Raw genomic sequence first — 72,089 nt, forward strand, 5'->3', positions numbered from 1 at the left:
CTTCCTCTTTAGAGTCCATTCAAGTTCAGGATCAGCTTGACGAGAGGACTTTTGCGTGGTCTAGAAATTTGCGGATAAATCCTCGTTGCAAGTATAGTTTCTAAACCTTCAAAAGTTCTTTCATACAAACATTTTGGTTGTCACAAGTAACAAACCCCTTTGAAATTGATAACCGAGTATTCAAACCTCGGGTCGTCTTCTCAAGGAATTGCAGGGAAGTATGTTCTTATTATTGGTTATGAAGATTGTAAATTGGGGGTTTTGAGAAATTTGGAGTTTGGACAATGTGCACAGGTATATTTTGAACCTAAGTCTGAAATACTTCGAATTATATTAAATAAAATGTTCAAATCATAACATGGGAATTCATAAATTAAATTGGAAAAATAAATAAAAATAAATAAAAATAAAGAACCTGGGATTGAGAGTCACTCCTAAAACTAAGAGAAATCCTAAATCCTAATCCTAAGAGAGAGGAGAGAACCTCTCTCTCTAAAAACTACATCTACTCCTAAAATTGTGAATATGAGAGCCTTCTTCATGAATGGATGTATTCTCCCACTTTATATCCTCTTATCTGTGTTTTCTGGGCCGCAAACTGGGTCAAAAACAGTCTAGAATTCGCTGGTTTCGAATTTTGCCACGCTGGATTTCTGTCACTGCGACGCGGCCGCATGGATTACGCGGTCGCGTCGCCTAGCATCAGGGGAACTATAGCATATTATATATAAAATCGAAGCCCCAGATGTTAGCTTTCCAACGCAACTAGAACCGCGTCGTTTGGACCACTGTAGCTAAAGTTATAGCTGTTTGAGTGCAGAGAGGTCAGGCTGGACAGCTTAGCAATTTCTCCAACTTCTTGCATTCCTTCCACTTTTGCATGCTTTCTTCCCATCCTCCAAGCCATTCCTGCCTTATAATATCTGAAAACACTTAACACACATATCAAGGCATCTAATGGTAATAAGAGAGGATTAATAATAAGCAAATATAAGATCAAAGAAGCATGTTTTCAATCAAAGCACATAATTAGGAAGGCAAATGTAAAACCATGCAAATAATATGAATAAGTGGGTAAAGAGTTGATGAAATCCACTCAATTGAGCACAAGATAAACCATAAAATAGTGGTTTATCAACCTCCCCACACTTAAACACTAGCATGTCCTCATGCTAAGCTCAAGAGAAACTATAAAGGTGCAGAGGAATGATAGAATGTATGAAATGCAATCCTATCTATATGAATGCAACTAAATGTGAAATGATTCTACCTACTTGGTTAAAAAGTAAATAAGCTCTTCAAGACAAACATAAATCAGATTTCACTAATTCAAATTATATAGTAAAAGACAAGTAAACTTGTAAGAAGATAGCTTATGAAAGCAGGGAACATAGAATTAAGCACTGAACCCTCACTAGTAGTGTATATCGCTCTAATCTCTCAAGTGTATAGGGTTATTCACTCTACTCTTCTCTAGTCATGCTTTCTAAACCTTGTTCTTCATCTAACCAATCAACAAATATTTAATGTACTAATGCAAACATCATGAGGTCTTTTCAAGGTTGTAATGGGGCTGAGGTAAAGGTAAGGATATATGTATGGCCAAGTGAGCTGTAATATGAATCTTCAATTAACCTAAGCTCTCACCTAATATACATATACTCTATATACTTTTAAATTCATGCCTAGCTACCCATAATTCTCACTTTGTATAATTCCCATACTCATGTACCAAATTTTTCTTTAATTTTTATCACATGTGCATTGATCTTTTATTAAACTTAATATTGGGGTAATTTTGTCCCCTTATTTACTTATTTATTGAGTATTTTTGGATTTTTCTCTTTTTTCTCTTTTTTTTTCTTTCTTCTTTTTTTTTATTTAGAGAAACAAACATAACTTATCAATGCACATGGATTTTCTATTATTTTTCTATTTTGGTTTTTCATGAGTAGGTTCCCAAATTCCTGATATTCAAATAAATTAGAAACATTATACTTTTCCTTTATTAACCCATGTTCCCACAATTTCCCCATACTTAATTAACACACTATCTTAAGCTAACCAAAGATTCAATTGGGATATTTAATTATTTTTCTGCTTTAAGGCTAGTGATGTGGTAAAATACAGAACAAGAGGGGGTTAAAAGGCTCAAAGTGGCTGACAAGGGTGATTTAAAGGGTAGGCTTATTTGGGATAAGTGAGCTAAAATCAAATAATGGCCTCAATCATATGCAAACATGTAAATACACTAAATAATGGACATATAGGTTGGAACAAAATATAGATTACAATCATAGAAAAGGGAACACACAGGAATAAAATATTTATGGTTAAATAATGTAACCATGTAAATAAGCTCAAAGTCTCACAGGTTGTGTGTTCTTTGACTCAAAAACCATGTTCCAAATACAGCTTCAAACAAATTTAACACATAAAAATTTTTAAAAATTTTTATTTAAATTAGTGAAAATTTTTTTTTTCAAAAATAGGATCTTAAAAAGAGATTTATTATTTTAATCAAGTAGTAACTAAATGCACAAAATCAAATAAATATGCAATCAAATATGCAGATGCAACAATGAACAAATAAAGAAAATAAGATTATTGGTGTTGAAAAGAAAGTACTAACCCACGGAGATCGGTATCGACCTCCCCACACTTAAAGATTGCACCGTCCTCGGTGCATGCTGGGATTTGCAGGTGGATGGGTTGTTTCAACTGTTGCTTTTCTCTAAGGATTGTGCAGATGGACTTGTCTGTCTCCCCATGTAAAATGTCTTCCGCTTCCCTTCCGGGTGGCCATCCTGAAAGAAAAAAGGGAAGAAGAGTAACCCAGAAATAGAGATAAGAAAATAAAAGAAGTATGGGTTAATGCCAAATGATAAGGGTCTCATTTACATGGAAGCTTCAACATGTAAGTGAGAAAACAATAGAAGCCATGGCATACCCATGGTGCAAAATTTGCAACCATGGGGAAAAAGGTGGGTAATGAAAGACAATGTAAATTCATGTCAATGCAAAAGGAATATCAGTAATATAAAAATTAGCATTGATTTAAATAATATTACCCAATCAGAATAAAACAAGTCATGAAGCACCAAGAAAATACCAGAAAAGATGTAACAGTTGAATAAGAACATTTGAACACCAATAATAAATTTAGAAAAAATAAAAATATGCAATGAATCGTATGCAATTAAATAAAATAAAATGAAAGTGAAAAAGAATGAGAAGTAGAAAAAGAAAGTGAGAAAGGAGAGAGAAGGGAGAATTTAGGATTAGAAAAGAAAAGATAAGAAAATTGGCACTAATCTGGAAAGGTTGTGCGACGCTGGCGACGCGGTCACGTGGGCGATGCGGTCGCGTGGTGCGCGATAAGGTTGGGTGACGCGGATGCGTGGGGCACGCGATCGCGTGACTCGATTTGTGCTAGTGGCGCGAGTGCAGCCTCGCGGTCGCACAACTCTCTGTTCAAATCTTAGTATTGCCAAAATCCAGGGTGACGCGGTCGCGTAGGGCATGCGATCGCGTGAGTGGCCATTATGAGGATATGACGCGAACGCATGGGTGATGCGTTCGCGTGGCAGGGCTTGTGCTACTAGCACGGGTCCAGCCCAATTCCAGCTCAACTTTCGGCCATGCACTCTTTTGACGTCGAAATCTTGGTCACGCGGCCGCGTGGGGCACGCGGTCGCGTGGGGCACGCGGTCGCGTGGGGTGATTTGTGCCATTGGCACGCCTCCAGCACTGCTCCTGCGTAACTCTCTGTTCATATTAATATTGTTCCTCATCTCCTTGCGACGCGGACGCGTCGCTGATGCGGTCGCATCGCGTGCTCGCTTTTTTTTTTTTGTAATCTGAAAAATACAGAATGCAGTGTTAATATGAATGTGATGCAAAACTCCAGGTTTGATATAACAAAATAGAATAAAATTCAAAAACAAATAAAACTAAATAAAAACTAAAAAGAAACGATCATACCATGGTGGGTTGTCTCCCACCTAGCACTTTTAGTTAAAGTCCTTAAGTTGGACATTTGGCGAGCTCCCTGCTATGGTGGCTTGTGCTTGTACTGATCCAGAAATTCCCACCAATGTTTATACTTTCAATAGCCTCCGGGGTCCCAAACTAAGCATGTAAAGCCCTTAAGAAGCTTCAAACAGATTCTTAGGCTCCCGGGGTGACAAATGCCAGAACAGATTCCAGGATCCCAAACTTTACTTTTACACCCGTTTTTGTCTCGATCTGCATTTTTCCAGCCGGGTGAAAGGTGATCTGAATTCTCACTGCAGCAATCAAACAGCTTCCTAGATCCATTCAGTTGAGCTTTATACCAACCCTTGCGTTTGAACTTAAAGCTTCCAACCATGATGAACATTGCAGGACAATTCTTACCACTGCCATCTTCCTCTTACTCTTAATATCACAAAGAGCTCTAAGTTGACCATCCGTCTCCAGTAGCCCATATTCAAGTGGGATTAGAAAGCTATGGGATATGAATTTTACCCACTTGAATGTTGTGAAGGATGATGGCAACTTAGGGGGAGGTATTTTTAATGAAATTGCAAGTTCCACTCCCTTGTGCTCTTCTCTGACAACTTCCACCTCTTTGCAAGTTTCTTCAATATCAACCTCTTCCTCTTGGTAGCTTTCTTCCAATTCAATCTCTTTTTTATTGCTCACCAAGGGCATGGAAGGAGGCTCTGTGACTGGACTTTCCAATGGAGGTACAACATCTCTTAAGTCTGCAACCACTTCTTCCTTTTTAATAATTGCTGCTTTGTGCAGTTGTTTAAGTATAAAATCGTACTCATCCTCGATGATTTTCTTTCCATGACAACTCCTTTCAACTACTCTTTCATCTTCAAGGGTCTCTCCTACCTTTACCCGTAGGGCCTCCTCTAGCTCTTTATGAAGTATGGATTCGCGAAGATGATTCCTTCTTTCCTGTTCCATATCAATAGCATAATTGGGATCATCTTGCTCTTGGATTGATGGATGTGGGTGCTCTTCCATGGATGGTGGTGATGGGATGGAGAGATTATTCTGTGGTTGACAAGGAAGTGCACTAGTGCTTGAGGGTTGATTGTTGAAGGTATTTGGTGGTCTAATTTGGGTGAAGAGAGCTTGTATAGTAGAGTTTAGATCGGCAAGTGCTTTCTCCATGGAGGTTTGGGGTGGATCTATGTATGGTTCATTTGGCTCATAAGGTGGTTGGTATGGTGGATGTGGGTTAGGGTCATATGGAGGTGAATGGTGGAAAGGGGCTTGTGAGTTTGGTGGTCCAAAGTCATGTTGAGGGAAGGGTTCATAGGCACATGGTGGTGGTTGTTGATAGTCCATTGGAGGTGGTTGTTGCCATGAGGGTTGATCAAATCCTTATGGCTCCTCCCATCTTTGATTCTTCCAACCTTAATGCCTGTTCTCATTATAGTTTCTTCTTCCTGTAACATAATTGTAACCAGACTCATAGCCAAAGGGGTGAGAGTTCATAGTAGCAAAATAAAAATTAAAAATGAAAATAAAACAAATTTAAATTAAAAGTTTATTTAAATTTTGAATTTGAAAATTAAATTTTAAAATTTGAAATTTAAAAATTTGAAATTTGAATTTGAAATTTGAATTTTAAATTTTTGAAATTTGAATTTTTGAAATTTGAAATTTGAAATTTGCTTTTTGAAATAAGATAAGATAAGATAAAAATTTTAAAAATGAAAATCTGAAATTTTTTTTTCGAAAAAATTAATTAAAAATATTTTTGAATTTAATGAGGAAAGAGAAAAACAATAAAATGACACCAAATTTCAAATTTTTAGATCAAAACGAAGAAAACGACTAAGAACAGCTTGAAGGTCAAGATGAACGTGAAGAACAACTTGAAGATCAAGATGAACACTAAGAACAAATTTTTGAAAAAAATTTTTTAATAACTAAATAAAAACCAATAACCTCTTAATTTATGAAAAAGCAAAAATAAAAACAAAAATAAAAACAAATAAACAAGCAAAAATAAAAAAAAAATTTACAATAACCAATAATAAGGCACACGTTTGCAATTCCCCGGCAACGGCGCCATTTTGACGAGAGGACTTTTGCGTGGTCTAGAAATTTGCAGATAAATCCTCGTTGCAAGTATAGTTTCTAAACCTTCAAAAGTTCTTTCATACAAACGTTTTGGTTGTCACAAGTAACAAACCCCTTTGAAATTGATAACCGAGTATTCAAACCTCGGGTTGTCTTCTCAAGGAATTGCAGGGAAGTATGTTCTTATTATTGGTTATGAAGATTGTAAATCGGGGGTTTTGAGAAATATGGAGTTTGGGCAATGTGCACAGGTATATTTTCAAGCAATAAAAATTAATAAATAACTGTAAAATAAACTCTTGGCAAGGTATGAAGACTGGAGGTCCTATCCCAGTTATCCTTATCAATTGTAACGAGAATTGAATTTTTCTCCCACTTTATTAACCTCTAACTATGAAGGTAAGTTAAGTGGATGAATTAATTCTTAAAGAATTCCAATTCTCAATCAACAATGAGTTTGATAACTCAAGAGTCACTAATTATTTAACCAAAGCCAAAAGGGGGGAAATTCTACTAGGATGAAAATAATTTGGATAAACACAGGGCATTAATAAATTAAAGAGAGCAATCATAAGTCTGAAATACTTCGAATTATATTAAATAAAATGTTCAAATCATAACATGGGAATTCATAAATTAAATTGGAAAAATAAATAAAAATAAAGAACCTGGGATTGAGAGTCATTCCTAAAACTAAGAGAAATCCTAAATCCTAATCCTAAGAGAGACGAGAGAACCTCTCTCTCTAAAAACTACATCTACTCCTAAAATTGTGAATATGAGAGCCTTCTTCATGAATGGATGTATTCTCCCACTTTATAGCCTCTTATCTGTGTTTTCTGGGCCGCAAACTGGGTCAAAAACAGTCCAGAATTCGCTGGTTTCGAATTTTGCCACGCTGGATTTCCGTCATTGCCATGCGGCCGCATGGATCACGCAGTCGCGTCTCCTAGCGTCAGCGGAACCATAGCATATTATATATCAAATCGAAGCCCCGGACGTTAGCTTTCCAACGCAACTAGAGCCGCGTCGTTTGGACCTATGTAGCTAAAGTTATAGCTGTTTGAGTGCAGAGAGGTCAGGCTGGACAGCTTAGCAATTTCTCCAACTTCTTGCATTCCTTCCAATTTTGCATGCTTTCTTCCCATCCTCCAAGCCATTCCTGCCTTATAATATCTGAAAACACTTAACACACATATCAAGGCATCTAATGGTAATAAGAGAGGATTAATAATAAGCAAATATAAGATCAAAGAAGCATGTTTTCAATCAAAGCACATAATTAGGAAGGCAAATGTAAAACCATGCAAATAATATGAATAAGTGGGTAAAGAGTTGATGAAATCCACTCAATTGAGCACAAGATAAACCCTAAAATAGTGTTTTATCACAGCTTCAACAAGAATGTTCTTATCCTTGTTCCTGCTCATATGAAAAAGAAGAGAACAGAGAAGAAGAGGATTCCTCTATGTCACAGTATAGAGATTCCTTTATGTGCGTAGAAGAATAGAAGAGTAGAATGAAGAAGGGAGAAATTCGAACACAGAGAGGAGGAGAGGGTTCGAATTATAAATAGAAGAGAAGTGTTAGTAAATAAATAAAATAAATAGAAAGAGATGAGAGGGAGAGGAAGTTAGAATATTAATTAAAAAGAAAAGAAAAATATTTTTGTTTTTATTTTAAAATTCAAAATTATAAAAAGGAATAAAATAAAATTAAAATTTAAAACATTTAGTTAATTAAAAAGAATTTTGAAAAGTTGTTAGTTGGTTTTTGAAAATTAGAGAGAGAAAGGTAGTTAGGTGGTTTTGAAAAAGATAAGAAATAGTAAACTTTTTAAAATCACACAAAAAGTCAAGTAGTTAATTGAAAATGATTTGAATACAATTTTGAAAAGATAGGAAGTTAGAAAAAGATTTTGAAATAAAATTTTAACAAGATATGATTTGAAATTTATTTTTGAAGAAGATTGAAAAGGAAATTAAAAAGATTTGATTTTTGAAATTAAAGTTGATTACTTGACTAACAAGAAACTAAAAGATATGATTCTACAATTTAAAGATTAAACCTTTCTTAATAGGCAAGTAACAACTTAAAATTTTTTGAATCAAAACATTAAATGTTGGCAATTAATTCGAAAATCATGAAATAAAAATAGGAAAAAGATTTTGAAAATTAATTTTTGGGATTTTCGAAAATATGAAAAAAAATGAAAAAGATTTGATTTTTGAAAAAGATAGAATTTTTAATTTGAAATTTTGACTTGACTAACAAGAAACAATTAAATTTTAAAATTTTTTGACCAAATCAAACCAAAATTTCAAAATTTATTAGTAAAATAAGGGAAAGATATTTTTTTTATTTTTGAATTTTAATGAGGAAAGAGAGAACCATCTAAATGACACATGACATAAAAATTATGAATCAAAACAACAAAAATATGCAAGAACACTTTGAATGTCAAGATGAACACTAAGAATACTTTGAAGATTATGATGAACATCAAGAACATATTTTTGAAAATTTTTAAGAAAAGAAAAACATGCAAGACACCAAACTTAAAAATTTTTAAACTTTAGATACTCATAATTCAAGAATGCATATGAAAAACAAGAAAAGACACAAAACAAGAAAAATTAAAGATCAAACAAAGAAAATCATCAAGAACAACTTGAAGATCAAGAAAGAACACATGCATGAATTTTCAAAAATTTTAAGAAAAGTTAAAACATGCAATTGACACCAAACTTAAAACTTGACATAAGACTCAAACAAGAAACATAAAATTTTTGTTTTTAAGGTTTTATAATTTTTTTTTTGTATTTTTCGAAAATTAATTTGGAAAAAGAAAAATAGGAATTTCAAAATTTTTAATAAAAATTCCAGGATTTATGCATTGTTAGTCTAAAGCTCCAGTCCAAAAGATTAGACATGGCTTAATAGTCAGCTGGTACACAGAATCGTGATCTCAACACTTCTTCACAACTCCGCGTAACTAACCAACAAGTGCACTGGGTCGTCCAAGTAATAAACCTTACGTGAGTAAGGGTCGATCCCATGGAGATTGTCGGCTTGAAGCAAGCTATGGTCATCCTTGTAAATCTCAGTCAGGCGGATTCAAATGGTTATGAGGTTTTGATAATTAAAAGACAAATAAAATAGAAAATAAGATAAAGTTACTTATGTAACTCATTGGTGGGAATTTCAGATAAACGTCTAGAGATGCTTTGTTGCTTCTGAACTTCTACTTTCCTACTGCCTTCTTCCAATCATGCGTTACCTCCTTCCATGGCAAGCTGTATGATCCTCTCGGAGGAAAACAAATCCATATGCGCTGTCACCGCATGGCTAATCATCTGTCGGTTCCCGTTAGCATCGGAATAGGACCATTGTCCTTTTGCACACTGTCACTGCGCCCAACATTCGTAAGTTTGAAGCTCGTCACAGTCATCCCTTCCCGGATCCTACTCGGAATAACACAGACAAGGTTTAGACTTTCCGGATCCCAGGAATGGCTACCAATAATTCTAGCCTATACCACGAAGGTTCTAATCTTAGATTCAGATGCTCTGTTGTCAGGAGAGACGATGTGAATCGTTGAATAAAAACCCAAGAGAATATACTCCGGCTGTCGTCCAATGACTACGTTGAACATCATGTAGACCGCTTGTGGTTGTCAGGCACGTAGATCTTGGCTAAGCGAGTAACGAAGATTAGGTGATTGTCACGGTTCACCCCTTCATTCTGACTTAACTGAATTAAGTACGAGAGTATATCTTGGAGAAGAAGTAGGCGTGAATTGAATAGAAAAACGGTAGTAATTGCATTAATTCGTGAAGAACAGCAGAGCTCCACACCTTAATCTATGGGGTGTAGAAACTCCACCGTAAAAAATACATAAGTGAAAGGTCTAGGCATGGCCGTGAGGCCAGCCTCCAAATGTGTACAATGGTCAAAAGACAGACAAAAGACCCTTATATAAATCACTAAAAGTAGTTTTTATACTAAACTAGTAACTAGGGTTTACAAAAAATGAGCAACTAAGTGCAGATAGTGCAGAAATCCACTTCCGGGGCCCACTTGGTGTGTGCTTGGGCTGAGCATTGAAGCTTTTTCGTGCTTAGGCTGCTGATGTAGTTAAACGCCAGCTTGAGTGCCAGTTTGGGCGTTTAACTCCAATTCTGGGGCCAGTTTGGGCGTTTTACGCCAAGATGTTTTAGGCTGACTTTGAACGCCAGTTTAGGCCATCAAATCTCAGGAAAAGTATAGACTATTATATATTGCTGGAAAGCCCAGGATGTCTACTTTCGAACGCAATTAAGAGCGGGCCAATTGAGCTTTTGTAGCTCGAGAAAATTCATTTCGAGTGCAGGGAGGTCAGAATCCAATAGCATCTGCAGTCCTTTTTCAACGTCTGAATCAGATTTTTGCTCAGGTCCCTCAATTTCAGCCAGAAAATACCTGAAATCACAGAAAAACACACAAACTCCTAGTAAAGTCCAGAAATGTGATTTTTGAATAAAAACTAATAAAAATATAATAAAAAGTAGTTAAATCATACTAAAAACTATGTAGAAACAATGCCAAAAAGGGTATAAATTATCCGCTCATCACAACACCAAACTTAAATTGTTGCTTGTCCCCAAGCAACTAAAAATAAGATAGGATAAAAAGAAGAGAATATACAATGAATTCCAAACTTATCAATAAAGATTAGCTTCAATTAGATGAGCGGGACTTGTAGCCTTTTTGCTTCTGAACAGTTTTGGCATCTCACTTTATCCTTTGAAGTTCAGAATGATTGGCATCTATAGGATCTCAGAATTCAGATAGTGTTATTGATTCTCTTAGTTTAGTATGTTGATTTTTGAACACAGCTACTTTATGAGTCTTGGCCGTGACCCTAAGCATTTTGTTTTCCAGTATTACCACCGGATACATAAATGCCACAGACACATAACTAGGTGAACATTTTCAGATTGTGACTCAGCTTTGCTAGAGTCCCCAGTTAGAGGTGTCTAGAGCTCTTAAGCACACTCTTTTTGCTTTGGACCACGACTTTAACCGCTCAGTCTCAAACTTTTCACTTGACACCTTTACGCCACAAGCACATGGTTAGGGACAGCTTGGTTTAGCTGCTTAGGCCAGGATTTTATTCCATTGGGCCTTCCTATCCATTAATGCTCAAAGCCTTGGATCCTTTTTACCCTTGCCTTTTTGTTTAAAGGGCTATTGGCTTTTTCTGCTTGCTTTTTTTTTCTTTTTTTTTTTTTTGCAAGCTTTTTCTATTCACTGCTTTTTCTTGCTTCAAGAATCAATTTTATGATTTTTCAGATTTTCAATAACATTTCTCCTTTTTCATTATTATTTCAATAGCCAACAATTTTAACATTCATAAACAACAAATTAAAAAATATGCACTGTTCAAGCATTCATCCAGAAAACAAAAAGTTTTGCCACCACATCAAAATAATTAAACTAATTTCAAGATAGAATTCGAAATCATGCATTTCTTGTTCTTTTGCAATTAAAAATATTTTTTATTTAAGAAAGGTGATGGATTCATAGGACATTCATAGCTTTCAGGCATAGACACTAGACACTAATGATCATGTAATAAAGACACAAACATGGATAAAACATAATGCATAATTTTTGAAAAACAGAAAAATAAGAACAAGGAAATTAAAGAACGGGTCCACCTTAGTGATGGCGGCTAGTTCTTCCTCTTGAAGATCTTATGGAGTGCTTGAGCTCCTCTATGTCTCTTCCTTGCCTTTGTTGCTCCTTCCTCATGGCTCTTTGGTCTTCTCTAATTTCATAGAGGAGGATGGAATGCTCTTGGTGCTCCATCCTTAGTTGTCCCATGTTAGAACTTAGTTCTCCAAAGGAGGTGTTGATTTGCTCCCAATAGTTTTGTGGAGGAAAGTGCATCCCTTGAGGTATCTCAGGGATTTCATGATGAGGAACTTCCTCATGCTCTTGTTGAGGTCCATGAGTGGACTCTCTTGTTTGCTCCATCATTTTCTTAGTGATGGGCTTGTCTCCTTTTGGCCACAACTTCATAGAAGTGGTCTTGATGGACCCTTGAGATGAATCTCTCCATCTCCCATTACTCGAGGGTGGAAGCAATTACCTTCTCTTTCCTCTTTCTAAAGGTTTCTCCGGCCTTAGGTGCCATTGATGGTTATGGAAAAACAAAAAGCAAGGCTTTTTCCACACCAAACTTAAAAGGTTTGCTCATCCTCGAGCAAAAGAAAAAAAAGATTAGAAGAAGAAGAAATGGAGGAGATGGAGGGATGTGAGGAGGGGTATTTATAGGGTAGGAGGGAGAGGGAATTCGTGTGAGAATGGGTGGGTTTGAGAGGGAAATGGTTTGAATTCGAATGGTGAGGAGTATTTGGGGAAGAGGTATTGATGGTGATTGGTCAAGGGTGTTTGGGGAAGAGTGTTATGGAAAGGTGTGAAGAGGAGAGAAGAGGAGGTGGGGTAGATGGGGATCCTGTGGGGTCCACAGATCCTGAGGTGTCAAGGAATTTGAGTCCCTGCACCATTCTGGCATTCAAACGCCCATTGTGTGCCAAATCCGGCGTTTAACGCCAGCTCTATTACCTTTCCTAGCGTTAAACGCCACTCTGCTGCCCATTTCTGGCGTTAAACGCCAGCCAGATGCCAATTTCTGGTGTTTAACGCCAGCCAGATGCCAGACAGCCCTTTCTGGCGTTAAACGCCTAGAGTGCTGCCCATTCTGGCGTTTAACGCCCAGAATGCTACCAGGCTGGGCATTAAATGCCCATTCTGCTATCCTTACTAGCGTTTAAACGCCAGTAAGCCTGTCCTCTAGGGTGTGCTATTTTTGATGCTATTTTTCATTCTATTTTTTGATTTTCCAGTTGTTTTTGTGACTTCACATGATCATCAACCTAAAGAAAACATAAAATAGCAATGGAAAATAAATAAATATAATTAAATAACATTGGGTTGCCTCCCAATAAGTGCTTCTTTAATATCAATAGCTTGACAGTGAGCTCTTTAGAGAGCCTCATAGAGATTCAGAGCTTAGTGGTGGCCTCCCAACACCAAAATTAGAAGTTGAGTGTGGGAGCTTTGTTTGACTCTGTATTGAGAGAAGCTTTTCATGCTTCCTCTCCATGGTTACTGATGAGCGAACTCTTCGATGGTATAGAATTTCCTCAATTGAATAAATTCTCGTTGCAAGTATAGTTCTACACCAACAAAGAATCCTCACATGCAAAAATTTTGGTTGTCACAAAGAACAAACCCTAAATTAAAATTAACCGAAGTATTTAGACTATGGGTCGTCTCACAAGGAATTGCAATGAAGTGTATGCTTATTGGCTATGAAGGGGGCAAGGGGGTTTTATTGATAAAGGGCAAGAAATTAAATGTGCAAGAAAGGTAAATCAAGCAAGTAACTAAAGAAAGCAAGTAATAAAGAGAGACATTCATGGCAAGGATTGAGAACATAGGCATTCTATCCTAGTCATACAATGATTAATTCATCTTATCTAGTTAACTCCAACAAATGGAAGAAGATATCATGTCATCTTCACATAGGGAGAATGTCAAACAAGATTAATCAATCATATCACAATAATAAACAAGAATTTATCTCATTACGTTATCCCCGAAGATGGAGGAAGATATCATATTATCCTCATACTCGGAGAAAGTCTAATAAGACTAGCTAATCTCAATCCAAATGTACTAATCAAATTACTAATGGAATTAGCAAGAGATTAGAGTTAATGGAAGCAATACTAGCTAACAACTCTAGATCACCAACATGAGTTGGGTTTTTCATGACTCAAGATTGCCTAATTACTCTTTCCAAGCCAAGAATGCTCAAAGTCTACTCTAAAGCCCAACCAAGCATTTTGTCAAACACTTGGTGGGTGTATAAGGAAAGCATGATAAATGTGCAAGAATAGTAAAATTTAACAACTACAAATAACAAGGAAAGTAAATTCACCACTCAATTCATCAATAAAATGAACATCAAACATTAAATTGCATTAAAGAGATCCAAATCCAATCATGGGTTCATGAACATAAAAGAAGGATAAAAGTAAAATTAACACTACAAATCATGAGAATGGAGGAGTAGAAGCAAGAATTCATAAAGAGAACAAGATGAAATCATGAAATTGGACCTAGATCTAGAAGAATAAACCTAACCTAATTCTAGAGAGAAGAGGGAGCTTCTCTCTCTAGAAACTAACCTACATGATGCTAATCCTACAACTAATTGCTCCCCCTTTGCTTGGACTTCAATTCTGCATGAAATACACTCAGAAACAAGTTGGATTTGGGCCTGGGCAGCTCAGAAATTGCCCCTAGCATTTTGCCTTTAAGTGAGCCATGTGCTGGTATCGGCGCGTACGCGCCATGTGCGTGTGCGCGTCAATTGGCAAATTCTTCATCCGCACGGACACGGCATGTACGCGTGTGCGTACCTATGTAAAACCACTTTTGTGTGTGCGCGCCTTGTACGCGTGCGCGTCCTTATGTGACATCATTCCTGCGCGTGCGCGCCTTGTACGCGTGCGCGCGCATTGATGCATTCCTAATCCTTGTTTCTTCATGCATTCTCCACTTTGTATGCTTTTCTCCTCATTTCTTCCATCCAATACTTGCCTTATGAACTTGAAATCACTCAACAAACACATCAAGGCATCGAATAAAATTAAGGTGAATTAAAATCACCAATTTAAGGCCTAAAAAGCATGTTTTTATATTTAAGCATAAATTAAGGGAGAATTGCAAAACCATGCTATTTCATTGAATAAATGTGGGAAAAGGTGGTAAAATCCCCTAAAATTAGCACAAGATAAATCACGAAATTGGAGTTTATCAAATCTCCCCACACTTAAACTAAGCATGTCCTCATTCTAAATTCAAAGAAAGAAGCAAAGGGTATTAACATTTATTCAATGCAATCTAACTAAATGCAATCTATCTATATGCAACCTATTTACTTGAATGCATCCACTTGGTCAAAACAAGTCAATTTCCAAGAATATATATATACAAGCACAAGGGCTAAGGCAATAGCAATCAAATCAACCCACAATTGAATTGAATCATTGAAAGATTTTACAAACTTGTAAGAAAAGATGATCATGGGTGGAGACATGTAATTGAGCGATCGAACCCTCACCGAATGTGTATCCGCTCTAGGCACTCAAGTGTATGGGGTTGATTCATTCAATTCTCCCCTAATCATGCTTTCCAAGATTTGTTTTTCATTTAACAATCAACAATTACTTTATGCATGTATACAAAAATCATAAGGACTTTCCCATAGGTTGTAATGGGGCTAGGGTTAAGGTAGGATGCATATGGTAAAGTGAGCTTGAAATTCGAATCTTTGATTAACTCAAACTTCCCACCTAACCTATGACAACCTATACAATTCTAAACAAACCTAACTACCCATTCTTCACTTTTTCACACACTCATGCATTCTCTTTTGATCACCACACATATGTATTGATTTTTATTAAACCTTCACTTTGGGGCACTTTGTACCCTTTTTATTGCTTTACTTTTTCTTTTTCTTCTTATATATATATATATATGTATATTTTTTTCTTTTTCTTTTTCTCATTTTTTTTCTTTCTTTTCAAACTAAAATGTATACAAGAACATCAATGCATATGGTTTACACATGATTAATACATGAGTATGTTCCCAATTCCCAAGATTCTCAACACAAATACAAAAACACACTCTTATCTCTACCCAATGTTCCCAACTCTCCCAAAATCAAATAATGAACACTCTCACTAGCCTAAGCTAATCAAAGATTCAAACAAGGGACATTTATTATTTTTTACTTAGGCTTGTAATATGCTACAATTAAGAACAATTGGGTTAAGCATAGGCTCAAGATTGGTTATCAATAGAAGATAAAAGGTTGGCTATTTGGGTAAGTCAGCTATTTGAATAATGGCCTCAATCATATAAATGCATGTATACACAAAATAATGGACAAGTAGTGAAGAAGCATAAAAGCATTCAAGCAATTAATCAAGCAATTGTGAAATTGGATAATGCATGGACATTGATTGATGTGTAGGTAGACTTAGTGAACAAAATGGTATATGAAACTCACACAACAATCAATGACACCTATTGAAGTTGTTGCAACACCTAAGTAACATAGAGGTGAAACACATGGATGATATGGGACTTACGAAAAAGAAGATAGAAGTGAAAATCAATCACATAGCAAGCATGGCCCACAAAGCTTTACAAAGCTCAAAAATATGTGACTAGGTAAGCTTTCGATCCAATTTCACAATTCTACAATCTCAATGCATGAAATAAGTGATGTGAATAAGGGTAAACCATAAACAAGCATCACCTAAAAAAATGCAATGATAATATACAATTGCCTAACAATAGATGATGAATGCATGGTGGCCAAAACATGCAATTCAAAGAGGTAAGATGCATGAAGGCAATGTAACATGTACTTGGTATTCAAAAGCATTAAACATGAAAAGTTCCGAACCAAGTAACCAAATATAACCTCAACAAAGAATCCAACAATGACAATTAATATCAATGATGTTAAACTAACATCCTATTAGTAATAAGCAGTAGTAAGCAGTAAACAAGTTTAGTAATCCAACACATATAATGGAAAACAAAAATTAAACTAACTAACTAACTAAAAGAAATGGTGTTACATGATGCTTGGTAGTGTTGGATGATGTTTGAATGGTGGAAAGAGAAGAAGAGAAGAGAGAAGAAGGAAAGAAATGGAAAGAGGAGAAGAAAAGAAGGTGACTGAAACAGGGCAATCTACGCGTGCACGGCATGTGCGCGTAAGCTTTGATTGATGAAATGGAAGCGACGCGTACGCGCGGCTGATGCGTACGCATGCATGGCAAAGCAGAGAGTCGACGCGTATGTGCAAGGTACGCGTGCGCGTGCCCTGGGGCACAAAGTTGGCACACTTCAGGCCCAACTCTCGGGTGAATGTATGGGAGGTGGAAAAATCAATCCACGCGTACGCGTACATGACGCGTGCGCGTGGATGGTCGAAATGGCTTGATTCACGCGTGCACGTAAAGCATGCATGCGCGTGGATGGTGCTCTGTTTTTAACAATTTTTTCTATGTTTTTGCACTAAACCAAGCATTCCAAACCTCCAAACAGCTACCAAAACACCATAAAACCTTCTTTAACACACTAAACTACCAAACAAACTTAACAAATCAATCAAAACATGAAATTAAACCTATTTTACCAATATGTACAAAAGATAAAAATGAAAGGATATTACCATGGTGGGGTGTCTCCCACCTAGCACTTTTGTTTATTGTCCTTAAGTTGGACTTATGGGGAGCTATCCATCAAGGTGGCTTGTGCTTGAATCCATCCTTGAACATCTACCAATGCTTGGACTTCCATTGTGCTTCATCATTCAAAGTTAATAACTCCAAGCTTTGAGGGAGTTCTTCACAAACCATAGGCTCCCAAAGTTGATCTTCCTTGTGCGATCTGGGATCCCACACTTTGTTTTCACACCCGTCCTTGAGTTGATCATGGTGATTTCCTCCGGGTGGCAAGAGAGATGAATTCTCATGAAAGCACCAAACTATTCTCCTAGACCCATCTAATTGAGCACTAGTCCAACCCTTGCTCCTTGAAGCTTCAACCATAATGAGCCTAGACTTACAACGCCAACCACTAAACATCCTCCTCTTACGCTTAATTCCACAAAGCGCCGTAAATTGGCTATCCGTTTCAAGCAAACCATATTCAAGTGGGATTACAAAGCTAAGAGTTAGAAGTTTTACCCACTCAAATGAGGAATTAGATGACAACCTAGGTGGAGGAGTTCCCAACGGTCTTGACAAAACACGCTCCACTCCCGTCCATCCTTTTTGGAAGGCTTCCACCACTTGGCATGATACATAGGAGGTTGAGTAAAATCTACCTCATCATCAATTCTGAGCATAGTGGGGAAGGATTCTTCAAGCTCCAAAGGATCATATGTTGGTATGGAATCATCATAAATAGGAGGGCCTATTACTTGGGACACTTCTTCCAATTCTTCAGTCACATTGTGCCTTGGAGGTTGTGCACTCTCCTCCTCAACATCAACTTCGAACTCCATGGAAGAAGGCTCTTCAATTTGTGCTTCCTCTATGTACTTAACATATCCCAAGGCTCCAACCACTACTTCCTCTTGTTCAATAATCTCTACCTCCTCCTCTTGTTGTATTTCTTGCTTTAACTTATCTTCTTCACCTTGGAGCTTTAAGTTCACTCCCTCACTAAGCTCCTTGGTTGCTTCTCCGCATTCAACAATGGGAGTGCCTTGATCGCATATGCATAGGCGAGATGAGACTATATTGCCAATGGCTTCTACCATGATAGCCATTTTCGCTCTTAACTCCTCAAACTTCTTTTTATCCTCCTCGTGTCGCCTTAAGATATGAGATTCAAGATCTCTCAATTCTAGCATGAGGGCTTCATCAGGAGGTGATGGTGGAAGAGAGGGTTCATTTTTTGAGGGAAGATTGTTGTAATTGGAAGGTGGGTCATATTGGTGAAATTCTTGAGGTGGTGTGTGTGGACTTTGTGGTTTTTGGGAGTATTGGTATTGGAAAGGTGGTGGCTCTAGGTATGGTTGATATGGTGGTTGGTATGGTGGATACGGGTTGGGATCATATGGAGGTGGATGGTGGTAGAAGGCTTGTGAGTATGATGGATGGCTATGTTGAGGAGGGGGTTCATTTGCATATGATGATTGTGGTTGACAACCACAATGAGGGTCATCACATACATTAGATCGGTGTGCATCAAGATTTGAATTGTACCCATAAGAAACCGGAGGAGGTTGTTGCCAAGAAAGTTGTCCATAAGCTTGGGGCTCCTCCCATCCTTGATCTCCAAAGCCTTGATGCAAATCCTCATTAAAGCTTTCATTTCCTAAAACATAGTTTGAACTACACTCATAGCCAAAGTGATGAGAATTCATGGTGATAAGAGAAAACAAAAACAAATTCTAGCAAGAAACAAAGAAAACCAAATCCTAAAACTAGCAAAAACTAACAAACAAACCAAAAATCAAGCTATTCACAATATATAAAATAGCCAATAACATAGCACTATTGCAACTCCCCGACAATGGTGCCATTTTGATGAGCGAACTCTTCGATGGTATAGAATTTCCTCAATTGAATGAATTCTTGTTGCAAGTATAGTTCTACACCAACAAAGAATCCTCACATGCAAAAATTTTGGTTGTCACAAAGAACAAATCCCAAATGAAAATTAACCGAAGTATTTAGACTCCGGGCCGTCTCACAAGGAATTGCAATGAAGTGTATGCATATTGGCTATAAAGGGGGCAAGGGGGTTTGATTGATAAAGGGCAAGAAATTAAATGTGCAAGAAAGGTAAATCAAGCAAGTAACTAAAGAAAGCAAGTAATAAAGAGAGACATTCATGGCATGGATTGAGAACATAAGCTTTCTATCCTAGTCATACAATGATTAATTCATCTTATTTAGTTAACTCCAACAAATGGAAGAAGATATCATGTCATCTTCACATAGGGAGAATGTCAAACAAGATTAATGAATCATATCACAATAATAAACAGGAATTTATCTCATTACGTCATCCCCGAAGATGGATGAAGATATCTGATGAGAGAACTTTTGCGCGGTCTAGAAATTCGCAGATAAAACCTCGTTGCAGGTATAGCTTCTAAACCAACAAAAGTCCTTTCATACAAACGTTTTGTTTGTCACTTAAGCAAACCCAATAAAATTGATAACCGAGTATTTAAACCTCGGGTCGTCTTCTAAAGGAATTGCAGGGTGGTGTGTTATTATTGGTTATGGGTTTTCTGGGAAATTTGGAGTTTGGGCAATGGGCACAGATATAATTATAAATTAAAGCAATAAAAATAAATAAGAAATTTTATGTAATTAAATTAAAAGCCTTGACCCGGAATTTTACAGTCTTTTACTTATTTAAATTGCAATTCAAATCACTTGTTCCTCATCTTCAAAACCCCGATTTACAATCTTCATGACCAATAATAAGAACATACTTACCTGCAGTTCCTTGAGAAGATGACCCAAGGTTTAAATACTTCGGTTATCAATTTTTAAGTGGTTTGTTACTTGTGACAACCAAAACATTTGTACGAAGGGATTTCTGTTGGTTTAGAAACTATATCTACAACGCGACTATTTTTGTAAAATTCTTTACTGGCAAAAATCCTAACATCACCCTTCCTTTTCAGGATGGCCACCAGAAAGGCAAGGTGAAAGCCCCAAGGAAACCGGCCACAAAGAGGGCACCCGCAAAGCGCACCCTACACTAGGAGCCAAACCCCTATCTAAGAAGGCGAAGGCATCTTGTAACAACCCTAATTTTTGGAAATCAAATAATTAGTTATTTGTGATTTATTTTATTTGTTGATAATTTTATTTTAAGAAAATTATTTTACTAAAAGTAATTAAATAGAGTTTCATGATAATTGGAGTTTAAATTAATTATAATTTTTATATAAACTTTATTAGATATTTGGTATAATTAAAATTATAATTTTGATAATTGAAAAATAAGAAGAATTGTATAATTTAATTTAAATAAATTCTATTATGAATGAATTATGTTCTATTTTATTAATTTGTACTCTTGGAGATTAATTTACTAGAAATGATTAGATTAATTTTTATAAATACTTTATGTTTAAATCAGTTAATATTTATGCACAATTTTTATCATAATTAGTTATTTTATAAATTGAAATTAAAGTTCCGGGGATAGAAAAAAAATAATGAACGATTAATATTTTGAGTTTAAACTATATTTTATAAAAATGTGATTAATATGTTTATTTTATAATTAGAAATAATTAATTCAACTTAGCAATATGTTGGTAAACAATGTTCTTAAATATTTTTAAAAGGGTATATTTGGTTTTAAAATTACTCTACCCTCTAATTTTATCAAAATATCTACTCATTTTTATCTAGATTTCTTTATAAAATCTCTAATTCCTAAACCTAAAATCCCAAATTGAATCAGAAATCCTAATTCACAAATTAATTGTGAAACCCTAACCCTAACTCCCTCACCACACTCAGCCGTACCCCCACCCCCTTTCCTTTCCTAAACGTAAAAATCACACACAGAACTGAGAAAGAAACGTAGAGAATGAGAGGAAGAGAGAGCTAAGAATCAGAGGGGAAGGAGTCGCACTCTACGCCGTCCAGTTCACCGCCACTGCCGCATCTTGCCTGTGCCGTCACCACCATTCTATGGAGCCGCCGTCGTCAACCCATGCGTCGCCGCCGCTGGTGTGGTCGGAGTCGCTGTCACTGGAGTGAGAGAAAGCACGTGCTTGCCGTTGAAGGAGACTCCATCGTCGCACCCAGCTGCTGTCTAGCTCACCATCACCGACGTCTCACCGCCGCCGCTGTGGAGACCGAACGTCGTTGATCTTCCTGCCGCAACCTTGGATTTTGCCCCGTCATCAAGAAAGACAGAGATGAGGGAGAAAGAGCCGTGAACACTGCTGAGGTGGTTGCCGTCGCCGGTGCCTAGGTTTCTGTGGTCCAAGTCGCCATTGATGAAGACGACGCCACTGAGGAGCAAAGCCTCTATTTCATGCCAGTCACGATGGAGCTACCACAGATGTTGCTGTCTCGCTGCCACTAAAGGTCCATCGCCGCCAATCCACGCCGCTGCTGAAGGTGGTAAGCCAAACCGTCGTCCTTGTTGTTGGAGAAGACCACCAGAGTTGTTGTTCGGGCTCTGGTCTATTATTTTATTTGATTCTTTTTCATTTACATACTTCCTTTATCACTGCCATCCTTGTTAACGATTTGATTTTTAGTACATTACTTGTCCTGAATTTTCCAGATTTGTGTTTGCTCTTGCTTCCTATTCGATAGAAATCTTTTGTCCTATTACAACCATCGTCACTGCCTTAGGAAACTGAGACTGCTGTTATTCTAGTTAATGCTCCTGCTGCTGCTGGGAAGTGATAAGAAAAGCCACTACTCTTAGTTCGGTTCAAGGTTGTTGCCACTGCGAATTAAAAATAAAAGAAGGCTTTGTTGCGTTTGAATATTGAATTTCGACTAATCGAGGTAGGGGATTTTTTTTAAAGTTAAACGTTTTTGATATAGAATGCCTACAAAGTTATTTGGATAAGTGCAAATGGTTAATAATAGTTAAGAATTTCTTAATTGACAAGAATGACTTGAAATGTGTTTGAGAATGGTTAGCTATTGTGATTTTTCTGAGTTATGATTTGAATTAAATGTGGTTGTGAACGGTGATTAAACTGGTGTTATTTAATAAATTAAGATACGTTGAGTTAATTATTAAAAAAAACTGACATGTTGATGATTGACGAATTGAGTTTGAATTGTGATTGGTTTTGTTGCGGTGAATGATTAACTGGTGATATTGATTTTGATTTGAGGCTGTAACTGTTACCGATTTTCTGATTGTTGGAATTACTGAGAATCTTGCTATTTGATTATGTTGAGCTGGTTGCCATAAGCTGGTTTGCTTGATGGTTGCAAATTGACTGAAATTCTGATCTTTGATGGACTTATATTGAATTGAATGATGTGCTGGTTATTTGATATATTGTAACGGTAGTGGATTTTGTAACAACCCTGATTTTCGAGTACATGAGATCTTTTCTGAAAGTACGGATTTCTCCGGAAGATCAGTAAAGGGAACACCTCTGTTATATCATCAAGTATCTCAATCCTCATTATCATTATGTCATCCTTAAGCTAGAACCTCCTCTGAGGCAAGCTCGATAATGCAATCGGGAAGAACCTAGTTTTTGAACCGTATCAGTTGGCAGTTTTGATTCTGATTTTTGTAAATAATCTCTGTTTGACGAACCGGACTCGATTCATGAGAGGAGAGAGATAATAGTATAATATTATCATTATATTAGTATTAGCAAATCAAAAGTCCGATTTCACCAAAATGATCCTCTCTTCTTCCTCTACATAACCATATAACATATCAAGGCTGGAAATAAGGTGAGATGGCTGTCTCCCTCCCTCTTCAATTCGGTTTTCAAGGAAAACCATGCAAAACATGTGTTTTCTTGATGTTCTTCCTTAGGAATCATGCTTAACTTGACTTGAGGGCCAAGAAACGTGAATTTCCAGCAAGTCTAAGGTGAGATATCTCTTCCTAACATACTGAGTGAGATTTGGTCAGTTGAGAGTTTTTGGATTTAAAGTTGTTCTTGATGTGATTTAGGAGTAAAAAGTACTTAAGGACCACCTGAAAGTTTAACCAAATTAGGAGCAGCAAAACCAGGTAGGGTTTGGTAAAATTAATGTTGATTGATTGTGTTTTAATTGTGTGATTATGATATGGTTTGGTTATGCTTGAAATTGATGATTTATATGAGTGATTCTTGTTGAAATTTTGGTGAAAATTTGATGAAATTTGATGATATTCAACTTTGAGATTATCTTCTTTATGGCTGCTGGAAAAATGAACCCAAGAGCTTAAATTGAGGTTCAATTTGTGTTAAAATCATGTTGAAAATATGGGGTTTTAGTGGCTGGGAATTTATTTTGAATTATGGTAAAAATCGGTTGCTGAAAAGACTGAAAAACGGGTAAAAACAGAGAAAGAATCTGAAGAATATACAAAGAACATGAAGAACACTTTGAGTGTGGTGAAGAACATTGAAGAACACCTTTTAGATCTTAGAAAGGGCAAGGAAGTAAAATTTTTGGTGTTTAAGGGGTTATATGGTAATTTCTGGAAGTTAGGGTGGTAAAAGTAGAAATATTAAAAGTTACGGGTGGTAAAAAGTGAATTTTAAAGGTTAAAAGTAAAAGTAAGTTAATTTTCAAAAATTTAGTATTAAAATAATAAATAATAATAAAATATTAAATAATAATATTTAATTAAGAATAATATCTTAATAAAAATAATAAAATAATGCAGAAAAGGCAGTTTTCTGTAAAAGCTTTAGAAAGACAACTTTAAGCACAGAATCTCATAATTACCTTCATAAAACACTTAGGAAGTGGTAATAATATGATAGTGAGGCAAAGATAAAGAAAAGATAAAAAGTTAAAGAAAAGATAAAAACCAAAGAAAATTCTGTAAAGTTTTAATGACAGAAAAACAGACAGAAATTAGTGAACGAACTAGGGCAACATAGTTAGTCCTTGAGTTGCGACTAGGGTTAGGTATTATATGAAAAGTTAAACTGTTTCAGTATAGAATTAATGAACCTATACTTGGGACAGGCTAACTATTCATACCGAAATTTACATAAGCTTTAAATACATACGTTAAGCAGAGAAATCAGAGCAGAGTAAAGAAAACACAGAGAACAGAGTAACCAGAGAAAAGTAAAGAGATACAGAGAAAAGAGAAATCAAAGCAGAGTAAAAAGACAAAGTGAAAAGAGTAATATGATAAAGAGAAATGGTTTGAGCCAAGATATTGCGAAAGTGAAAGATGTAAAGTTTGTATAGTTTGATTGAATAGAGAAAGAAAGAAGTACTGCATAAGAATGTGAAAGTGATGATGAATAATGAGAATGATATTGAATGATGATAATGAGAAAAGAGTAATATAACAAAGAGAATAGAGGAGAAGAGTATAAAAATAAAGAGTTAAGCCTTGTGGCATGATATTCTATTATATGTTCATCTGATGTTTTTCTATTGGCCCTAGAGGTCCTGTAGGCCCAAGTTCACCTACAGTAAGTTGTTATTCCTGTAGGCCGAAGTTCACTTGCAGTGAATATCAGTTGTGTATCTCAGGGTGTTGCTCCTATTGGCCGAAGTTCACCTACAGAGAGTTGTGATACCTGTAAGCCGAAGTTCACTTACAGGGGCGCTATTTCTATAAGCCGAAGTTCACCTACAGAAAGTTGTTGTGATTAAACCATTTCTGTAAGCCGAATTTCACTTACAGAGGTGTTATTTCTGTAGGCCGAAGCTCACCTACTGAAAGTTGTTGTGTTCTGTTTAGACTATTCCTGTAAGCCGAAGTTCACTTATGAGAGTGCTATTTCTGTAGGCCGAAGTTCACCTACAGAGAATAAGCCATATCTAGGACTAGTTCCTGGGTAATGTCGGGCTGCAGGGTGTAAACCGACACGTGAGCTCATGGCCTGCATAGGACAGACATGTATCATACTTGGTTGCGCATTTCCTCTGTTATGATTGTTGTTTGAATGTATGCTTTCTTTATTTTCATTCTATTCTCTATGTCTGTATTTTGTTTCCTTGTATTCTTTTGTTTGTGTTTTGCTTTCTTAGTTTCTTTATTCATCTGTATCTTCTGTTTACTGTTTCTCTGTATTCTGCTATATGTCTGCTAAGGGACACGGAATTAATGAACTTAACTAATAACCTCGACCCTACTAAGAACTCCCCAGTTCTTACACCTTCTCTCTCCCTTCCCCCTTCAGATGGAAGCAGGAGTACCCTTCCGTAATCTACTGATGACCGTTTTGTAAAGAGGATTCCGCTCTAGGTAGTCTTTTGAGTCTAGGGTGAATCTCTTTATCTGTTTATATGTATATACTATGAGACCAGCCAATGTCTGCACCCCGTTCGTATGCGCACTTTAGCCTAAATCCTGTGTACGAGACTCCTATTGTGTGGCTACCTGATGAGGTACCAGAGAGACGTCATATGGCAACGTCTGATCGTGCAGAGGAATAGTAGATGATGTTCCATCTTTTGGTGACGTTCCACCTTACTTGAGTTTTGAAGACTTAGAACGCACTTTCCCTCGCTTTAGTAGTTTAGAGGGACTAGGCGAGTATATAGTCTAGGCTAGCCTAGGTGCCAGCTTAGGGACCTCTAGAACAGGTCAGAACCTGGGATGTTGTATGTATGTATATGTATATAGTTATTATCTAGCTATATCTAGGGGTGTTCTAACTAAAAGTCTATACTCTAATAAAGGCTGGATCACTGAATGTTGTTAGCTGCTTGTGATGTATTTATGTGTGATTGTTTATAACTATTTTATCTGTTTTTATTTGTGAATTGATTATAAATGATTATATTTATTAATCCAAACATTTTCAGGAAAAAAAAAGTACCTCACTAACTAACTACGCTTTTAACAATGAATCAGGCTCATATAATAAATAATAGATAATAATTAGGATGACAAATTAGTAGCACTCGGTTTCTGGTATGTCCTAGGCGTACTGAAAATTGGGTCGTTACAGATTTGGTTGGTGACTGATTGAAGATTGGTTTTGGGAAATTAGTTATGAGTTTTTAAAGTTAGACTGGTTTACTTTAAAAAAAATGATGACTGGGTGAAATTCTGATTTTAATTGATGAAAGGATGTTAGTTCTTAAACTGAATTATGATGAGATAATTATTGAGAATCTGTTATGATAGTTACTTATAAACGAATGGAGAATTGATTGAGTTTAATTTAAAAGGATTCTATGACATGTGAATGTAGTTAAGAATTTATGAGATAAAAATTGGATTGTTGGATTATGTGAGAATTATGTATTGTGGATTTTCTGATTGCTTAAGAATCCTGTATTTGATAATTGTTGAGAAAGGATTGTTAAATTGTTGAGAAAGAGGGAACCCGTAAGGGTGGCTAAGTCCGAGTTTTAGGGGAGGTGCTGCCAAAATTTTATAAAAATCTGAGGTTTCATTTGAAAAGTTATTTTAGAAGCTTTGAATTTGGAAAACTATATTACTTGAGTTTTATTAAGTTAAAAAAAGAATTATAATATTTTGAGTTCGATTTACCAAAAAAAGGTCTATGTTTCGAATTTGAGTTATTTACGAAAGAAATTATGTTTTGAGTTTGATTTGAATATAGGAAAAAGTTATGATTTGGGCTTAAAGTAAAGGATTACCTTTTAGAGATTTGTGAATTTATATTATAACATTTGAGTTGGAATAGTAAAGAGAAAGATGAATTTCGAGTCTTTTGATAGAGAATTAAACTAGAAAACAGTTTTAAAGTTGGTTTGAGTTAAGATTGCTAAAGTAGAAATTATGAAATGATTTGATGATTAAGATTTTTATAGACAAATGCCTGAGAAATTAAGAAAGGTTTAAGGGAAATTATTAAGAATTTAACGGGGAAAAGAGAATGGGGAACTGATATATGGATTGTTGAGTTTTAGAAAGGAAAATGAAAAGTGATAAAAGGCGGGAAAACCCCAAGAACTGTTAGTTGTTTAACTACGGGGAAAACCCATGAATTGATAATAGGTTAAATTCGGGAAGTACCCACGAACTGAATGATCATTGATCTCGGGGAAACCTATAAATTATTATTTGTTTTATATGCGGGAAAAACCCACGGACTGATAATCATTCATTACGGGAATAACCCATGAATTGTTGTATGTTGATCTCGGGTATAACCCACAAACTGAAGATCATTGTTTGCTCTGTATTGATCTCGGGTATAACCCACGAACTGAAGATCTCTATGTTATTGTGTATTGATCTCGGGGAATAACCCACGAACTGAAGATCTCTGTTATGTTTGTGAATTGATCTCGGGGACGCTCACGAACTGAGGATCACTGTTTCCCCTTGTGCGTATATTATGGGGTCGGGTTTTGCGCCGACTGCCGGTAGTCACGAAGGAGTGGTATTCTTACGACCGACACATATGCACTAGGGACACAAAGGGAAGCCATATCTGGGACTTGTTCTTAGGTAATGTCGGGCTGCAGGGTGTAAACCGACACGTTAGCTCATGGCCTGCTTAGGACAGACATGCATCATAATGTTTTCGCATTTACATTTGGTTGTGTTTGCTTGTATTACTTCTCTGTGATTGTCTTGTTTGTCTTATTATGACTTTTTTGTATGTTAAATTGAGTTTCTTACTTATGCTATTAGTTATGGATGTATTGAATTGATTAAGAATTGACGTTTTGACTGAGAACTAATTATGTGGCTGAGAGATGATTAATGTGACGAGTTTTATATTTAGAATTTATTTTGAGTTTAGAGATTTTGAAAGAGGTAATTAATTAGCTAAAGTAAAACCAAGAGTATTTTCAAAAGAATTTGATAAAATATGGTTTTCTTGAGTACGTTAATTATTTGCATGTCAATCATTACTTTTACGGCATTCCCATTCCCTACTGAGAAATCTTCCACCCTTTTAGTGACACAGGTTCGAAGACTCATTTTGAAGCTGCAGGCGATTATAGAATTTATTTATGAGTTAAGTTTTTTAGTTAAGGTATTTTCATAGAGTTCCCTCGCCCTTGTTGCTTAAGAATTTTATTTAATATAGAGGGATAGGAATTGTATTCGAGTTTCATATTGAATTTACTTGTATAGCATTTATTATTATTAATAATTATGTGACTATTATTATCTGGTGATCTTTGATATATGATTTTAATAAACAAAAACAAAATTTTTCTGAAATTTTCTATAAAACTGAATCGCAATATCGAACTAAAGGCTCAATAGTTAATAGTTAATAAAGGAAAACAAGTTAGTAACGCCTTACTTTCGGTATGATCATGACGTACTGGAAGTTGGGTCGTTACACATCCGCTCCTATTGATGAAAAAGAAAAGAGCAAATCGGCAAAGGATTCTTCAAGGTTCCCCAACCGCTTCTGTGAACTTGTGTTCCCCACCATGGTTGAGAGGAACTATCATGCCGAGCATCTACTCGCCCCGCCGGACAAGGTTGCTCATTGTATCTTGCCCCGCATTGAGTGGCGAGGATGGGAGTTTCTTCTGAGAGAACCACAAGAGGTCAACCTCTCGTGGGTGGTAGAGTTCTACACTAACTACCATCTCCCTTCTCTTCAATCGGTATACGTGCGCCGGAAGCAAGTCCCGATTTCAGAAGAGGATATTCAGCAAGTGCTTAATGTACTACCAATACCAAGAGAAATGGATGGCTACCAAGAGGTCTTACGTCAATGAAATGAGTTTGGGTTTGATTGGGACTCGATTCTTCGAGTAATTGCTGAACCAGAGAAATTTTGGACCCAAGGTCGACTCTGGATGCGGCCCAAGTGCATTGATGCACGTTCCCTCACTGTGGAAGCTAGAGCTTGGGCCCAGATCCTATTCCACTATGTGCTACCTAGCACCCACAAGTCATCCTTCACGGTGGATCTCGCCTTGCTTGTCTGGTGTGTTCTCACGGAGAGACCGGTGAACATTCCGCTTCTTATCAAGCAAGCGATGGGTCAAGTCCACGCTGGGGTAATTTGCCATTTCCAGCATTAGTGTCTGATTTAGTTGCTGCTGCGGGTATTCCTTGGGAAACCATGGACACGAAGGCTATGATTCTGGCTAAGGGCGATTTTGTCCCAAGCAGAAAATACTTACAGCTTCCTATGAACACCCCAAGCCTTGACATAGCCCCTCATCCTACTATTCCTTCCACCTCATCACCACCACCACAAAGATCCACCCATCAACGGATTGAAGATCTACACCGGAAGATTGATAGATATGAGCGGCGCAACCAACGCCGGTACACTTACATCAAGAAGCTTTTGCGTTGTGTTACCCCTAGCATGGAGGAACCCGAATTATTCACGTCTACCTCGAAACCAAGTGACGGGAGCTCTGATGAAGGGGATAGTAAGGGTTCCGGTCCCGACCATCCTTTGCGCATTGTTAGTAGCACGAAGGACCGTGCTAAATTTTAAGTGTGGGGAGGTCGTTCGACCGATCTCCATGGGTAACAATCTCTTCCTTTCAACACCCATGGATTTATCTTTTGTTTAGTAGTTAATACATTGCATGTGTAGTTAGTCTTGCTTGTGAATACCCATTGCATGATAGTTAGCTCCTGTAGAGTTATTTGGTCAAAATAATAACTTCTTTTCCAAGAAACCGTATTTTCTGGGTACCCTACCAATTTCAAAATTTTTTTTTGTGATAAACTTGCTTAAAGAATATATTTTGGAACATAGTGATTGAGCTAAAGACACAAGCATGTAAGTTTTGAGCTTTGTTGTGTGGTTATATCTTCTAACCACTATTTTCCATTCTTGTGTGCATTATTCTCTCTATGATTGTAATCCTTGCTTTGTCTGATTCTATATGTCCATTACTTTGTGTATGAATACATTTGCATGATTGAGGCCATCATTTCAATAGTCACTTTTCCCAAACGGCCTTAACCTTTTTTATCTACCATTGCTAACCAAATTTGAGCCCATGATAAACCCTTTTCGTTCTTAATTAGAGCACATCAACACCCCTAAGTGAAAAATAATGAATGTCCCTGAATTTGTATCCTTGATTAGCTTAGGTGAGTGAGGGCGTCTATCATTCAAATGGGAGGGTGAACTTGGGAACTTGGGTAGATGTAAAGGTATGTATTTGTAGTTGTAATTGAAAATTCTGGGAATTCGAAACATACTCATGTATTGAATGATTGAACCATATGCATTGACACTTTTGTACATGAAACCCCAAAGAGGGGACAAAAAAAATATGTGTATATATGAGGATGACAGAAAAAAGGAATGTAAGGAAAAAGATAGAAATATAGAAGAAACAAAATTATGGAAAAAGAGAAAGCAATAAAAGGGGACAAAAATGCCCCAAGACAAAGTAATAATAACAATGCATATGAGATGTGAATTCAAAAGAATGCATAAATGTGTGAAAAAGTGAAACCCATGGGTAGCTAGGTATTGTATTAGAGTTGTATAGGTTGTTCTATGTGTTTAGTGAGATCCTAGGTTAGTCAAGGATTCAAATTTCAAGCTCACTTGACCATATACATCCTTACCTTCACCCTAGCCGCATTACAACCCATGAATAAGACCTCATGATACTTGTATACATGCATTAAGTAATTGTTGATTGTTAGATGAAAGACAAATCTTGGAAAGTATGATTAGGAGAGGATTGAGTGACGAACCCTATACACTTGAGCGAATAGAGCGGATACACTTCTGGTGAGGGTTCGATGCTCAACTCCTTGTTCCTGGCTTTCACAAGCGTTCGTCTAGCAAGTTATATGCACTTCATATTGATGTTCAAATTGGTAGGATTTATAAACTACATGTCATTTTCACCCCATATGCTCATATGTGTTCTTGGAGGATAGATTTACCCTTGACCAAGTAGGTAGATGCTTTTACAATAGTTGCATGCATTCATTTAGGTAATTTGCACTTCATGAACCCTTTTCTTACCTTGATCTTTGGTCTTTTTATTTTTAGCATGAAGACATGCTTGGTTTAAGTGTAAGGAGATTTGATAAACCCCAATTTTGTGATTTATATTGCATAGAATATGAGGGGTTTTGTCAATATTTTTCACACTTATTCACAAGAATTGCATGGTTTTGTGTTCTCTTCCTAATATTGCTTCATGATGAAAAACATGCTTCTTTGCCTTAAGAATTGCCATATTTTGATCCTCTTTTATTACCATTCGATGTCGTGACGTGTTTGTTGAGTGATTTCAGAATTTATAGGGTAAGAATGGCCTAGAAGAAAGAAAGAAAGCATGTGCAAGTGGAAGGAACATGAAGATTTGGATTTTGGAAATTTCTGCATGGGCGCACACACGCACCTCGTGCACACGCGTGGGTGTGGACAGCTGGAAACAGCGCGCGAAGATCGGCGCATCAGCGTGGATTAGCGAAATCCCCATCGACGCTTACGCGTACATGGCGCGCACGCGTGGATCGCAAAAATCAATCGGCGCGCATGCGTGAATGGTGCGTACGCGCGACAAGATGCACGTAACCTCATTAAAGGAAATCATGCCTGGCGATTTCTGAGGCTCAAGAGGTCCAAATTCAAGCTGGTTCTACATGAAAAAGACCCAAGGATGCTAGGGGAGAAGGGGGGATCATTCATTCACACTTAGACACAATTTTAGCTAGTTTTTTGGTTTTTCTTTTGTTCTTCTAGAGACAGAAACCCTTGTTCCTCTCTAGATCTAGTTTGATTTGATATCCCTTGTTGAATTCTGAATTGGATCTTGTTGATTTCTAGTTTTGATTACTTAATTTGAATTCCTTAGTATAATTTTGTTTAGATCTCGTGTTAGATTTATGTTTTCTTGTCAATTGTCATTTTCTACCCATTTCATGAATCTTGTGGATCTTGAATTGTTAATGTTACATTGATGATTTCCATGGTTAATTGTGTTGTTTGAGTGATTTTACATTGATAGTTGTTAGTGGGTACTTGTCAATTTCAATTTAATTGCATTTTGAATATGTCTTTTAGTGATGCTTACCATGTGTTTGATGAAATGTTTCCTTTGATTATGGAGTAGTTTTCTTTACTCTTGGCCTAGGCTAAGGGAATTGGATAAACTTGAGTCATTGGGTCTCATTGAATTGGTGATTTGAGAACCCTTGGTGATCAATTTGATACCCATTAACACTAACCCACTACTAATCTAATTAGTAGATAGGTTGGGACTTATGGGTTGATGTGATCAAACCTATTTGACGTACTTAAAGCTTAGGAGTAGACACTACGTACTTAAGGCTTTTGGGAAGTAGACTTAATGGGTTGGTACCTCATAATTATCAATATTTGGTATGTAGACAAGGATGGCGACCTCAATTCCCATGCCTAGCCAAGAGTTGCTTTTATTATTCATATATGAAGACCAAAATTTCCATTGCTTAATTCTAGTTATAGTTACTGGTTAGTTTTAGAGTAGAATTATATTACTCGTTCTCTTATTAGTTTGAATTGCTCACACCTTGCTTTAGCTACTTGAGTTAGTTTCTTGCATCTTAAGATTTCTTGCTTGATTGAGTCTTTTAGTTTAAATTCTTGCTCATGACTTGCAACCCTGGAATTCTATCCAATGTTGAAGCACATGTTTGCCCATTCCTTGTGAGACGACCCGAGGTTTGAATACTTCGGTTACTTTTATTGGGGTTGAACTTGTGACAACCAATTCCTTAAAATTTGATCTGAGAGTTGACCATCGGTTTGGACTATACTAGCAACGGAAATTTTTTGTGGAATTCCGAACCGGTGTACATTCTTAGCACATCATAATGCTCTCTTCAGGGAAGGTTTCTAACCAATGTGTGGCTTCGTCTCTCAGTTAAAATAGGAATAAAAGAAGCTTGTATATGTCAGGGTGGATTCCATTGGTTTTGACAGTGTCTCAAATTCTTAAAAACACAGAGAGGTGTTGGTTTGTATCTTCAGCAGCACTTCCTCCGTATTGACAATTATTTTGAACCAGGGTAATCAATTGAGGCTTGAGTTCGAAGTTATTGGCATGGACATTGGGTGTTAAGATACTGCTCCCATAATTCCTTAGGTTGGGGATAGTGTAGGAAGCTAAGACTCTTCTCTGAGGCTGGCCATTGTTGTTGGCCACACCATCAGTGTGATTTGGGATGTTATCCTCCATCACTTGATCCTTTCCTTCTGATTCTGCTTCTCCTACAACTCCCTTTCCCATTTGCCTCTCTTCTTAGTCTTTGGAGGGTTCTCTCGTTAAGGTCACAAGAGGCGGAGACATCTCTCCTTACTTCTGTCATGCACACAAAACTAGAAACCAGAGATAATTTACTCTACTGCTAGAGTGATGTTAAGGTTAGCTTAAACAAAAGCTCAACCAGTTAGTTTGCTTAGTAAAAATAAAAAGAAAATGCTTAATCTAGATTATCACCCTACTTAATCAATCCCCGGCAACGGCGCCAAAAACTTGATGAGGGAAAAATGATTCCACACAAAACTCACCGGCAAGTGTACTGGGTCGCATCAAGTAGTAATAACTCACAAGAGTGAGGTCGATCCCACAGGGATTGATGGATTGAGAAGTTTTAGTTAGGTGATGAATTTAGTTAAGCGAATATTTGATGATTTGAGTGAAAATTGAACAATAGAAGCTAAATTGCAAGTAAATAAAAGGAAGAGGGGTAAATTAGATGAATCTTAAAGTGCAGAAGAAGTAAATTACAGAAACTTAAAGAGCAAGAAAGTAAAAGAGCTGAAACTCAAATTGCAAAAAAGGTAAATGACTGAAACTTAAAGTGCAAGAAACTTAAATTGCTGAATCTAAATTGCTGAGAAATGTAAATTACATTAAGAGTAAAGGGATTTGGGTGTTGGGATTCAGAATTGAACAAGAGAATGTAAATGGAAGTAAATCAGAGAACTATGAGATGCAGAGATTCAAATCTAGATCTCAGTAGCAAAATAGAAATGGAAAATTGCTTGGAGAAACAAACAGCAAGTAAACTTAAATCAATTATAAAATCCTAAGAGAAATTGACAATTGAAGTAGAGTAATGAGAACAGAAAATAGATCTAGATCTCAATTACTCCCATGACAACACAGAAAAGAAATTGCAGAAGAAATGGAAATGAAAACAGAAAAGGAAATTTAGATCCAACTTTCAATTCTTAGAAAAACCAAAAAGGAAAAGTAAAAGATGATCGTAAGATGAAGAATTCAGTAGAGTCCTCCAATCTTAGTTCCAAACCCAAAACAAAAAGTAGAAGTTGCAGAAGAAAGAACAAACAGAAAGAAAATAGATCCAATCCCAATTCCCAAATTCAAACAAATCAAAATTAAAAGTGAGAAAACTAAAATGAGCTAAAGGTTCTCTTCAAATCAAATTTGTTCCTATTTATACACTTTCTATTCTAGTATTCAAAACTTGGAGTGGGCCTTTTAATTTTTGGATTCGGCCTTGAATGAAAAATGGGTTGGGGTGGTGTTGGCTAGCTCCTAGGGGAGCGTTCAGTTCAATTAGTGAACGCCTTGTTCACTTTTCTTTCTTGCGCTTTGTTGCCTCTAGCGTTCACTATTTGAACGCTGCGCTCAAATTTTGAGCGCTACACTTGGTTGAGTGCAGCCTTGGATGCAAGCATTGTTTCCCTTGGCTCTCTCTCTTCGAAAACGTTCACTTAGTGAACGTGGCGTTCACTTTTTGAACGCTACTCCTTGATGTGCCAAACTTTTCTTCATGGGCGTTGCATTAGTGAACTCCAAGTTCACTTATTGAACGCCCTTAGTGCATGGATGGCCAAAAGCTTGCCTCCAAAGCTGGGGAGCCCGATAAAGTTCACAAAGTGAATGCCACGTTCAAATTTTGAATGCTATCCCTTGCCTCTTTGATGCGTTGCATTAGTGAACTCCAAGTTCACTCTTTGAACGTTGCTCCCTTGATTGGCCTCCCCCTTTTCTTCATTTCTTCACCTACAAGCAACCAAACAAATAATCAAAGTCTCACCAAAATCACTAGATCTTTGCATCATTCATAAAACCAATTCATTCTAGCATAAAACCTATGATTTTGTGTAAAATAAATGATGGTTGATTGATTCAAGATAATCATGAAAATCCACTCTAATTACTTACTTATTGTGCAAGAAAGTGCATAAAACCTAATGAAACTAATGAAAAATGCTTGTAAAACTAGCATAAGATGACTTGTCATCACATGCGTACGCACAAGTCGCAGAATTTGGTGATTGTGTACGTACGCACAAGGGTGTACGTACGCACATTGCCCTGTTTCTCCAAAAAATTTTCTTTAAATTCTAAGGCACCTAATGTTTGCTCAACAAAATTTTCAATCCCAAAACATCCAAAAATTTACAAAACTCATGATCAATATGAAAATCAACCTATATAAGTTCAAAATTGAACTAATCCTAAGCTAGCTAAAAGAAGTAAAATACAACAAAACAAGACTATAAATAGGGCGAGGATAAGAAAGATGTTACCATGGTGGGGTGTCTCCCACCTAGCACTTTGGTTTATTGTTCTTAAGTTGGACATTTTGAGGAGTTAACATCAAGGAGGCTTGTGCTTGAATTGCTCCTTGAACTGCCACCAATGTTTGCTTCTCTAATAGCCTCCGGGATCGCACACTTTGTTTGTGAACACCACTCACAACTAGAAAATGGATTAATACAAACAGATTTACAGACAGATTTAGTCTTTATTAGAGACAGATTTTTGGTTACCGACAAAATTACCGACGGATTTTGTCCCTCTGTAAAAGCCCCATCGGAAATTATTTACCGACGGATTTTTTTCCGTCAGAAAATTACCGACGGATTTTTACCATTTACCGATGGATTTTCGCTCTGTAAATTCTCCATGCATTTCCCGAAAATGATGAACTTTTTGACGGATTTTTTGTCTGTAATTACAGACAGATTTTTCGACGGATTTTCCGTCTGTAATTACAGACGGATTTTTTGACGGATTTTCCGTCTGTAATTACAGACAGATTTTCAAACGGATTTTCGTCTGTAATTACAGACGGATTTTCCTTCTGTAATTACAGACAGATTTTTCGACAGATGTTTCGTCTGTAATTTGAACCTTGGAAAATGATCTCACACTCTAATTACAGACAGAAAATCCGTCTATAAATCCGTTAGTAAGGTAAAATAGAATTTTTTATTTTTCCAATTACAAAATGAACTTGTTTTCATACAAAATAAATATAAATTTAATACAAATTTTTATCTAATTTGTATTTGAATATTTATAATATTAGAAAAAATAAACAAATTCATCGTATTATAAAACTAAAAGAAAATTATTATAAACAAGCAAGTCAATATAATTCAAAACATAAACAAAGTGTATTATCAACTATAATCCTCAGTATATTGTTCAACCATACTAAATTTTACACAATTTTACATATATTACAAAAAGATTAACTGAATTCTTTCTAAAAAAATGGACATGAATTAGCATCCATAAGCCATATGTGCATGAATTCTTCTTGAACCTGATAGGTTTTGATTCAGAAGAGTTGATCACCAAAGGGAAAGTAATTTCCTTATGGTGCTTTGTTCTTTCTAGTTTCCCCACCACATTCCCTATTGAACGAATCTCAAGGTCCATAGCATCCTTATTCCCATTAGATTCCTCAACAGCAGCTTCTTCTGAATCACATCCACTTCCTGTTGGATTAGAATCTAGTTCATTGTAAACAGAATCATTAATGAGAATAAAAGGAAGTAATCTAAGGAGAAAACAGATTCATATGAGAAAAAAAGATAAATGACTTGCATGTCCATAACACTTCTAAGATTAGTAAATTCTGTTAGAATAAATCATCAGTGTGAACCAGAGAGATTTACATTTTACATAAGTAAATACATTAAATGATTCATACTAATGAAAAACAGAAAATATATTACATCTGTTAGAAGAAATCTTTTTATATTCTCATTTCTTGTCAATAACTCTTAACACAAAAAAACAGAAAATATACAAGAGAGGAGTGCAACATATTACATTTCTCCATTTCTTTTATCAATTATACAGTGTTATAGTAACTAATGAAATGGCTTATTGATCCACATAGAAGTGGCAACTAATGCTCATAGAGGTTAGAATACAGTGTTATAGTAACTAATGAAATGAGATACATGCTTACATGAATCTTTTTTAGTCCAGCCTCCATGGAAGCTATTTTACTATTCTCCCATGATAAAATGGATGAAAGCTTCTTCTGAGTTTTGCCTAACAAATTGATCAAAATCAGCAATAAATAGCTTGTTAGTTAATATGAAGATTGACATATCTTTAGGTCTTACATGTTCTCTGCTCTTGATTTCTCACTTTCTTCCCAGGTTTTGATCAATGACATCTTCTTCTCTGTGACAACTCTTGCAAGTACAGCATCTTCACTGACTTGGCGCCACTTTGCTTTTTCAAGCTGTTCTTTCTTAGCTGTAAACTGAACCCCATCTCTTCAGAGGGGAATCAGAAACTCGTTACTTGTAAATTGTGTATTCAATGTTGAGACATAACACTAACATATACTCAAACTTCACTCTGATATTTCACCAAATATGCTGCAGCATTTGTAGTTTCTTTCTCTAATAGGGAAAATTATCTATCTGCAAGAAAATGTTCACACTAAATTCAGTTCCATTGAAAGGGACTAATCAAGTTGTATAAACATAGATGCAAATGCAAGAATATGATGAGAACATTACAAATCAGCAAATAAATTTAACAAATTCCTAGAAGTACTAAACAATACTCTGAAACATGTTAGTTGTAAGATATAGTCAATCGCACCTTTTACAAAGAGACTTGCTTCCTTCGTTCCAAACAATGTCATGAATATCAAATCATATTTTATTATTTTACTGATAGAAACTATTTAAAATTTAGAAAATAGTGAACTAATAGAAATTTCGAAATGGCCAAAAAGATAAGAAATTTTTCCATCTAAACCTCATCATAGCAGTAGGACCACCAGTCTCTATCTCATCTAAAATATGCTTCAAAGATAGATCTTCTTTTATGCGTGCCATTCTCTCCTCAAGCTGATCTTTATTTGAAGGACTAGTAAGACTTTTAAGCATGGAAGACATAGATGGATCCTGATAGATAGTATAGATATGTTATCAACCAATAGATATTTTATATAACAGAGTACAAGACGTTTATAAATACCTGCATCAATGCATTACCCAGGCGCTCAGCCATGGCCATGAAGTTAGGATTCTGCATCAGCTGCTGCATGGTAGAATAATATTGCTGATTATCGAAGCTAGAGATACTATCCTATGTTGCACCATGAAAAGTTTTCTGAAGCTGCTCAACCATTATTTGATTGAACGATGGGTCTTTTGCTATCTGCTCAGCTAGTTCCTTGATACTTGGATCTTATGCATTCTGGATTTTAGCATTAGTAATATGGACTTGAAATGCATGGTTTATATTGTTGTCTCACTATTGCTTTAAAACAATGCACCACTAAGATCCAAAAAAACTGGCATGTACAAAAATAAAATTTTCTATAAGATGGAACATGCCCATAAAGTGAAACGAAAATGCTCATTAACAATAACATGGCCAATCTTTTCCTAATTCCAGCAGACATAATATATATAGTACAATATCAAAATAAAAGAGACAATGACATACATTGAGCAAACCAGACATTGCGGAGAAATTAAAAGGGTTGGGTGGAAACCTAGGTGCATATCCAGAAGTAGCTCTTTATCCTCCCTGTGAATCTTTCGAAGATGTTTCATCCTTGGAGTTTTTATTCTCTGCTACAGCAGCCTTGTCATCTAAACAAACAAAAGATTCAGAAGCAGGTTTTTGTCCTTCGTGCGAATCTTTCAAAGATGTTTCATCCTTGGAATTTTTCTTCTCTGCTGCCGTAGCCTTGCCATCTACTAAAATATTCACCCATGTTAAACTAATGCAATTTAAGATCCAAGAACCTAAGACAGTTATTTAACATTGTAAGTACAAAAGAAATTAAATGGTGAGGAGAGATTAACGATAACAATCTAGGAAATATACAAATGAAAAACACACACCAGACACACATACACATACAAAATAACAAAAAAATTAACAAAATGGAATAGAATGTTCACATGGTGGTTTCCACTAAAAGGAAACGGTAGACAAAAATAGATCCTAAGTAATAAGAGCAGGTATTATAAAATTATGAAAGAAACGAGAAGGGAGCCAAAGGAACCAAGAGGTAATACTAATTTCCTCTTTAGTTTTGATTTCATAAAAGAATGTGCGAATATATAGAGACTTTCAATTACTAAAGTAAATGCCAAAATTGCCAGTCTTTGTATGATCGTATCCTAATTATTAGTTACTGTTGTTAAGTTGTTTTACTGAACTGAACAACTGAAACAAAGAGAGAGAGAGAGGTGAATATGATAATGATATGGATTGGGCCCTCAAAATTCAACTTTTCTGTCATATGAATGGCCAACTCTATATCATGTGATTCTCTGTTACCCACATTGACGAACTGATTTCTACTAGTAAAGAATTTTATAAAAATAATCACGTTGTAACTATAGTTTCTAAACCAGCAGAGAATCCTTTCGTACAAAAGTTTGGTTGTCACTTAAGCAAACCCAATAAAAATAATAACCGAAGTATTTAAACCTCGGGTCGTCTTCTCAAGGAATTGCAGGGAGGTGTGTTTATTATTGGTTATGTAAAAAGGTATATTTTTGAGTTTTTGAAATAAGAAACAAGTAATTTAAATGGCAAGAAAAATAAATTAATAATTGTAAAGACTCTTGGCAAGATATGAGAACTGGAAATCCCATCCTAGTTATCCTTATCAGGTGTGATGAGAATTGTTGTTGCTCCCACTTAGTTAACCCTTACTAAATAAAGGAAAGTCAAGTGGACCAATTAACTTGATTCCTCAAGTCCTAGTCAACTCCTATGGAAAAACTAGCTTTAGATGGATCCAAGTCAATCAGCAATTTCCAACTCTCAATCAACCACTGAGTTTGATAACTCAAGTGTTACTAATTACTCAACCAAAACCAAAAGGAGAAAATTCTAAATTAAATTAAAAGCACCATAAATAGAATAAAACAATCATAAATCTGAAATACCTCAAATTATATTAAATAGAATATTCAAATCTAACATGGAAAGATTCATAAGCCAATTTGGCAACATAAGTAATTAACAAGTAAAAGCATTAGAGTAACTAAAAGTAGAAGAGAACATAAAATTAAAGTTGGGAACATTGAACCTGGAATGGAGTAATAACCATAAAGTAAAAGAAATCCTAATTCTAAAACCTAAGAGAGAGGAGAGAGCCTCTCTCTCTAGAAACTACATCTAAACCTAAAATTGTGAATTATGAATGTTGTATCAATTGTATAAAGGAATGGATTGATTCTCCCACTTTATAGCCTCTAATCTGTGTTTTCTGGGCCAGAAACTGGGTCAAAAACAGCCCAGAAACCACCCCCAGTGATTTCTGGTATGTTCAGGTCGCTGCAAAGTCACGCGGGAGCGTCGTACACGCGCTAGCGTGGATTGGGTTTTTGCCAGGTCACGCGTCCGTGTGATCACGCATGTGTGTCGCCTGGATTCGAGGCTGCTATAGCAAATTATATATTGTTTGAAGTCCCAGACGTTAGCTTTCCAACGCAACTAGAACCGTGTCATTTGGACCTCTGTAGCTCAAGTTATAGTCGATTTAGTACCAAGAGGTCAGGCTGGACGGCTTTAGCAGTTCTTTCAGTTTCTTGTATTCCTTCCAATTTTGCGTGCATCCTTTCCATCTTCTAAGCCATTCTTGTCCTATAATCTCTGAAAACACTTAACACACATATCAAGTCATCTAATGGTAATAAGAGAGGATTAAAATTAGTAAAATTTAAGAGCAACGAAGCATGTTTTCACATAGCACAAAATCGGGAAGGAAATTGTAAAACCATGCATTTTGTATGAATAAGTGTGCAAAGACTTGATAAAAACCAATCAATTGAGCACAAGATAAACCATAAAATAGGGGTTTATCAACCTTCCCATACTTAAACATTAGCATGTCCTCGTGCTAAGCTCAAGAGAAGCTATAAGAGAGTGAAGGGGAATGGTAGAAAGTATGTAATGCAACCTATCTATATGAATGCAACTACATGCAAAATATTTCTACCTACTTGGTTAAAAGTAAATAAACATTGCAAGAACAAATATGAATTGGATTTCACTAATTCAAATCACAAAATAAAGTACAAGTAAACTTACAGAAGAAAATAGCTCATGAAAGTCGGGAACAAAGAATCGAGCGTCGAACCCTCACCGGAAGTGTATACACTCTAATCACTCAAGTGTTTAAGGTTTGATTCTCTCAATTCTCTACTAACCTTGTTTTCTAAGGCTTGCTCTTCATCTAACAATCAACAAAAATTTAATGCACAGATACACATATCAAGAGGTCTTTTAAGGGTTGTAATGGGGTTAGGGTCAAGGTAGGATTGTATTTGGCCAAGTGGACTAAAATCTGAATCCTTAATTAACTTAAACTTACCACCTAACTTTAGACAATCCATGTAATCATAGTACCATATCTGACTATCCATTAACCATGTTTTCCATATATTCAAGCATCCTAATTTTGAGTACAGTACATATGTATTGCTTTCACTATTTACTTTGGGGTATTTTGTCCCCTTTTTGTTATTTGCTCTTTTTCTTTTCTTTTTATCTTTTTTTTTTCAAATTATTATTATTTTTTATTATTTTATTTTATTTTATTTTTTTTCTAATTTTCTCAATGCATATGATTAAATTATTGAATGCATGAACATGTTCTCAACATTCTTTCACATTTTCAGAAAATTCTAACATACTCAATTCTCAAACCAAATGTTTCCAAACCTAATTTCCCCACACTTAAATCATAAGCACTCTCACTAGTCTAAGCTAACCAAGGATTCAAATTAAGGACATTACTATTTTCCGCTTAGAGTTAATGATGTGCTAAAGTAAAGAATAAAAGGGATAAAATAGGCTCAACATTGGTTTGCAAAGGATAATGAAAGGGTAAGGCCATATGGGTATGTAAGCTCAGTGAAATAAAGGCCTCAATCATATAAGTGTATGCATACATCAAACCATGGAAATATAGAATTAAGTAAGATAAAGATCACAATTTTAGAGAGAACAACACACACCAAAAAAAAAAATATTGGTTGATAAAATGCAACCAATCAAGTAGGCTCAAAATTTCACTGGTTTTATGTGTTCGAGCTCTAAACCATGTTCCAAAATAATATTTCTTCAAACAAGGTTCAATAAAAATTTTAATTCAAATTAGTGGAATGCTATAAAAAGTATCTTGAAAAAGAAAATATTACTTTAACTAAGTGGTGGTAAAATATGCACAAAATCAAATAAATATGCAATCAAACATGCAAATGCAACAACTAACAAGGAAAATAAACCATTGGTGTTGAGATAGAAGAGTAACTAACCCATGGAGATCAGTATCGACCTCTCCACACTTAAAGATTGCACCGTCCTCGGTGCATGCTGAGATGTACAAGTGGACGGGTTACTCCAACTGACGCTTGTAGATGGAGGCGCCTTAATTGGAGGTCTCTTGGTTCCTCTCCTTGCTGGTGTTTTGGGAGCAGCTTTCTCTTTACCCTTTTTGGTGGCCATCCTAAAAAGAAAAAAAGTAAGTAATTTTAAAACTTAAGGGTTATAGCAAGGAAGCGGATGGTATAAGTGATAATCAATGCACGGTAAAGAGGGATTTCGTTAACACATGGTCATGACTACATGTGAAAAGTTCATCAATGGAAATATAGCAAGTGCATATGATGGCAAGTAGATGCAAGATGTTTATTGGCATGCTGGTAAAGGCATGAGTATCATAGATCAAGCATTAAATGCCTATTTAGATTATCAAATCTGTCAAACTAACAATCTATTTGTATTGACAATTATATTCAATCAATAAAATGTGAAAAGGGGTTTTGTGAAAGACATGCATTAGAGTAGTAGAATAGAGTAATATAAAAATAATGCACAATGCCATACGGGCTTTTTCACAAATACATAGCATGCATGGTGAATATGTTATTGAAAGTATTAAATTGAACATGCAAGCAACCCTTGAAGAAGTAATATAAATTGTCAAACAATTCCACAATAACTCACAAGCAAAATATAAAAAAAAAATAATTACCCAATTAAATTTCTAACACCAATTAAAGGAATAAAGAAAGAAAAAGAAAATATAGATAATGAAAGTAAAAAGAAAAAAGAAAAAGAAGAAGACATAAATAAAAAATAATAAATGAAAAATAAAAAGTAAAGAAAGAAAGAAAAGAACCTTGATAATGGATGTGAAAAATAAGGAAGGGAGAAAGTAAAGATTGAGAAAGAATAAAGAAGGAAGAAGAAAGAAGAAACAAATAAGAAGGGAAAGAAAATATTTAGTTTTGGGGAAGAAAAGATAAGATAGTTGGTGCTGATCTGGATAAACTGTACGTCGCAAGTGACGCGGAAGCGTGGAGCACGCGATGGCATGGCGTGTGATAAGTTCAGGTGATGCGGACGCGTGGGTCACGCGATCGCATGACCTATTTTGTGCCATTGGCGCGAGTGCAGCCTCGCATACGTAGAACTCTCTGTTTTATACGCATTTTGCCAAAAATTTGGGTGACGCGTTCGCGTGAGTGACGCGATCGCGTGAATGGCCATATTTTGAAAAACGACGCGGACGCATGGGGCACACGTTCGCGTGATAGGGCTTGTTCTTCCAGCACCATTCCAACCCAGCTCCATCATAACTTACTGCCATATACCTCTTTACGTCGATTTTGCAGGGGCACGCGGTCGCGTGGGTCACACGGACGCGTGGGGAGGCTATTTTTCAACATGACGCGGATGCGTCAGCAACGCAGTCACGAGGGCATATTTGTGCCTAAGGCACGCCTCCATCCACGCTTCCGCGTGACTCTCTGCTTCTTTTCTTCTTGTTGCGAAAGCGCTTATGACGCAAACGCGTCAGCGACGCTTGCGCGTCGCGTGTTTTTTTTTTTTATGCAGAATGCAGATGCAAATGCAGACTATATGCATGAACACTAAGAAAAATAGAATAAAATAAAACTAAGAATAAAACAAAATAAAATAAAACCAATACTGAAAAAGAACGATCATACCATGGTGGGTTGTCTCCCACCTAGCACTTTTAGTTAAAGTCCTTAAGTTGGACATTTGGTGAGCTCCTTGTCATGGTGGCTTGTGCTTGAACTCGTCTTGAAACTTCCACCAATGCTTGGACTTCCAATAAGCTCTATCAATACCAAGTAAATTTCTGAAGCTTTGATGGAGTTCTTTACAAGCTTTGAGCTCCCAAATTTAATCCTCATATATTCCCGGATCCCAAATCTTGTCCTACACCCGTCTTCAAGTTGATCATCATGATTCCATCCGGGTGGTAAGCAATCGCAATTCTCACTAAGGCATCCAAACAGCCTCCTAGACCCATTCAGTTGTGCTTTACACCAACCTTTGCATTTAAACTTTGAACTTTGCACCATATTGAATCTTGCATGACAATTCCTACCACTAGCCATCTCCCTCTTACTCGTAAAGCCACAAAGAGCTCTAAGTTGACCATCTGTCTCAAGTAAACCATATTCAAGTGGGAAAGTAAAGGTCAAGGATAATAATTTTACCCACTTGAATGTTGTATTGGATGGTAATGGTTTTGGGAAAGGTGTTTCTTTGAATTCTTCCACCTCCTTGTAAGCTTCTTCAATTTCAACCTCTTCTTCTTGGTAGCTTTCTTCCAATTCAATCTCCTCTTCATTGCTTTCCAAGGGCATGGGAGGTTGTGCTTGTTCTTCTTTAATCTTCATGTCATGTCCAATGGGAGAGGATTCAATTGTAGATAAGGATTCATCAATGATTGAGTCCATCTCTTGATCAACCTCTTCAAAGTCTTCAACTAGGCTATGCCTTGGAGGTTGTACACCCTTTTCAACATCAAATTCAAACGTCTTGGAAGGAGGTTCTATGACTGGACTTTCCCATGGAGGTTCTGCATCTCCCAAGTCTTCAACCACTTCTTCCTCTTCAATAATTACTGCTTTGTCCAGTTGTTTTAGTATAAAATTGTACTCATCCTTAATGATTTCCTTTCCATGACAACTCCCTTCAACTATTCCTTCATCTGTAAGGGTCTCTCCTACCTCCACATTTTGGGCCTCCTCTTGCTTTAAGACAAAATCAGACTCTTCCTTGATGTCTTCTTTCACTAATTCTTCAACCACTCCTTCGACATCAAGGGTCTCTACTACCGCCACCTTTAGGGCCTCCTCTAGCTTCTTATGAAGTATGGATTCGCGAAGATGATTCCTTCTTTCTTGTTCCATATCAATAGCATAATTGGGATCATCTTGCTCTTGGATTGATGGATATGGGTGCTCTTCCATGGAGGGTGGTGATGGAATGGAAAGATCATTATGTGGTTGAAAAGGAAGTGCACTAGAGCTTGAGGGTTGAATATTGGAGGTAGAGGGTTGGCTCATGCGGGATATAAGATTTTGGAGTGTAGAGGTGAGACTAATGATGTTATAGATGAGTGTGTTGTTATCCAACAGAGGTTGGGGTGGATAGGAGGGTTCATTTGTTGGGAGAAAGGGCTCATGATACGGAGGTGGTTCTTCTTGATAAGGATATAGAGATGGTGAATATAGAGGTGGTGGTTCTGGGTGTGGTTCATATGGTGGTTGGTGTGGTGGATAAGGATTAGGGTCATATAGAGGTGAATGGTGTAAAGGGGCTTGTGAGTTTGGTGGTTCAGAGTTATGTTGAGGAAGGGGTTCATAAGCATATGGTGGGGCTTGTTGGTAACCATAAGGGGGTCCACCATATTCATCATTGATAAACCACTATTTCATGGTTTATCTTGTGCTCAATTGAGTGGTTTTTATCAAGTCTTTGCACACTTATTCATACTATTTGCATGGTTTTACATTCTCCTTCCTGATTTTGTGCTATGATTGAAAACATGCTTCTTTGGCCTTATATTTGCTAATATTAATCCTCTCTTATTATCATTCGATACCTTGATATGTGCGTTAAGTAATTACAGGGATTACAGGGCAGGAATGGCTTAGAGGATGGAAAGGAAGCATGCAAAAGTGGAAGGAATACGAGAAACTGAAGGAACTGCTAAAGCTGTCCAGCCTGACCTCTTGGTACTAAATTGACCATAACTTGAGCTACAGAGGTCCAAATGACGCTATTTTAGTTGCGTTAGAAAGCTAACATCCAGGGCTTCGTAACGATATATAATTTGCTATAGCTGCCTCGAAGCCAGTGATGCGAACGCGTGGGTCACGCGGACGCGTGACCTGGCAAAAACGCAATCCGTGCGAACGCGTGGACGACGCTTCCGCGTCACTTTGCCGCGACCTATACGTACCAGAAATCAACGGGAGCGATTTTTGGGCTGTTTTTAACCCAGTTTTTGGCTTGGAACACACAGATTAGAGGCTATAAAGTGGGGGAATGCATCCAATCATCATACTTTCATTCACACAATTTTTAGGTTTTAGATGTAGTTTTAGAGAGAGAGGTTCTCTCCTTTCTCTCAAGTTTAGGATTAGGATTTCAATTTCATTCCAGGTTTAATGTTCCTTTAATTTATATTTCTCTTCTACTTTTATTTAGTCTAATACTTTTATTTGTATTTGACTTATGTTGCCCAATTGGCATATGAACTTTTCGATGTTAGGTTTGAATATTCTATTTAAAATTAATTGAGGTATTTCAGATTAATGATTGTTTTATTTATGATGCTTTCAATTCAATTTAGATTTATTTTCCTCTTTTAGCTTTGGCTGAGTAATTAGCAACACTTGAGTTATCAAACTCAGCTGTTGATTGAAATTGGAATTCTTTGCTGGCTAATTTGTACTCCAATAACTCTAGTCTTTCCATAGGAGTTGATTAGGACCTGAGGATCAAATTAATTAGTCTACTTGACTCTCCTTTGTTTAGTAAGGGTTAGTTAAAAGAGGGAGCAGAATCCAATTCTCATCACACCTGATAAGGATAACTAGGATAGGACTTCAATTTCTTATACCTTGCCAAGAGATTTTATTAATTATTAATTTATTTTTTCTTGTTATTTAAATTACTTGTTCCCTATTTCAAGAACCCAAAAATATACTGTTTTACATAACCGATAATAATCATACCTCCCTGCAATTCCTTGAGAAGACGATCCGAGACTTAAATACTTCGGTTATAAAGTTTTATTGGGTTTTGTTACTTGTGACAACCAAACTTTTGTAAGAAAGGAATTCTTGTCGGTCTAGAAGCTATACTTACAACGGAAATTTATTTGTGAAATTCTAGCTCGCGCGAGAGATCTGTTCTTCAAAATGGCGCCGTTGCCGAGGAGTTGCAAACGTGTGCCTTATAATTGGTTATTGTAAATATTTGCATTTTGCTTTTTTGTTAGTTTTAGGACTTAGATACTTATTCTTACTAGTTTTTGTTTTTCTTTTCTGCTATGAACTCTCACCCCTTTGGCTACGAGCGTGGTTATAATTATGTTACAGGAAGAGGAGATTATAATGCCAACATGCACCATGGTTGGAGCAATCAAAGAGGGGAGGAGCCACAAGGATTTGATCAACCCTCTTGGCAACAACCCCCTCCAATGTACTACAAGCAACAACCATTCCATGATGCATACCAAGACAATGGTTATGGTGGACCTTTTCATGACACTCAATACCCACCACAACATATCTATGAACCTCCTCCTCTTTAACGTAGTTTTGAACCACCACACTCGCAAGTCCCTTACCACCAAACACCCCCATACGACCTTAATCCTTATCCACCACACCAACCACCATATGAACCACACCCAGAACCACCACCTCAATATTCACCATCTCCATATCCTTATCAGGGAGAACCACCCTCTTATCATGAACCCTTCCTCCCAAGTAATGAACCATCGTATCCACCCCAATCTCCAATGGATGACATCCTTCGTGGCCTTCTTCAAGGGCAAGCGAAGATGAAAAGGGATATACTAGAATTCGCAACTGCCTTCACCAAGGTAGTAAATCGATTAGCTTCCCAACATTTGAGCACTCAAAGTACTCCCATGGCTACATGTGGAGAATCAAAAGAAGAGCGTAGCATGAAGGAGATACTAGAAACTCCGATGGACAATGAGGAACATGGCTTTGTATTGGAACAAGTGGAGGAAGCCATAATAGTTGCAGAAGAAGAAGTGGTTAAAGACTTAGGAGATGCAGAACCTCCATGGGAAACTCAAGTCATAGAGCCTCCTTCTAAGACGTTTGCAATTGATGTTGAGGAGGGTGTACAACCTCCAAAGCATATCATGGTTGAAGACTTTGAAGGGAATGATCAAGAGATGGATTCAATCATTGATGAATTCTTATCTACATTGGAATCCTCTCCTATTGGACTTGACATGGAGATTAAAGAAGAATAAGAACAACCTCCCATGCCCTTTGTAAGCAATGAAGAAGAGATTGAATTGGAAGAAAGCTACCAAGAGGAAGAGGTTGATATTGAAGAAGCTTGGAAAGAGGTGGAAGTTGTCAAGGAAGAGCTCAAGGGAATGGAGCTGGAAATCACCTTGCCAAAGTTGTTGGAGACCTCTCCCCCAAAGCCATCACCATCCATCCCTTCATTAAAGTGGGTAAATCTCTCGTCTCTAACCTTAATTAGCTCACTTGAATATGCTTTGCTTGAGACAGATGGTTAGTTTAGAGTTCTTTGAGGCTATAAGAGCAAGCGGGAGATGGTCAGTGGTAGGAATTGTCATGCCAGGTTCAATATGGTTGCATGCTCCAAATTGAAGTACAAAGGTTGGTACAATTCTCAATTGAATGGGTCTAGGAAGCTGTTTGGATGTCTCAGTGAGAATTTCAATTGCGTGCCACCCGGATGGAATCATGATGATCAACACAAAGATGGGTGCAAAGGCAAGGTTTGGGACCTAGGAATTCAGTCTAGAAATCAACACTCTTGGGGCCTTGTCACTTGCTTCAACTTGCTTGAAGACATTATGCGCCTAGTTTGGGTACCTGGAGGCCATTGGAATTACAAACATTGGTGGAGATTCCTGGATGAGTGCAAGCACAAGCCCCCATAACAAAGGACTCCCCAAATGTCCAACTTAAGGACTTTAACTAAAAGTGCTAGGTGGGAGACAACCCACCATGGTATGATCGTTCCTTTTTCAATTTTAATTTTATTTCGTTTAGTTTGTTTTTAAGTTTTATTTTATTTTATTTTTATTGAACCTGGAATTACTCATAACATCCATATCATTTTGCATTCTGCATACTACATAAAAAAAAACACGCACGCGACGCGGCAGTGTCGCTGACGCGGTAGCATCCCCAGTGTGTTTGGAAGAGAAGAGAATTGGACACAAAGTCATGCGAAAGCGTGGCTGGAGGCGTGCCTTAGGCATAAATATGTCCACGCGTCCGAGTCACCCATACGAACGCGTGACCCTAAAAATCGACGTAAAAGAGGTGTATGACAGCAAGTTGCGATGGAGCTGGGCTAGACTGATGCTAGAAGCACCAGCCTCATCACGCGACCACGTGCCCCACACGGCCACGTTGTCCTCCAAACATGGCCATCCACGCGATCGCGTCAACCACGCAATCGCGTCACCCTAATTTTTGGCAAAATGAGTTTAACAGAGAGAGTTGCGCGAACGCGTCGCTGCCCTCGCGCCATTCGCACAAAGCAACTCACGCGACCGCGTGACCCACGCGTCTGTGCCACTTGAACACATCGCATACCACGCGACTGCGTCACCCACGTGTCCGCGTCGCATGCGGCGCACAGATTATCTCCATCAGCCAAAATATCTTATCTTTTCTTCCCCAAATCCTTATTTCTGTTTTCCCTTATTATTATTTCTTACTTCTCTCTTCTTCCTTCTTTATTCTTTCTCACTTTTTACTTTTCCCTTTTTCTTTTCTTTTTACATCCATTATCAAGGTTCTTTTCTTCTTCCCTCTTTACTTCATTATTATTCCTTTTCTTTTATTCATGTTTTCTTATTACTTTCATTATGCATATCTTCTTTTTTTCCTTCTTTTTATTCCTTTATTTGGTGTTAGAAATTTATTTGGATCATTATTTATTTCTATATTCTGCTTGTTAATTTATATATTGTTTGAAAATTAATATTACTTCCTTAAAGGGTTGCTTGCATGTTCTATCTTATATTTTCCACAACATATTTACCATGCATGCTAAGCGTTTGTGAAAAAGCCCGTATGGCATTGTGCATTATTTTAAATTACTCAATTCTACTATGTTAATGCCTATTTTTTACAAAACCCCTTTTATATTTTATTTATTTAATTTAATTGTCAATACAAACAGATTATTAGTTTGAAAGACTTGGTAATCTAACTTGGACATTGAATGCTTGATTTATGCTACTCATGCCTTTGCCAGCATGCCAATAAACATCTTGTATTTAATTGCCATCACATGCACTTGCTATATTACCTTTGATGAACTTTTCACATGCAGTCTAGACCATGTGTTAACGACATCCTCCTTACAGTGCATTGATTACCACCCATAATGTTCGCTCCCTTGCTCGAACCCTTAGCTTTAGATGTTACTTTCTTTTTTCCCTTTTTAGGATGGCCACCAAGAAAGGTAAAGAGAAAGCTACTCTCAAACCACCAGTAAGGAGAGGAACAAAAAGAGCACTAGTTGCGGAACCACCCGTCCACTTGTACATCTTAGCATGCCCCGAGGACGGTGCAATCTTTAAGTGTGGGGAGGTCGATACCGATCTCCGTGTGTTAATACCTTCCTGTCCCAACACCAATGTTTAAATTTTCTTTGTAGTTAGTTGTTGCATTCGCATGTTTGTTTGATTTTGTGCATATTTTACCACCACTTGGTTAAAGTAATATTTTCTTTTCCAAGAAATTATTTTATAATATTTCACTAATTTGAATTAAAACTTTTTGTTAAACTTGTTTGAAGCAATTTTATACTGGAATATGATTTAGAACTCGAACACATAAAACTTGTGATCTTTGTCTTGCTTAATTCTATATTTCCATGGTTTGATGTATGCATGCACTTATATGATTGAGGCCCTTGTTTTACTAAGCTTACACACCCATATGGCCTTACCCTTTCATTATCCTTTGCAAACCAATGTTGAGCCTATTATACCCCTTTGTTCTTTACTTTAGCACATCATTAACTCTAAGTGGAAAACAATAATGTCCTTAATTTGAATCCTTGGTTAGCTTAGACTAGTGAAAGTGCTTATGATTTAAGTGTGGAGAAATTGGGTTTGGAAACATTTGGTTTGAGAATTGAGTATGTTAGAATTTTCTGAAAATGTGAAAGAAATATTTAGGACATGATTCATGCATCCAATAATTTAATCATATGCATTGAGAAAAATAAAAGAAAAGAAAAATATATATATAAAATAAAAAAAAGAAAAAAAGTGAGAAAAAGAAAAGAAAAAAGAGCAATTAAGCACAAAGGGAACAAAATGCCCCATAGTAAGTGGTGAAAGCAATGCATATGTACTGTACTTGAAATTAGAATACATGAATATGTGGAAAACATGGTTAATAGATAGTTAGATATGGTATTATGATTACATGGATTGTCTAAAGTTAGTTGGAAAGTTTAAGTTAATTGAGAATTAAGAGAGTCGAACCTTAAACACTTTAGTGATTAGAGTGTATACACTTCCAGTGAGGGTTCGATGCTCGATTCTTTGTTCTCGGCTTTCATGAGCTATCTTCTTCTTGCAAGTCTATTTGTACTTCATTTTTTATGATTTGAATTAGTGAAATCCAGTTCATATTTGTTCTTGAAGGATTTGTTTACTTTTAACCAAGTAGGAAAAAACATTGTGCATTTAGTTGCATTCATAGGTTGCATTTCATACATTCTACCATTCCCCTTCACTCTTTTAGTTCTCTTAAGCTTAGCATGATTAAGTGTGGGGAGGTTGATAAACCACTATTACATGGTTTATCTTGTGCTCAATTGAGCGGTTTTTATCAAGTCTTTGCACACTTATCCATACTATTTGCATGGTTTTACATTCTCCTTCCTGATTTTGTGCTATGATTGAAAACATGCTTCTTTGGCCTTATATTTGCTAATATTAATCCTTTCTTATTACCATTCGATGCCTTGATATGTGTGTTAAGTGATTACATGTATTACAGGGCAGGAATATGGCTTAGAGGATGGAAAGGAAGGATGCAAAAGTGGAAGGAATACGAGAAACTGAAGGAACTGCTAAAGCTGTCCAGCCTGATCTCTTGATACTAAATTGACCATAACTTGAGCTACAAAGGTCTAAACGACGCGGTTCTAATTGCGATGGAAAGCTAACGTTCGGAGCTTTGCAAAGATATATAATTTTCCATAGCTGCCCCAAAGCCAAGCAACGAAAACGCGTTGGTCACGCGGACGCGTGATCTGGCAAAAACGTAATCCGCGCGAACGCGTGGACGATGCTTCAATGTCACTTTGCCACGACCTGTACGTACGAGAAATCATTGGAAGGGATTTCTGGGCTATTTTTGACCCAGTTTTGGTCTGGAACACACAGATTAGAGGCTATAAAGTAGGAGAATGCATCCAATCATCATACATTCATTCCCACAATTTTTAGGATTTATATGTAGTTTTAGAGAGAGAGCTTCTCTCCTCTCTCTCAAGTTTAGGATTAGGATCTCAACTTCATTCTAGGTTTAATGTTCCATTAATTTATATTTCTCTTATACTTTTATATACTCTAATACTTTTATTTGTATTTGACTTATGTTGCCCAATTGGCTTATGAACATTTCCATGTTAGGTTTGAATATTCTATTTAATATTAATTGAGGTATTTCAGATTAATGATTGTTTTATTTGTGATGCTTTCAATTCAATTTAGATTTATTTTCCCCTTTTGGCTTTGGTTGAGTAATTAGCAACACTTGAGTTATCAAACTCAGCTGTTGATTGAAATTGGAATTCTTTGCTGGTTAATTTATACTCGAATAACTCTAGTCTTTCCATAGGAGTTGACTAGGACCTGAGGATCAAATTAATTAGTCCACTTGACTCTCCTTTGTTTAGTAAGGGTTAATTAAAAGTGGGAGCAGAATCCAATTCTCATCACACCTGATAAGGATAACTAGGATAGGACTTCAATTTCTTATACATTGCCAAGAGATTTTATTAATTATTGATTTATTTTTCTTGTTATTTAAATTACTTGTTCCCTATTTCAAAAACCCAAAAATATACTATTTTACATAACCAATAAATAAATCATACTTCCCTGTAATTCCTTGAGAAGACGACCCGAGGTTTAAATACTTTGGTTATAAAGTTTTATTGGGTTTTGTTACTCGTGACAACCAAACTTTTGTAAGAAAGGAATTCTTGTCAGTCTAAAAGCTATACTTACAACGGGAATTTATTTGTGAAAATTCTAGATCACGCGAAAGATCCGTTCTTCAATCATCTTGGTATGCTCCCTGGAATGGCTCTTAACCATGGTAATTTGGTGGAGGTGGTTTGTCACGAAAGGGTCCACCATAACTATTGTCTTGGTATGCATCACAGAATGGTTGTTGGTTATAGCGCATTGCAGGGGGTTGTTGCCAAGAGGGTCGATCAAATTCTTGTGGCTCCTCCCATCTTTGATTCTTCCAACCTTGATGCCTATTTTCATTGTAGTTTCCATTCCTTACAATAACATTGGAACCAAACTTAAAACCAGAGGGGTGAGAATTCATAGTAACAAAAGAAAATAAAAACAAAAATTAATGAAAATAAACTCCTAAAACTAGAAACACTAACAAAGAAACAAAAAGAAAATATTTACAATAACCAATAATAAGGCACACGTTTGTAATTCTCCGGCAACGGTGCCATTTTGACGAACTGATTTCTGCTAGTAAAGAATTTTATAAAAATAATCACGTTGTAAGTATAGTTTCTAAACCAACAGAGAATCCTTTCGTACAAAAGTTTCGTTGTCACTTAAGCAAACCCAATAAAAATAATAATTGAAGTATTTAAACCTCGGGTCGTCTTCTCAAGGAATTGCAGGGAGGTGTGTTTATTATTGGTTATGTAAAAAGGTATATTTAGGGAGGTGTGTTTATTATTCTCAGGTGTGATGAGAATTGTTGTTGGTCCCACTTAGTTAACCCTTACTAAATAAAGGAAAGTCAAGTGGACCAATTAACTTGATTCCTCAAGTCCTAGTCAACTCTTATGAAAAAACTAGCTTTAGATGGATCCAAGTCAATCAGCAGTTTCCAACTCTCAATCAACTGCTGAGTTTGATAACTCAAGTGTTACCAATTACTCAACCAAAACCAAAAGGAGAAAAATCTAAATTAAATTGAAAGCACCATAAATAGAATAAAGTAATCATAAATCTAAAATACCTCAAATTATATTAAATAGAATATTCAAATCTAACATGGAAAGATTCATAAGCCAATTTGGCAACATAAGTAATTAACAAGTAAAAGCATTAGAGTAACTAAAAGTAGAAGAGAACATAAAATTAAATTTGGGAACATTGAACCTGGAATGGAGTAATAACCATAAATTAAAAGAAATCCTAATTCTAAAACCTAAGAGAGAGGAGAGAGCCTCTCTCTCTAGAAACTACATCTAAACCTAAAATTATGAATTGTGAATGTTGTATCAATTGTATAAATGAATGGATTGATTCCCCACTTTATAGCCTCTAATCTGTGTTTTCTGTGCTGAAAACTGGGTCACAATAGCCCAGAAATCGCCTCCAGCGATTTCTGGTACGTTCAGGTCACTGCAAAGTCATGCGGGAGCATCGTCCACGCGTTAGCGTGGATTGGGTTTTTGCCAGGTCACGCGTCCGCGTGATCCACGCGTGCGTGTTGCCTGGCTTCAGAGCAGATATGAAAAATTATATATCATTGTGAAGCCCCGAACGTTAGCTTTCCAACGCAACTGGAACCGCATCATTTGGACCTTTGTAGCTCAAGTTATGGTCGATTTAGTACCAAGAGGTCAGGCTGGACAGCTTTAGCAGTTCCTTCATGTTCTTGTATTCCTTCCACTTTTGCGTGCTTCCTTTCCATCTTCTAAGCCATTCCTGCCTTGTAATCTCTGAAAACACTTAACACATATATCAAGGCATCTAATGGTAATAAGAGAGGATTAAAATTAGTAAAATTTAAGAGCAACGAAGCATGTTTTCAATCATAGCACAAAATTGGGAAGGGAATTATAAAACCATGCATTTTGTATGAATAAGTGTGCAAAGACTTTATAAAAACCAATCAATTGAGCACAAGATAAACCATAAAATAGGAGTTTATCATACATCCTCTCGCGTCAAAATTAATTTCTAATTTTAAAGGACACAACTACTACTATCTCAAAAGTCATATATTATATAACTTAATTCCGGTGGACACTACCTCCATCCTGAAAGAGTAGCTTGAACACCTCTCCAAACACATCTGACTGCATCCTTTAAATTTAACCCAAAAAAAAGATAAAAAGAAAAATGGTCAGTAGGAAGTAGATATTTCAGAATTACTCACAATTAAAGAGGCTAAGAAAAATCACCTTAACAGGAATTGAAGTGCCAAACTGATCTAGATACCCTATTATTGATGTAATCACCCTGTATATTTCAAAATTAAAAAGAAAAACAGAAGGAAAAGAGAAGATATTAGTGCTGAATCAGGAACATGGTGATGAAAGTGATTTGTAATCGTCAAACGAACTTAAATATAGCAAAGCCCGAACTCAGAAATTAAATATAGCAAAAAAATGTAAAATAAAATGGATCAAGCTAGAAATATACCTACCATTAAGACTGTCAATAGAACAAAAGTCAGAAATCACAATTGTGCCTAGCATGCAAAAACCAAGTGAATTACCACATAGAATTCAGCTCAACAAAGATGCACAACTATATATATTAGGAAATATGAACATGATTCACCTATTAAAGGACAAACAACAAGCACAATTCCTATTTTGGCTAGTGCAGGAATCTGATAACACATCGACTTGCCTCCTCCAGTAGGAATAAGACAAAAACAATCTCTTCCTGCACCAAAAGAGGGGGTGGGAAGGTAATGGCATTCCATCAAAAAATGAAAATCCCAATTTATCCATTTACCAAATTCAAAGAACATGAGTTCATGATTTCAGATCCTTTTTTAATTTCTTTTCTTTCGTATCCAAACCGTTTATCAGAGTAGGACACTGATATAAAACTTGCTTCATGTTCTTTACTTTCTTCTTTCTATATTTGCAACCAAAACATTGTTAAAAGAAAAGTGTCAAGCTAATTTAACCAATCAAACTAAAAAGTGAGACTTATAAAAAAAAATGAAGAATTCAATTTCCTATGATTTTTCAGCAACCAAATAGTAACGGAAACCAAAAAATAAAAAAAGGAGAGATTTTTGCTATTGTAGCCATTGCTTCCTCAGAGGTTGGCTTGCAATCCCGGAAAGATGAATCTTCATATGCCTGAGACAGAGAAGAATAAACTAAGATATTTCATCTATGACTTTAATTTATATGTTTGCGAAAGTAATCAAGGAATGGAATTACAAGCTATATCATCCAAACTAACCATTAAAATTGGCATTGTTCCAGTGTAAAACCTAACCACATCTGCATAAGCTTCCGATTTGATGCACTTGTTAAGTCTATCAGGCAGATCATATATGAACTATTCTTTAACAAGGATGAAAAACATGTGAGCCATATTTATAGAACATATAATCATGCAATATTAAAAGTACAAAAAGTTGTATCACCAAGCTAAAATACATGGAAACATAAGTATTACAGTGAAGAACAATGTGAAACCAGAAAAGGTCATATCTAATAGCTCTAATACCTGAACTTTACGGAGAAGATTGCAAGTACAATGCAGCTTCTCTATGTGCTCTCTTTTTTCAAAAAGAGAAGTGTTAACGCTATCACTCCTTGACTGCACAGACATTATCTGCAACAACCAGGGAAAACACATATTCCTATCAAACTCAATTCGAATCGGATTGAGTAAACTATAGCTACAACTACCTTCTCAATATAAAATAAGAGTATGATAAACCTAATACCTTGTCAGGTACAAAAGCACAAAAGCAGAGTATGATAAACCTAAAACTGGCACAGAAAAATTGAGCCCTAAGATTTATCACGAAGAACAGAATCACAAAATCAGGATATATATACCTGAAATTTGAGATGGTTACGAGAAGAACTGAGAGAGCGAGTTGAGCTTAAATGGAAGAGGCGTGAGAGGGAGCAGATGCGATGAGAGCGGCGGCAGAGAGAGCTCCGCGACCATGGGAGTAGATGCAACGAGAGCGGCGGCGGAGGGATCTCGTGCGACGCAAGGGATGACAAAGAGAGATTGTGCGATGCTACAGCGGCAGCGGCAGCGGCGTAAGAAGCAGAAGTAGAAGCCACGGAGAGAAGTAGCTCGTGCTACGGAGTGGAGAAGAAGCTTTCATTTGGAAGAAGCTCGTGTTACATTTACCTTTAATTCAATATTTTCGACAGAAAATTTTAAATTACAGACGGAAAATTCGTCCATAATAATTTAATAAAACGCAGCGTTTTGTCTATTTAATTACAGATGGATTTTCCGTCTGTAACTATTTCTCAAGGAAAAAATTAATTTTACCGACAAAATTATCGACGGATTCTATTTTTCGTCTGTAATTTATGCTAATTTATTTTTTTTGTTTTCCGACAAAAAAATCCCTCTAAAATTCTGTCTGTATTTCTGTGGGATAAAATCCGTCGAAAATATCCGTCTGTAAGAACTAATTTTCTAGTAGTGCCTCCTTGTTGATCTTTAACCTTCCAACGGGGTGACCACATTCTTGAATTCTCACCAAGGCTATAACTCCTCTTTTGAAAACTACTCAATTGTGCCTTACACCACCGTTGGGACTCAAATCTTAAGGGTGCAACCCTAGTTAGCCTTAATCCACAATGCCACCGAACATAGATCTCATTCTCACTTAGCACATCACAAAGTACCCTAAGTTAACCGTCCGTTTCCAAAAAAGCATATTCATGTGGGAAAATAAAGTTAAAGGATGAGATTGTTACCCACTTAAATAGTGTATCGGATGGTTGCTTAGGAAGGGAGACTTCCAATAGACTTGAAATTTCCGCTCTCTTGCTCTCCTCTTTGATCATCTCCATCTCTTGTTCAATCCTCCCCATATCCTCAACCATTTCTTCAACTTCAATAAGCTCAACTTCATCCACTTGTGGCGAATCATGCTTCAACTCTTCATCTTCCACTTGGGGTTCCAAACTTTTCCTCACCCTGTACTCTTCAATTGAGGTTGGTTCTTCACCTTCATCCACAAAATTGCTTTTGTTGTGGCATGAATGTGGCGAGTCTAAGCGAGCTAAGACTTCGGTCAAAGTAGCCATGATGGCTTGATGACGCTTGACCGATTTTTGTTGCTTATTATCATCCAAGGGAGATTGTAGTGGGATAAAAGGCTCATAATATAGGAGGTTGTGGTTGAGGTAGTGTATATGGAGGTAGTTAGTCAAGGTGATTATAGGAGTGGTGATGTTGGAGTGATGGTGGTTCATAAGGTGAGTTGTGAGATGGGTATGGAAGTGGATCCCTTGGAGGTATTTGGTGATGTCGTGAGGCTTGAGGGTGTTGTGGTTGAGGATAATATTGAGGGTAGGCTTCATAGGAACATGGTGATTGGTATGCACTATAGGATGAAGTACGATCATAGTGGTATGAAAGAGGAGATTGCCATGAGGATTGACCATATGAATGTGGCTCCTCCATCAAGTGATAGCTTAACCCTTAGTGCACACCATCATTAAGCTTGCCATTTCCTATAACATCATAACAACCAAACTCCAAGTCAAAGGGGTGATAACTTATAGAGAAAAATAGAAAATAAAAACAAAAGACATCAACTAACAAAAGAAACAAAATCCTAATTACTAACAAAAGCAAACAAACAACCCAAAAAGTATCTATTCACACTATTCACATATTCACAACAACCAAAATTATAGCACTCATTGTACTAGATCCCTGGCAACGGCGCCAAAAACTTGATGGAGAGGGAAACGACGGTTCGAAAATTTAGCAAAACAATTTCTTCATTGGTAGCATAGTCCAAACCGACAAGTAACCCTCCCAATCAAATTTTAATTCAAATAAAAATAACCGAGAGTAATTAAACCTCGCCTCGTCTTCCCTATGAACTAGTGACCAAGAGCACACAATTTTGGTTGTGAAAATCATAGGGGTTTTCAATAATGAAGCAAACAATTAAGAAATAAAAGAACAATCAAAATTGCAATTAATAAATTAATAAAGGAATTAAAGAACTATGTATGTAATATGGAGAAGTAAAACTTTAAAAAGATTGAAGGATGATTCAAAACATAAATGAAACCTTGACTTGGGATGAGTTATGGAATCCCTTCCTTGTCATAATCCCAACTATGATAATTATAATGGATTAATCTCTCCTAGTCAACCCTTAACATCGAAGTGTAAGTCAAGTGAGCATAATTGTTCTTAATCCCCAAATCCTAGCTAACTTACTAATTACCTTAGTAAAAAGCTAGTGTTAGTGGTAATAATAACAACTAACAACCCAAGAATTATCACTAAATGTCGGCCATTATGACTCTAGTATTCCATATAATCATTTCCCCAAGCCAAGGGGTGGAAATCTACTCCATAATCAAAATTGGCATTCCATCAAACACATGGTAGGCATAATCATAAAACATGGAAAAATTGGAAAAATACTTGAAGCTATGAACAACCCATAAACAAAGTAAACAGTAGCAACTCAACAAACATATAATAACCACTAAAACATCAAATTCATCAACTAGAACTCAAAATTGCAAAACTATATATGTATTGATAAAGTGAATTAAAATATAAGAAATTGTAGAACAAGTAGTGTAATAAAAGAGAAAAATAAGAAATACTTACAATGAAAATAAGCAAGAATCCAAGATTAAAATTGGAAAATACAAACTTGTAGATAAACCCTAATTATCCTAAGGAATTTGAGAGAAAAACCTAACCTAAAACTACCTTAAACTATCTAAAACTATGCCTAACTGTGTTGTTTATTGTATGGTATGTACATCGTATTGTCTCCCCCTGTTAGCCCTCCTTATATGCTTCAGCACACTCAGAAATAGGCCAAAAAGCCTCCCAAAACGCGAGCCACGTGACTTTTTAAGGAAGTCACGTGCTGGGAGTTGTGCGTACACACAGGTGTGTGCCTACGCACACTTGCTGATTTCCTCTTGTGCGTACGCACAGAAGATTGTGCATACGCACATTTGACTGTGTGCTTCTCCTTTATTTTCTTCATGTTTTCTCCCAATTGCATGCTTCTTTTCCACTCTTACCAAGCCATTCCTACCTATTACACCTGAAATCACTCATCAAAAACCTCAAGGCATCGAATGAAATGAAAGTGGAATAAAATTGATTAAAATAAGTACAAAATAGCATGTTTTCATAATTGGACATAATTTAGAGAGAAAACACAAAAGCATGCTATTTAGGTGAATAAATGTGGGTTTATATATTGAAATCTGCTCAATTCAATCCAAAATTTATCGTCAAATACGGATTCATCAGGCCTTCTGCTTCCTTTTTCTTGAAGAGGATTCTCCAACTTTTGGTGCCATAGGAAATGTGAGAAAAGTGAAAAGCAAAGCACCCCAACACCAAACTTAAACTCTTTGCTCGTCCACGAGCAATTAAAAAGAAAGGAATGGGAAAAAAAGTAAAGAAAGAAAGAAAGAGAAAGAAAAGAGAGAGGGAGGGTGTATAAGGGTGAGTGGGATGGGGTTGCTGTTTCGGCTACAAGGGAGAAAGAGGAAAAGAAAGGGAATGTGAAAGGGGGAGTTGAGGAGAGTAGAGAGATGTGGTAAGGATGTGTGGTGAAATGTGAAAATAGAAGTGGTATTTATAGGAGAGGGTAAGAAAATTAATTTGGGAAGATAGATTTGATGAGAATCAGAAAAGATATGATAGGAAAATAGGTTGGGTAGGGAGTGTGATGATTGGAAGGAGATGATTTGGGGGTAAAGATATGTTTTAATGTTTGGAATTGGGAGAGGGTGAGTTAGAATGGTCAAAACGTAGTCAAAAGTTGAATCTCAATGTTGCTGGCGCTAAACGCCAGCTCCGGTGTTTAGCGCTACAACGGGGTGTTACCCTTGCCAATCTGGGTGTTAAACGCCAGACTGGGATAATCTGGGCGCTAATCTGGGTGTTACCCCAGTTGGCATTTAGCACCCTATGAGGCATGAGTTGGGTGAAAAATAAGCCCCTTGTAGGCGTTAAACACCAACCTGGCATTTAACGCCAGCCCTTAGCTTGCCAATTCTGGCGTTAAACACCTACATTGGCCTTTAGAGTCAGAGCACTTCGAATTGTTTTTGCTCCAGGGTGTTCTGTTCTTCGTCCTAATCCCTCCTGTTCCTGTCCTAAACACTTTGCATAATCACAAACAAAATTAAACCAAAGAAAACCATAATTAAAATGAAAAAGAAATGAAAGTCAACTGATAGAAAAACCAAAGGATACTTAGGGTTGGGTTGCCTCCCAACAAGCGCTTCTTTACTGTTACTAGCTTGACGGTTGGTTCTACTGAGTTAGCAGATGGGGTGGATCGCTGGCGATCAATCTTGCCTCCAAGGTAATGCTTTACCCTCTGGCCATTGACTATGAACATTTTATCTGATTTTTCTTCTTGGAGCTCCACATGACCATAAGGTGACACTCCGCTGACCATAAAAGGTCCAGACCACCGGGACTTGAGCTTCCCTGGGAAGAGTTTAAGCCGAGAGTTGAATAGGAAAACCCTCTATCCTTTCTCAAATACCCTCGTGGCTATCATTTTATCATGCAACTTTTTGGCTTTTTCCTAGTAGAACCTGGCATTCTCAAAAGCAGAGTTTCTGAACTCATCAAGCTCATTCAGCTGGAGCAGTCTCTTCTCTCATGCGACCTTGGCATCAAAGTTTAAGAATTTTGTTGCCCAATAAGCTCTGTGCTCCAATTCTACTGGTAAGTGACAGGCCTTGCCATAAACTAGTTGTTAGGGAGACATTCTAATGGGGGTCTTGAAAGTAGTCCAATATGCCCAGAGAGTGAATCCAGCTGTCCACTTGTCTAAGGGTGATGGGGAGTTGCCACTTTATGACGGACTCCATATCTCTGCAAGAGTGAATCCAGCTGTGTATTGCAGAAGTGGCTCCCTCCATCACTAATCAATGTCACAGGGACACCAAACCGGCTGAAAATGTATATTTGCAAGAAGCTTAGCACGACTCTGGCATCACTGGTAGGTAGAGCTATTGCTTCCACTCACTTGGACACATAATCTACTACCACCAAGATGTAAGTATTTGAGTATGAGGGAGGAAAAAGGTTCCATAAAGTTGATGCCCCATTCATCAAACAACTCAATTGCTAGAATTCCTTATCGTGGCATCTCAGGATTGTACGAAAGGTTTCCAGCTCTCTGACATTTGTCACAGTTTCTGACAAATTTTCGTGATTCTTGGAAGAGAGTCGTCCAATAAAAACCACTCTGCGATGAGCCAACGTTAGTGACATTCAACATTGTCACTAACGTTGGAGATGGCTAGCATGGCCACGTTAGAAGCCACGTTAACATAGTTAACGTGGACTCTAACGTGAGAATTAGGGGCACATTGGAACGTTAGTGATCATGTGGTATAATCAGTGACCATACTTCATCTCTTCTCATGAGCAATTGACCAAGGAATTGGCTATTGATCAAGATTTGAGAGATTCAATTACAAGAAATTGTAATTCGATCACTTAAGATTGCCAAGGAGATCAATGAGTGCATTGATTGAGGAAGAGATGAAAATGAAATTGATACGGAGAATGCAACATCTCCTGAGCCCAATGAACTCCCCATTTCTGATCTTACCCATTCTCTTTAATTTCTGTCATTTACTTTCATAAACAATTCCCCCATTCCCATTTACAATTCTGCAATTTACTTTCAGTCATTTACTTTCAGTTCTTTTATTTCTAGCATTTACTTTTCTGTTATTTACTTTTCCGCCATTTAATTTTCTGCAATTCTCAACTCAAATTCTGGACTCACTCAACTAGAACATTCCTTTAATTAAAGTTGCTTGATCAATGGGATTCGACCTCACTCTATTGTGAGTTTTTACTTGACGACAAATTCGGTACACTTGCCGAAGGAAATTTGTTATGAGACAAGTTTTCCGTGCATCAGCAGGACCATGGTAGCTGATGAGCGGATATTTTATACACTTTTTAACACTATTTTTTCATTGTTTTTAGTATATTTTGTTAAGTTTTATTGTATTTTGGTAGGTTTTAGTGCAAAAATCATATTTTGGATGCTACTTTGAGTTTTTCTGATGATTTTAGGTGATTTTTGGATGACAACATCATTGGTGATGTTTCGAAAGGGGTAACAACTCGATCCACTTTTAGAAATTTATTTGCATATAGTGCTTTTGTTTCTCAAATTGAACCATCTACCATTGAGTCTGCAATTGATGATGAACATTGGGCTATGGCAATGCAAGAGGAGCTTAACCAATTCAAACGAAATGACGTTTGGGAATTGGTGCCTAAACTAAGTAATCAAACAATTGTAGGAACAAAATGGGTTTTTAGAAATAAACTCGATGAAAATGGTACAATTGTTAGAAACAAAGCTAGATTGGTAGCTAAAGGTTATAATCAAGAGGAAGGCATTGATTATGACGAAACTTATGCTCCCGTAGCTAGATTAGAAAATGGATGAAACAACAACTTGTGGACTGTGGACTCATGCTTGATCACATTCCTATCAAATGTGATAATACTAGTGCAATAAATTTAACCAAGAATCCGGTTCAACATTCAAGAACCAAGCATATTGAGATTAGACATCACTTCATAAGAGACCACGTTGAAAAGGGTGATGTGGTTATTGAATTTGTCAAAACTAGTAAACAACTAGCGGACATCTTCACTAAACCTTTATGTAAAGAAAGTTTTTTTAACATCCGAAATGAACTTGGTATCTTGGATTCTAATCTAATATGATTTGTTTGAATTCATTGTATTTATATTGCTATTTTATCTCTTACTAACTTAAGCATTGGAGATATCCAATTAGCCATTGTTTTGTAGGTTTATGAGTTGATAAATGAGTGATTAATCTTGAGGTAGATTGAAGAATTTGAAGATTATAAACAATGGAGGATCAACAAATTGAAGTTTATAATGGTTTAAATCATCGCACGGGTCGCTTGGATCGTCGTATTGATGACTTATATGAGCATTTTGGCATCCACCTACCGTATGAAGAGGATACTGATAATGATGAAGACCAAGATTGATTGTCTCCTCTTCATCAAGTCACTTTTTATTGCTTTATGTTTATTTGATTATATGAACTGTTAAACTAACTCCTAGTAAGCTAAGGATTTCTATTATGGTTTAAATACTTTGATATTTCCTTCATAATTTTGTTTAATGATTAATGCTTGTATGCTTATTTGGTGAATAACTCAAAATAGGATTGGTACCCCTATTTTAAGTTAATGTGCATGCTTTAATATATTTCACTTCTTTAGGGGGAATTATGCATGCTTGTTTTATATATAAAAAGAGGAAATCAAATTCTTTTTGAAAGGGGGAATATCTCATCCTTGACATTAATAGAGAAATTGAACTTAAAAAAATTCATTGTTTTATGCATGCTTCTATGACACATTTTAAAAGTAAAAGCTCCTTATAAATGCTTAGCAATTGAGTTAAGCTCTTGGAAAAATACTAGTACAATAACACTTTTGTTTATTGTCTTTAACTTTCGCAAAAAGATTCATTGTTGTTGCAATACTCAATTCACCCCCCCTCTTGAGTAATTGTGCATAGGTTCTACAGAAATTGGCAAGATTTGGCAAAGTCTGTTTCAGAGGCAAAGAAAGGATAGCAAATGCTTTTAGATCATGACCTCCATGCATTTCAACGAGCATTTCTTGAGCTACAAATTTCCAATTGACATGCTCTCAATGGCGTTGAATAGCTAACTTCCAGGGCTTTCCAGAAATATATAATAGTCTATACTTTTCTTTGGAAAGGACTGCCCAAAACGGGCGTTGAACGCCCAACTTACTCCCTTTCTGGCATTCAACGCCCAAACAGGACCAACCTCCCAAGTTGAACGCCCAAACTGGCGTTCAACGCCAGCCAGGGAGCAGAAAACGCCCGAAACTTGATTTGAATGCTAGGAAACAGCCCAAACACTCACCAAGTGGCTCCCAAAGTAGATTTTATCACTTTTTAGCTTATTTTATTTTATTTTATTTTCCTTTTGTAATTTTTAATTAAAAACAATATCTTTTAGGTTTAGTGTTAGAGTTTTTATTATAAATAAGTGACTTTCTTCATCCTGAGGACTATGCCTCCCAAGAGGGGAGAAGCACAAACACATTACATTACATTTTTTGTAAATTATGAGCGGCTAAACCTCCTAGGTTAAGGTTAGGAGCTCTACTGATTCATACGGATTAATAATATTACTGTTTTATTTCAATATATGTTTGATTTTATTCTATGATGAATTTTTGCCCAACATCCATATGAATCTGGGGTGGAATGGAAGTGTGGCCCCTTATTCTACATGAGTTTATGCAAGTCCTGACCCGGATAGTATTGAGCTACAACTTGAGTGTGCATCACAGGTTCCAAGAGAGTATCTGGGCTAATTGGGATATGTGACATATAATCCCGTTAGTCATGGTAAATGAGGTCTCTGTGGCGCTAAGGCTAGAATCATAAAGCATCATTCTCCAATCCGGAAGATCCGACCCTGTCTGTTGCGTTTTGAGTAGGATCAACAAAAGGAGAGTGGATTGCATGGGCTTCATCTTTGGCTATAGTGAAGCACTATGAGCTAACTTGATGAGAGGACATGAGTTATTCAAATACGGTGTGGAGTTATGGTTTAGGGGAGATTAACTTGATGAGAGGACATGAGTTAATTACTTACAGCTTTGCCATTGAATAAATCATTCATTATTGAAGTAATCAATAAGAAAAGTTAATCCAGAAAGATAAAGCATCTCTGAAGACTTAACTAATTTCTCATCATTGTTTCTTTGTTATTTCTTTATTGCTTTCTTTACTTATTTTATGTGCATTCAACAACAACCATATTTCTATTCGCCTGACTAAGATCTGTAGGATAACCACAGCTTGCTCAATCCGGCAATCCTCGTGGGATTCGACCCTCACTCACCTGAGGTATTACTTAGACGACCCAGTGCACTTGCTGGTGTAGTTGTGTGAGTCACAAATTCGCTTACTAAATTTTTGGCACCTGATGAGCGGATATTTTATATGCTTTTTGGCATCATTTTCATATAGCTTTTACTATGTTTTGTTTAATTTTTATTATATTTTCATAGGTTTTAGTGCTAAAATTCATATGTTTGGATTCTACTTTGAGTTCTCTTGTTTTATGATAATTTCAGGTATTTTCTAGCTGAAATTGAGAAGTTTTGGCAAAGCTTGATTCAGAGGCAAGGAAAGCGTAGCACATGCTGTCAGAATCTGACCTCCGTGCACTCAAACGAGCATTTCTAGAGCTATAGAGGCTCAAATGACGTGTTCTTAACGGCATTGGAAAGCTAAATTTTAGAGCTTTCTAGCAGTATATAATGGTTTATACTTTTCTTCGAAGGAGCCTGCCCATTTTGGGCATTGAACGCCAAGGAGCTACCTCCTAGCTAGCGTTCAACGTCCCAAAAGAGATCCAAAGCTGGCGTTGAATGCCAACCACCCCCTAGTGGGCTTTCAATGCCTCACACAAGCACAAGGCAGTGTGGTTCACCTCCTATTCCTCCAAATGGATACCAAGCTCAGCCCAAGTACTCAACCAATGTGGGCCCAAGGATGGATTTTGCACCTCTAGTCTATTCTATCATATTTTTGTACTTCTTAGTTATTAGATTACTATATATAGAACAAGGATCACCCTTGTTCAACACCTTATGCCATATTTTCGAATACATTACTACTTTTTGTAAGCTATGAGTCACTAACTTCCTAGGTTAAGGTTAGGAGCTCTGCTGATTTTTATGGATTAATAATATCATTATTCTACTTCAATCTATGCTTGATTCTATTCTAAGATGTATCTTCGTTCTTCATCCTAATAATTTGGGAGTGTAACTTGACTATGATCCCTATTCTACATGGGTTCTTACGAGTCCTTGATAGGATAGTATTGAACCACAAGCTTGATTATACATCTCTTAGATGGCTAATCCACGACTTCAATTGGGACTAGGAGACATCAGTTCAGCCGAGGTACAGGCCGATTAGGGCCTTTATAGTATAGGCTAGAATAATGAAGCAGCAATCTCTGATTCGGAAGATCCGACCTTGTCTGTGGCATTTTGAGTAGGATCACCAAGAGAATGGACTGTGAGTTTTTACTTGACGACAATTTGGTATACTTGCCGAAGGAAATTTTTAGTGATACAGATTTCACGCATCATCTTCCCAAGAGTCTAGGCTTTCTTTGGGGTGAGAATCCAACCATATCCTAGCTTTCTCTCTAATAGCAAAAGGGAAAAGCATAAGCCTGTAGACCTCAGGATCCACTCAATTGGTCTTAACAGTATCATAGATTTGCAAAAATTCAGATAGGAATTGATGTGGATCTTCTTGTGGAAGTCTATGAAATTTGTAATTCTGTTGCATTAGAGAGACTAACTGAGACTTAAGCTCAAAGTTATTTGCTCTAATGGCAGGTATGGAGATGCTTCTTCCATATAAGTCAAAAATGGGTGCAGTGAAGTCTCTTAGGACCTTCCTTGCATCTCCTCCACCATTAGGATTGGCTACCATGAGCAACTTTAATCAGAGGGATGTTCTAGTTGAATTAAACATAATTGAGTTGAGATTTGCAGAAATTTAACTGGGGAGAAACATAAATAGCAAGAAATGTAAATGATAAGAAAGTAATGGGGCACAGGATGTATGTGAGATGTCCAAGATGTCCTATGTGAGATATTCTAGGTATCTTCTATGATGGTCTATGTAAGATGTCCAAGATGTCCTTGGACCATTCTGCTGGTGGATTACTCCACTTGAAGAAAATGCCTGAAGAGGCACAAGAACTCATTGAAATGGTTGCAAACAACCAATTCATGTACACTTCTGAGAGAAACCCTATGAACAATGGGGTAGCTCAGAAGAAAGGAGTCCTAGAGGTTGACACTTTGAATCCATATTGGCTCAGAACGAAATCTTAACCGGACAGGTCAATATGATTTCTCAACATTTCACAGGAATACAAATTGCAACTGACAGCACTCAAGACACCTCCTATGAAAGAGATGCTTATGATCCAGATTAACTCATGATAGAGGAGGTGAATTACATGGGAGAACCCTATCGAAACACCTACAACTCCTCATGGAGGAATCACCCCAATTTCTCATGGAAAGATCAACAGAAGCCTCAGCAAGGCTTCAACAATAATCAACGTGGAAGAAACCAGAATAGGTTTAACAGTAATAAACCATTCCCATTTTCTCAGCAACATACGGAAGCTTCTAAGCAAAGCCTTTCTAATTTAGCAACCATAGTCTCTGAACTCTTTAAGACCACTCACAGTTTCTTAACGGAAACTAGGTCTTCCATAAAAAATCTAGAGGTACAAGTTGGTCAGCTGCGTAAGAGAATCCCTGAGACCCCTCCTAACACTCCCCCAAGTAACACTGAAGTAAACCCAAGGGAAGAGTGCAAGGCCATCACTGTAGACGTTGAGGCCGAATCCAAAGAGGAGCCATCCCTGGCATTGAACGCCAGTAAGGGAGTCCTTACTGGGCAGTCAACGCCCAAAGAAGAGCCATTCTTGGCGTTGAATGCCAGCAAGGGAGTCCTTACTGGGCGTTCAATGCCCAAAGTGGCACAACAGCTAGGGTTGAATGCTAGTAATGGGGCAGCTGGGCGTTCAACGCCCACTAAAAACTTCCCTATTGAAGAACTGAAGGCAACTAAGACTCATGAGGAGACCATAGAAGTTCCATTGAATGCCTTGTTACAAATTATGGATTGTGAAGATTACTCCTCCTCTGATGAGGAAGATGAAACTAGGGAAGAGCAAGTTGCTCGTTATCTAGGAGTCCTCATGAAGCTAAATGCTAAGTTATTTGGAATAGAGACATTGGAGGAAGAACCTCCAGTGCTCACCAAGGAACTCAATGCCTTGGTTCAAAAGAAACTACCTCAGAAGGTGCCGGATACTGGACGCTTCCTAATTCCTTGCACCATAGGCACCATTACCTTTGAGAAGGCTTTGGTGACCTAGGGTCAAGCATAAACCTCATGCCACTCTTTGTAATAGAGAGACTGGGAATCTTTGAGGTGCAAGCTGCAAGAATCTCAATAGAGATGGCAGACACGTCAATGAAAAAGGCATATGGTCTAGTAGAAGATGTCTTAGTAAAGGTTGAAAACCTATACATCCCTGCGAATTTTATAATCTTGGATACTGGGGAAGAAGAGGATGAATCTATCATCCTTAGAAGACCCATCCTAGCCACTGCCAATGCCATCATTGATGTAGCAAGGGGAGAGCTAGTCCTTCAATTCCATGAGGACTGTATCTTATTCAAGATACCTAGCCCTAACTCTTCCTCTGACAAAAGAGAGAAAATTGTGCAACGCTTAGTGTTTTAACCCTCTCTCTCGGTGTAAAGCTATACAGAGGCCTCAGACGCCAATTCTAAGTTTAGTGTTGGGTAGCCATTATCAAGCACTGAGAATAAAGGTAGTAAGAAGAAGGTACCTAAAGGCTGTAGGGGAAAGAAAATCCCGATTAAAGGCCTCTCACCTGGCATGAAAGTCGTCTTCACTGACAATCCAGTCATTCCACATATTGTTAACAAGATCCTGTCTCTATAACATGTGGAACTCATCCATGAGAGCACAGGCAAGAAATTCACTGTAAGTGGCGAAATTCTGAGCCACTATCTAACTCAGTAAAGGAGCTAACCGTCAAGCTAGTGACGTTAAAGAAGCCCTTGTTGGGAGGCATGATAAACAGATTTTTGTGTGGTTTAGAATTCACAAATGAATTCTCGTTGCAAGTATAGTTTCTAAACCAACAAATATCCTTCCATACAAAAATTTTGTTTGTCACCAGTACAAACCCCTAAAATCTATAAACCAAAGTATTTAAACCTCGGGTCGTCTCTCAAAGGAAATGCAGAGTAGTGTTCTTGTTATTGGTTATGAATTGTATATTTTGGGGTTTTGGATAAGGTACATGAAAAGTAAATGGCAATGAAAATAAACTAACAACTAAAAAGGTCTTGGCGAAGGAATGAGAATTAGAAGTCCTATCCTAGTTATCCTCTTCAACTGTGACCATAATTGTCCATTGCTACCACTTAGTTAACCTCTAACCATGGAGGAAAGTCAAGTGGATGAATTACTGGTACGCGGAATCGTGATTACACTTTAATTATGTAAAATTCATTGCTCTTTCTTTCCCTGGAAATGGCGCCAAAAACATGATGCCAAGACCATGGTTCACAACTCCGTGTAACTAACCAGCAAGTGCACTAAAATACATAAGTGAAAGGTCCAGGCATGGCCGAGATGGCCAGCCCCCTAAAACGTGATCAATAGTCTCCTGAACAATGAATTAAAACTGAGACCAAAGATGGTCAAAAGGACCTCTAATACAATAGTAAAAGGTCCTATTTATAATAAACTAGCTACTAGGGTTTACATGAGTAAGTAATTGATGCATAAATCCACTTCCGGGGCCCACTTGGTGTGTGCTTGGGCTGAGCTTGAGTGTTGCACGTGTAGAGGTCCTTTTTGGAGTTGAACGCCATTTTTTGTGCCAGTTTGGGCGTTCAACTCTGGTTTTGGCTCCTTTTCTGGCGCTGGACGCCGGATTTGGGCAGAAAGCTGGCGTTGAACGCCAGTTTGCGTCGTCTAAACTTGGCCAAAGTATGGATTATTATATATTGCTGGAAAGCCCTGGATGTCTACTTTCCAACGCACCCTTAGTTGCTTCCAATAATTGTGTGGAAGAAAATGTATCCCCTGAGGTATCTCAGGGATCTCTTGATTTGCAGTCAAATGTTCTACCACTGAGCTATAGATCCTTGATGGAAGCTTTTGTCTTCCCTTTCCTCTTTGAGGTTTCTCTGGCCTTAGGTGCCATTAATGGTAATAGAAAAACAAAAAGCTTATGCTTTTACCACACCAAACTTAGAATGTTGCTCGCCCTCGAGCAAAAGAAGAAAGAATAGAAGAAGAAGAAGAAGATATGGAGGAGATGGATGGGAGTGTGTATTCAGCCATATGGGTGGGATTGGGTGAGAGAGAGAGATGTTGATGAATTTTGAAGGTAGTGGGTGTATGGATGTGAGTGGTAAATGGAAAACAGAAGGGATGATCATGAATGGAAAGAGAGATGAATTAGGTGGGGATCCTGTGGAGTTCACAGATCCTAAGATGATCCTGTGGTGTCCTACAGATCTTGAGGTGATCCTGTGGTGTCC

At 37.0% G+C, this 72,089-nt stretch overlaps 1 long non-coding RNA gene across 1 annotated transcript; it reads right to left on the reverse strand.

Moving 5' to 3' along the window:
• LOC107646942 lies at positions 38,269-39,703 on the reverse strand. Its single transcript, XR_002349737.1, has 3 exons — positions 39,015-39,703; positions 38,541-38,859; positions 38,269-38,467 (listed from the first exon to the last, which is right to left on the reverse strand). It is a non-coding gene; the product is annotated as an uncharacterized LOC107646942 (long non-coding RNA).

This window comes from Arachis ipaensis, chromosome B06 (genome assembly GCF_000816755.2).
Source record: "Arachis ipaensis cultivar K30076 chromosome B06, Araip1.1, whole genome shotgun sequence".
NCBI classification, from domain to species: domain Eukaryota; kingdom Viridiplantae; phylum Streptophyta; class Magnoliopsida; order Fabales; family Fabaceae; genus Arachis; species Arachis ipaensis.